This window comes from Carassius carassius, chromosome 48 (genome assembly GCF_963082965.1).
Source record: "Carassius carassius chromosome 48, fCarCar2.1, whole genome shotgun sequence".
NCBI classification, from domain to species: domain Eukaryota; kingdom Metazoa; phylum Chordata; class Actinopteri; order Cypriniformes; family Cyprinidae; genus Carassius; species Carassius carassius.
In genome coordinates, this window is record NC_081802.1 from 16011401 (window position 1) to 16083489 (window position 72089).

General features: G+C 38.7%; 2 protein-coding genes across 7 annotated transcripts in view; both read left to right on the forward strand.

The window, feature by feature from the left end:
- The first annotated feature begins 11989 nt into the window (after positions 1–11989).
- LOC132131125 (gamma-adducin-like) lies at positions 11990–43312 on the forward strand. 5 transcript variants are annotated; one of them, XR_009428849.1, is made up of 15 exons: positions 11990–12268; positions 19088–19310; positions 24027–24165; positions 25476–25627; positions 26072–26152; positions 33457–33606; positions 33739–33882; positions 34010–34108; positions 34550–34723; positions 35581–35832; positions 38001–38117; positions 39215–39298; positions 39796–39910; positions 40688–40854; positions 40896–40970. XR_009428849.1 is itself a non-coding variant. In XM_059543079.1 (15 exons), the coding sequence occupies exons 2-15, from the start codon at positions 19116–19118 to the stop codon at positions 43025–43027; spliced, it is 2028 nt and encodes a 675-aa protein (XP_059399062.1). In that variant the 5' UTR covers positions 11990–12268; positions 19088–19115; the 3' UTR covers positions 43028–43312. The 5 variants fall into 5 exon arrangements, 3 of the variants coding, with proteins under 3 accessions (XP_059399062.1, XP_059399064.1, XP_059399063.1); XR_009428850.1 differs by having other exon boundaries at positions 40688–40842; XM_059543079.1 differs by lacking the exon at positions 40896–40970 and adding an exon at positions 42780–43312 and having other exon boundaries at positions 40688–40765.
- Positions 43313–63665: 20353 nt separating this feature from the next.
- The window catches only part of LOC132131840 (max-interacting protein 1-like), a 16714-nt gene continuing 8290 nt past the window's right edge, over positions 63666–72089 (forward strand). Inside the window, exons 1-3 of one of the 2 annotated variants that reach the window (XM_059543974.1) lie at positions 63666–64004; positions 66335–66437; positions 69616–69645. In XM_059543974.1, coding sequence (XP_059399957.1) covers positions 63785–64004; positions 66335–66437; positions 69616–69645 — 353 coding nt within the window. In that variant the 5' untranslated portion in view covers positions 63666–63784. Of the gene's footprint in view, positions 64005–65756; positions 66188–66334; positions 66438–69615; positions 69646–72089 lie in introns of those variants that run through there. The other variant, XM_059543975.1, reaches the window with a different exon arrangement.

The window sequence follows — 72089 nt, forward strand, 5'->3', positions numbered from 1 at the left end:
CAAAGACAAAAGAGTGCTGCGAGTCAGTGAGGTGGAAGAAGAGTGGCATTAGTACCGGTTGGATGGGTGGAGGGACAGCAGCAGTGAGGAAATAGGAAGAGAGAGGGAGCAAGAACAGGGTAACAAGAATATTGAGGGGACGTCCCGGTCCAATACTCATATTGTACCAATAGGAAGAGGATAAATAAAGAGAGAATAATTTCATAATGGACACAATGTAGTGTTTTAATATCTCCTTATGTATGTTGTAAATCCGTTTCAGGGACAAAAAGATAACAAATATGGAAAGATAAGAGTCATCCATACACTGCTCAGGACTGAGAGAGAGAGAGAGAGAGAGAGAGAGATGGTGATGATGCCTTAAACAGAGAAAGGGAGAGAGAAATAAAAGAGAAACTGAGATCTTAGAGGGTGTATGAATGTAATATTCTCCCCATTGGCCACTGCTGAGAAGTGAGACAGTCTGGAAGGTTTTTATTGGTTAACCAGTGACCAGTAAATTCAGACACACTCTGCCTCACCTTTAAAAACTCCTGCTGTGCTCACACTCCTCGTGTCTCATATTCTGTCTCTTGATATCAGGGTTTCTGTAGCAAAAACATTCATTTGGCCAGGTAGGCCAGTAGTCTGTTTATACAGTTATAAAGTGTGAGAAAGGTGAAAAAAGGTGGGTGTTATGAAAAAAAACACACTCAAAAATTAGGTATTGATACTGAATCTGTGGTATTGTACTTTGGAGACAAAATCTTCTTTAAATGTTAGATAAATCTGATAAAACCCTTGAATCCTATAATGTCATACAATGAATAATCTGCAATTATATAAAAATATTAGAGGCCTGTTATATATTCCTTCTCTACATATGATGAGTGTGGAGTATGTCCAGTCTAAAGTATCAGTTATTACATCGGAGAAATGCATAACAGCATCTGCATCTCTCTCTCATACTCTCGATTTCATTGTTCCTCTCTCAATTCATGACAGTCCTTTGTACACATTGAAGCTCACATTTTGTGACGTGTTGTCTGTAACTCGAATCCAGCCTGAAACGGCCTGTTGAAGAGAGCTGGGTGATTTGGCTCAGCGTGGATTTAAGACTCAAGAAAATATTTTCCTATCACAGGATTATATTTTAGTCTCTTGGTCTTTGAGGTATGTGGGATCCACACCTAGCACCGTTTTATGAGAAGATATCTTCATGCTCGAGTTGATATGGTCAAGGTGGGTGATTTGTGATGGGCAACTTTGCCAGAGAGGAAACATTTTACAACCTGTCTGGATCACCTCAGCACTATCACAGGTCTAAGGTATCAAGGGATTTTATAGTCTGTGATGCAGTCCTAAATCACTTTCCTTATACTTTTTAGGTCACATTCTTAATTAACTTTGTTTCTTCAAATGATTTGCCTGTATTGCATCACATGTACATGTTTACAGTTAGCTGCTGGGAAAGATCCATTGAGCAGTCAGTACCATCCTCCCCGAATGGCCTACACTCATTCATAACTCCTTTACTCCATGTGGTGTGGAAGGAAACAGCTGAAAGGAGTTACCTTTAGTCTTAAATCAACACACTAGGAGGGATACGACTCGTATGACTGAGAGCAACCTACTCCATTTAAAAGGCATTGATGTGCCCCTCAGACCGCCTCAGTAACTCTGACTGTAACCATTGTGTGCATTGGTCGTCCATTGTCCAGGCTCTTCTTTTTTGGAACAGATTTTCCATACTTGTGGGCAGGGTTGCTGATGAAATTTACAGTCCGCGATGAAGTTTTTAGAAGTAGGCCTGCTTGTCTGCAGTCCCAATGAGAAGGCTATTTCATAGGGGCCTTAAAAGACTCCCTTTATCCTGGAGTATGTTCCAGGTTGTTCACCCCCTGATGACAAGCACTGTTTGTGGGAAATGGGATGACTCAAGTTTGTCTTAAGTTGGATATAATAGTCTTTAGACATGAATGTTGCTGAACTTGATGGCTATTGAGGCAGTCTGAGGGGCAAGGAACTCTGGACTGGAATTCAAAACCAAAATATTTCTTGTGAGTTTAGGATATACTGTTGGTTCTGAGATACATATTACTTATGATTCTGTCTCTTTGAGTGTCGTTCCAGTAGACAGTGTGGACTCTGGATAGAGGCCTGCAACCCTGCAGGATCCCTTTGTCTGTCAGGAAGATGGGCTCCTTGCTTTCTGTCTCTATAGTTCTCTTTATCTGCCTCATTTCAACTAAGAAGACCCATCACCACTCAGACATTAATGGCCAGTTGCACAAGCAATAGTTGTGCTGTTCTTCTTCCATGGTTTTGCAGCAAATCCGATGACAGGTCCTGTTTTCCCTTGAATGGACAAAGCAACTCCCGCAAACTCTTATATCTGTTTTGGAAGAGCTAATCATGAACAGTGGTACTAGCTGAATGGTGTTTCGGCAGGAGGTGGTGCTGCATAAATGGATTTGGCAGGGGAAGTGATGGCTCCCGCTGCTGGGTGAGTGGATGTCTATGGGTCTCTATCTTGGCCTTTACTGCTGGTTCAGCTTGGAACTGACCTTCTGCTCACTTCACAGGGGCTCCAGAATTTTCCAAACCCCTGCAGATGGGTGTTTAACATGGTGGGACATCCACAGTTCTCTCAGAGAAATGGAGAAATAACCACCTCGGTGGGGATTTGATTTACTTCCTCCAGCTAAACTGCCTTCTATTACAAACATGCCAGATTGAAACAGAGCCTTGCAGCTTTCAGCGTAGTTAAAAGCTAATTGATAATTAATACATTATCATCAGAGCCAGTTTCAACCACAGTTTCCTTTCATCCTAAAGAGATCACTTCAGACCTTTAATATTGAGAACCACTGTTTGGTTTAGTTATAAGTCTTCTCATTATGCTTTTCTCCAGTTTTTGACCATAAATTCATTCATTTTCATGTAGCTTGCAGCCATATTTTCCAGTCCTCACTCTTCCCAGACTTTGTGAGTTATACTTCTTGCCTATAGCGTTGGGATTTCCTGCTCTAGCTGATTGACCCTTTGCCGGGTGCTTGATTGACAGGTGATCTGACCAATCATAACACAGAATCATAGAGTAATTTTTTCCAACAAACAAACCAGGCAGGAAAGTAGATTAGCGTCAGTGGACTTGAACTTGAAAAATGGTGTGTATTGACATTTATCTGCAGATGAAACAAGGCACCTTCTGATGTTCATTCATGTTTATTTTATGCTAAAACTAATAAAGAGGAAGAGATGATCGGTTCACATGCTGCTACAGCGATCTGTCACAACTCATTAAAGAGCAACTAAATGGTAATGTTTGAATTTTTATAAAAAATGTAAAAATTTGAAAGCTGAGACTTTCCCCCTTGTCCATATACTCGTACTTGCTTTCTTTGCACTTGACCACTTGACAACTTATATGATGTATATCCTGTATTTGGTCCAAGTGTTCAAGTGAGCATGAAGACCACGAGTGTGTTTAGAACTTTTCATTCCATGATGGGACTACTTATAGTGTTGTAAAAATGTATGTTTTTACAGAGTTTTATTTTTTTTTCAATACTTTGCATTTTAAAATCAACTTTTCTAAATGTCTGTCCAGTAGTCTCTAAAACAGATGACACAATTTAATTTTGTGGTGCTTCTAATTAAGTGTTAAAATGCAGTTGCAAATGTTGTACAAAATAATTATCACCACTACTCATTTGCATCAATAAAATATGCAACTCTTTGTTTTACTACAAAATTATATGTAATATCTAACTATTATTCATATTTAACATACATTGGAAAGGTTTCCGTGACCTCTCGTGGGATCGCAGCAAAAAGTCTCATGATTTTTTTCCCACGACATGATGCATGATGGGATACACTAAGCCTCGAAAAACGCTCCGGAGCGGTATTTGAGATAGTGTAGATTTAGTGTGTGTTAAGGGCACTGCGCTCTGGCGTTTTTAAGACCTGGGCCAGTCTTGCACACACAATCTCAAGTGGCCAAGACTGCAAGTGTGGGTATTTGGACAAGGGAAGAGTTTCATACCTAAAGTAACGTGCTCTGTCTAGTCTGTTGGCGTGATTTCAGTGTCCTCTTTGCTCCTTGATATATTTTTCACTGAGTGAGAACATGATGTGTGGCATGAGAGTGCTGTGGCTCGTCGGTCAGTTGTAGCAACAGTAACGAAGGGGTGCGGGTCTTTGTGAAGGGTGAATCACAGGATCTGGGCCTTCGATTGTCTTCCCAGAACAATCAGTCTTCAACCCAAATCAAAAGATACTAGTTTATATAAATAGGCCAAAAAATAAGCAATGCAGGAAACTGCTGTTGCACCTACAACCTTTCCTGATCTCCTGCATCTAAACTTTTTTTCAACTTGACTTCTAAAAACAGGCCCAGAAAGAACTGAGATCAAGGTGGTTAACAAGCCTTTCAAAAAGCTTGCTATTTAGATGAGATGCTCTGAATAAAACATTTTTTTCCTTCAGTTGGGGGGAATTCCTGAGCAGGACATGACAAACGCATAGGAGAAAGTTCTGCGTGATTCCTTCATTCAGTGTGCTTTGAAAACACAGAGACCCAGAGAAAAGAAAGCTCGTAACTCCCCGCAGTAACCCTTCATTCTACAAATTACTTTAATTTAGTGGTTGAAAGGGTCAAAGTTCAAGTTCATGGCCTAGCATGTATTTGTTCACGCCTTTGGGACGCCTATGAAAATCTTCACCTCTAACTGGTTATTCATAGCAGGTGGCTGATAACATCTTAAACTGGTGAAGTGCTTGACATCAGGACTCATACGAACTTAAGACGGAAGATCATTCCATATAATTACATGTTTATGCCATTACTTCTTAAAGCTTTTGTACACATGGTTGATGTTATCGTGTGTTTGAGATATTTTCTATATATGAGTCCCTTAAAGATGGTAAGGAGAACCATATGTGAAGTTTGAAGGGAGTGGAGGAGGGAACTTACCCAGGTTGATTGCTCTCTTAGGGCACGAGGTGGGGCCACAACATACATCTCCACTGTTTGTGTTTGTCTCCCTGGAAACCTCTGATAGTTCAGCTGAGTGGACAGCAGATGTTTTTAAGTGTGTGTGTGTGTGCGCGGAGAGGTGGTCATACAAAACTTGTGAGAAAGTCTTTTGGCTCATGGTGTAATACATCTCTCTCTCTCTCTCTCTCTCTCTCTCTCTCTCTCACACACACACACACACGTTTGTTTTTGTGAAAAGTGGGGACATCCCATAGATGTAATGGTTTTTATACTGTAGAAACTGTATATTCTATGGCCCTACACCAACCCTACACCTAACCTCATGTGATATCCACCATCAGGATCTAATCTGCGCCTCTGAAAAGACTCTGTCCCGAGGGGCATGAACTTGTGTGGTTATGGCATACAGCAGAGTCACAGCAGTGCCATGTGATACATAGCAGCACACAAACATCCTCTTTATCAGTTTATTTATCAGTATGATCACAAAATGTTTTCAGTGGATCAGTTATACAGTATGATGATTATTGGTGTTTGCTTGGTCAGGGGTTTTCAAACTATGATCCGTGGACAACTGATGGTCTGTGAAAGACTTAAAGAATGGGAGTTGATTGTCAAATAAATAAAACAATAAAAATTAATTAATTAATTTAAGTTAATTTAAGTTAAGTTAATTAACTGATTGTGTTGAGATGAACTGTATCAGGCATATTTTCTTAGCAATAGATGCTATTTACACAAAGTGCAAACAGAGAAGGATGGTATTTACACTAAGTGCAAATAGCTTTACACTGTTAAAATGGCGGGATTTTCTGCTATTTATAGCTACTACTTATTGCAAATATTGGCAATTATCTGCACCTCAGTATTGTTTTACATCATAAAACAGTATGCAAAAGCTTATTGAGTGTACATTTTAATTTTAATTCAAATTATTTAATGAATGCCATCTTATTGGGACAATAAAGCCACCCCTACACCTACCCTATCCTACCTGTTACTTTATTTTCAACTTTTAACATTTTTCCTTAAACGGTACATAACATACACAGTTTCACCTAATCTCACTCTCGTAGTACTGCATCCTTCATATCTCCAAAAAGTCTTTAGATTCATCATATTTATAAAAGAAAAATACAGCTTTCTGATTCTTTCCGGAAAAAAACCGAGCTCCTGGAGGAGTGCTGTGGGCAGAGCTATAATACTGATGTTTCGTGTTGTTTCCATGAACATATATTCACTTATGTGCTGATTTCCAACAAAATACAGAAATCTGATGCAATTGTACTTACATGAATGGGGTCTTTTATCACAGGGACGGCAAACGATGTGCAAATCCAGCATCGACTTGGGCCTTGTTTCTAAAACATTTCGTCATTTAAATGACCAGAACACACAAAGGCACTTGATACACTCCGTTACTGCCCCGGAAAAACAAACTGCATCTACTGTTCATGTAACGCTGGGTTCTTGGGGAAGCTGAACACACAAAAATGCCCTTATTGTATTTCTCCTCTGGTGAACGTGTGTGTGCAGGCGCGCTTTTCTGGGAGAAATGCTCATAAAAGGACTTCCGTTCTCATCTATGTCATTAGATCCACGATCGAATAAAACCAGCCGAAACTTGTACCAACCAGGAAGTAAGAATTTCAGCACAGAAATTCTCAGTCATACTTAGCATGAGAATCCATCTCTTTAACACTGTGAACAACTCTGAATACACGAAACACCATTGTACGCCCCCTTTAATTTTTGTTTAAAATAAATGCTTTTCTGATGTGATTTGAAATTTGAAAAGGGAGAAAAAAAAAGTTAGCCAAAAGGTGGATTCGAACTCGGGTCATTTGCATTAAAAAGAGCATATGTTTTACCCTCTATGCCACTAGAACTGAGGACTAGCAACCGTCTTTTGGAATCACACGTTGGTGGGCGGAGTTAGCGTCAATAGCCTCTGCCAACAAGGCAGGCTATTTCCACTTAGTGTAAATAGACACTCCGTATTTTTATTATTGTATGTAAGTGTCCAGTCTATCTTTAATTTCAGTGAAATAAGAACAAAGCAGCAGTCTAACAAAATGAAGTCAGGTGATTTAACTAAATTTTATAGGTGCTAATAGCATCACTTGTTGTATTGTGAATGGCTGCATTATGTTCTCTTTAAAGTCTTTTTTTCGTCCTGTGATGCTCTGACTCAGACTGAATTAAAATAATCGGAAATCAACTCAAAACTCAAACAGTTCAAGGTAAAATCATTTCCCTTGAGGAACTCTCTCTAGATAAAGCATACAATCACAGAGAGGTCACGGCTAGGTGAAAACTACAGTATTAGTCAAGCTGCATCCGCTGTTATTGGAAAAGTCAGTACACCTAGCAGGAAATTTCACCTTTTACTCCCTGACAAGGTCAGATTCCGAACAAAATATGAAGGTAATGTCCCCTTTATGCAGCCCACGTTTTAATTTCTAGGTCTATGTGTGATGAAGTTGATATGGTTGCACATTCAGAAGATTTGTTTATTTTTGGTGTATGGTAATTGTTACCAGTTATCTGTTTAGAATCGGAAAAATGACAACATGGAAAGATACAGCAGAGACTGTTTGTCTGCCGCGTGCATGTTTTCAAGATGATTGCTCCGTATTTTATGCTTCCTACACTTGGGGAATGTGTTGACGGCTGTCAGGTGAGGCTGCCCTCAAGGAGCTGCGCACATTCCTGTACATCAGCCATGAACTTTACTGTCTGACTGACAGACAAACACGAAAATATAATACTGATACTTGCAATTTACCAATACAGCAATCCAAACGGCTTGAGAATGTAAATATGATTTCAGACACACTTTTGACAGTCAGACTATTAAAGACTCACAAAAAAATTGTTTTTACAAAAGATCAAAGACTATAGAATACCCAAAACGTGTCATTCGTATAGTTTTGAATGGGGGGAAATGTGACACTCAATATGGCGCTCTATTGAACAAAGCCCCGCCTTCTGAGTAAAAGAGCCAATCGCTAATGGGTAAAGCCTGGCGGTGCCGTTAGAAGTCCTGGTTGCTATTCTTAGACGTGCGCTTAGCTAGCATCCGCACAAGCTGGTCTAGCCTGAATAATAAGCTTTTTTTATGCTATTTGAGCAAAAGAAACATAATTTTTGAGACAGTTGTTGTCAGATTGTTGTCACTGGTGATTTCAAATATGAAATGTGATCTAAAGCTTGCCGAACAGTTTCGGAGAATTTGATGTTTGCCCATTCAAAGAGATACGAGCTGCACTTGCATGCCCATGAGGCATTTCAAAGATGGCCGCCGTGTGACATGACTTGCCTTAAAGATTCATCCACTTTTGAAATTAGCCTAGTGCTCAACTGGGTTTTTTGGTTCTGATATCTTGAGATTAGGATGATTGTTAGCTGGTATACATAGAATAATAATATAAAGTGAATCTGACACAAAATCACAGAAATTAACTCTTTGCCCACCATTGACAGACCATAATGTTTGCATTTACCCATCAATTTTCCCTACCCCTGAGCTTGTTTACCTAATGAATGACTTAATATCCCTCGATCCCAGATTCATGTGTCTCTTTTAAATGCTGTTTGTGTCTTCATAAACTTCTGAAATGCTTGAGATCACCAATTGAATGAGTTTGTCTCAGTTCCAAGTTTACTTGCAGGTTTAGAAAGAGTGACATTTAAATGTGTGTGTTTGTGTGGAAGAGTCGTTTGACATACACTGTCCGCATTGTTCAGAAGTCAGGGTGGGTTAAATATTAGCCTCTGGCCACAATGATTCTGCCCTTCTCTTTGAGATCACAGAAAAAGAGCCGTACTATGACGAAGCCTGAGAAATGATGACCTGATTTGATATCATAACAATGTGTATGTCATGCCTCAATTGTGGGCTATATTTGACAGTTTTTATCAGAGCAATATAGGTTTCAGACCGAACACAAACAGTGATAAAGACTGATGTTCCACAGAGAAGGCACCGAGCCAACTTAAGTCCGACTCAAATCCAGTTTGAACCAAGTGTAAATACCACGTGCAATGCCCAGATGTCTGGTATTGAAGGGGAAAGTGGTCTGCGATGAGGTCTTGTGTTTGCATTCCAACATTTTTGCATCACATAATGCATGCAGGCCTCGTACAGTGAGATACCTGTGGGAAACATGGAGCAGAACCATGAGAGACTGGGTAAACATTGAGGTGTGTGTTTGCATAAGACCATGGTGAAGTACACACACACACACACACACACACACACACACACACATTTGCACCTGTTAAGTTGGTATTTTTAAACAGTAGGCAGAGGGAATTGTGGGAAAGGAAGCGATAACAGGGCATCCTTTAGTCTCCTTCATTTCAGGCCAAACCGCTAGACAAACAGTTTCCGCCCACTTTTGCCCGCTCGCAGGGATTCCTGCATGTCCTCTAGCTGTCAATCTGATTGACTGTCCTCCCACTGGACTTTTGTGAACTTTTGTGAACTGTCTCATGGAAACCATTTATTTATAGTCTGTCTGACTCGGACTGTCTCTCTCTTTTTATCTCGTATTGCTGAATATAAGTTATTGGTTCACTTTGGCTTGTTCCAAAATGCGTCCATTAAATTGCACAGAATTTTTACATTTCCTTCAGGTTGAAGTTAAGTCTGTTTGGTCTGTTTTACTGTATTAGATGTCTGTGTACACAAGTACACCCCTGTAAAGACCTTGTCTCAGAGGAGCACCAGGACAAGACCACAGGAAACAGATGATTCTTCTGCACAATCTGACTTTGCTGCAGCCTGGAATTGAACTACTGGTTTCGTCTGGTCAGAGGAGAAATGACCCCCAAACTGAGCCTGGTTTCTCCCAAGGTTTTTTTTCTCCATTCTGTCACCGATGGAGTTTCGGTTCCTTGCCGCTGTCGCCTCTGGCTTGCTTAGTTGGGGTCACTTCATCTACAGCGATATCGTTGACTTGATTGCAAATAAATGCACAGACACTATTTAACTGAACAGAGATGACATCACTGAATTCAATGATAAACTGCCTTTAACTGTCATTTTGCATTATTGACACACTGTTTTCCTAATGAATGTTGTTCAGTTGCTTTGACGCAATGTATTTTGTTTAAAGCACTATATAAATAAAGGTGACTTGACTTGACTTGACAACAGTCATATTGGAGAAATGGTCCTTACTTCCTTGATATCATCTGAGATAAGGTGTGTGTGTGTGTGTGTGTGTGTTTATCTGTCTATGTTGACAGGAAAAGGTTTACGAGAGAGATTTAAGAGTGTGATATCAATCACGTCTGTCTACTCTTTTGACACCCATTTTAGCCATTTATAAAAGTCCACAAAATTGCTTAAGTATCTACTGAAATATAATACAGTATTTGTAGTTTCAAATGTTTCTTGACAAAATCTAAAAAGGCATAGTACACAGCAAATACACTATGGCATCTATCGTCTCTTGACGATAAGGTGTAGGATATAGTTACTCAGTTTTGTTAATTTACTTGTGCTGGATGCTTTTAGAGGCCAGTAATGAAATTAGACTTTTTGTTGTATCAGGTTTTTTAATGATTATTTATATTCAAAACACTACTAAATGACTCGTACTATTGTATCATTACAGAGTTTCATTTTGTTTGTAAATAAAACAAAACAAAGTCACTTTATGTAATGATTTTACAGTGGAAGTGTATGGCAAGACATTGCACCAGAATAATTTTCTAAATTATAGCCGAGTTAAACCCTAAACATTTTAAAATGAGATGTTAAATTTGTGGAAATAGTGGAGGAGAAATTAGCTGGTGAAGTGAATTTAAAATTAAATTAAATTTATGCATTTATCAGAGGCTTTTATCCAAAGTGACATACACAACAGACTCGGAAGAGAAGACAATGCTGAATAAAGTCGTAATGTTTGCTATTTTTGGACCAAAATGTATTTTCGATGCTTCAAATAATTCTAACTGACCCTCTGATGTCACATGGACTACTTTGATGATGTGTTTCTTACCTTTCTGGACATGGACAGTAGACCGTACACACAGCTTCAATGGAGGGACAGAGAGCTCTCGGACTAAATCTAAAATATCTTAAACTGTGTTCCTAAGATAAACGGAGGTCTCATGGGTTTGGAACGATATGAGGGTGAGTTATTAATGACATCATTTTCATTTTTGGCTGAACTAACCCTTTAACGTATTATCTTGGAATCAAACCCACAACCTTGCGCTGCTAACACAATGCTCTACCACTGAGCCACAGGAATTTACTTATGTAGAGTTATTATCATGAACATTGTAATGTTCAAAGCGGATGTCATTACAAATGTCAGAAGACTGGGAAGATTTTTAAACGACCGGTTCATTCAGTGAAGATCTTACCTTCTTGTTGTGGAAGTATAATCCAGAAGACAATGAGCACAGCGCAGAAAAGGAACGGAGCTACAGAAATTTGGTATGGTTGCTAAAAAATAATAATAATTGACAACTTAATGTCTGAAATAAAAACCCTTTTGTATTTAAGAATGAATTCACAAAAAATATCATCTGCATGTTTCTGCTTGTAACTAATTCAGAATGTCTTGCCCATAGACCTCCATTATATGTGTATTCCAGTAAATGCATATTTTGCTTGCTCTTACAATAATTGATGTCTGGTAATCCACAGGATGCCACAGATGCTGTCGATAGAACTGAATGAACCCAAAGCATTGGAACATTTTTGCAGTTCAATGCTCATTTTGTGTTGACAGTATATCTGGCAGAATTTTTGTGCTCTTCTAATCTATGTGCTGCCCGCTCGTGTAATTCAGTTACAGTGTGGATTTGTCATACAGTCTCTCTCACACAACGAAAGGAGTATCGTAAACACTGACCTTTAATTCTTCTAGCTGGGAGACGAGTGGGCGGGGCGTAGTGGGTATCCTGCGTTCTGATTGGTCGATCGGATTCGTGCGCTAAACGGGGGAGAAGAGGCGGATTAGTCGGTCACGTGACCGCTTCAGTTTCTCTCACTGCTGAAGCAGATCCTCGCAAACACACTCCCACGTCCAAACACACACACCGCACACCCGAAAATCCCCCTCATACGAGGAAAGAGGAGTGTCGCTGGGTGAGATTCGCTTTTTTCGCTTCACAGAGTGGAACCGCGGACTGTTTTTGGAGTTTGGGGGCTGTTTTTGTCGCCTTTAATCCTTTGAGGTAATCTGGGACTCTTGAGGCGGGAATGAGAGAGATGCGCACGAGCGCTCACTGGACTTTCACTCTGTGAGGAGCAAACAGGTGAGTTTACCAGCGTATTAAAACTTTTTAAGTTATATTTTAGTGACGAAGTGTCGTTTAAATGTAACTTTAATGGTTAAGTGGACCACAGACATCGTTGCGTGCAATCACAACAGCGCTAAAAGCTCCAAAAGAGGGAGTTAAGTTATTCCTCAACCGTCACTTTTTTTAAATCTTAAACGCATGTCGGTTTATAACGTAACGTTACTGTTGTTGTTTTTTCGCTTACCTTCTAACGTTAGTTATTTCCTGCTGATAGTCAGCTATTCTGAGCGCCGCAGCTGAAATCTGAGTCCGAAAACCTCTCGCTCACTATTTATAAAGCTGCTAAAGATAAAGAGGAGAAAGAGTAACGTTACTATAGATGAGGGGCGCACTGTAACGTTACAGTGCACTCAAAGGGACTTAAGGACTCGCTTACGAATAACTGCCGTTAAACATGTTTGTTTGTTTGTTTATTTAATCCGTCAGTCAGTGTGTTAAAAGCGCATCGGTCAGTCGAGACGCTGTGATTGGTGAGTAGTGATTGTAATCGGTCATTTGAAGGGGATTTGTTCTGTGGGAATCCTGTTACATTGCATCTAAAGTGTGTGAGAGAAAGCAGCTACACAATGAGCCATTGACTGTAGGACACGCTGTGAATCTTGTGACTCGTATTGCTGGTGTCCCTGTAGTGTATTTTATTGTCTGGTGTGGCTATTGTATTACTGGTCTCTTCTGTTACTGCAGCACTGCTTTCCCTCCCTGTCTAACGTTATCCTGCACAGCAGTTCATTATTGGCTGTATTCAGAGACTGAACAGCTGTTGTAGTGAGGATTGAGGATCCTCCCCATTTCTTTCCTCACATTTCCCACACTTTTCCCCCTCATACACCCACCCTGACAGTTTGAAACAATCAACAACATGTACCAGATCAACACACTGCTTTACATAATGCAGTCAGTTAGCTGAGATTGACAGTTTTATATAACTTCATGTATGGGACATCTGCCGCCTGTCCCAGGAGAGTCATATTCAGATTCATATTCGGCAGATTATAATTCCATTGTGCAGGTTATTTTCAGCAGATGGTGGCATGTTTTAAATTGTTAGCTGATGCAAAAAATATGCAGTCAGAAGTAGCATAAAAGTGGTTCATGCAACTGCCTTACTGCTCAAAAGTTTGGTCGGAAAGTTTTTTTAAAAATGTTTTTGAAAAGTTTTATTTGATAAAAAAAAAATGCATTAAAAATGTAGTATTATAGCAAATTCAGAAAACAGTTTTCTATTTGAATATATTTTAAAATTAGTGCTGTTGAACGAATAATTGCATGATTAATCGTGATTAGTCACATCCAAAATAAGTTTTTGATTGAATAATATACGTTTGTGTACTGTATATATTTTAGAAAATGTCATGTTTATATTTTAAATATATTTACATATAATGTCAATTATATGAATATAAATATATAAATGCGAATACTTGTAAATATTTTCAAAATATATACTTTTTGTGTGTGTATTTATATATACATAATATACATAGTACACACACGTATATAATGTAAACAAAAACTTTTATTTTGGATGCAATTAATCGTGATTAATCGTTTGACAGAACTTTAAAATACGATTTATTCCTGTGATATAAAGCTGAATTTTCAGCATCATTCTTCCAGTCTTTAGTAGGCCTGTCGCAATAATCAATATATCGACTTATCATGCAGTATATGTACATGACTTCAATCATTTTTGGTGACGCAGTATATCGCCCATTATATTTACTTAAAAATGAATGTCACCATGTTTTTTTACATTCCACTTGCGTCTGTGTCTTTTGCAGAACATGGTGTAGTCATGAGGTGCTAGTTCAATTAAAAAAAAAATGGTTCTACAAAAAAAGTTTTTCAGCAATAGTGTGTACCCTTAACTTACAGAGAAAATAAAGTCAGGGGAAAATCTGTAGATGGAACAGTCTCCATACATGTTTTTTGCATGTTTATTTACTATTTATTCAAGTTTAAGGTATCTAAATATTTTGATACTTAATTTCCATGATCTAAATATTCTTAAAAATGTAAAGTTTCTTGTCATTTGGAAATGTGTAGGCCTTCTTGCATTATTATGCTGTTTTACATTATGATTCAGTGGCATAAAATGGTCTTTAAAACAAAAATTATATCGCTTATTGCAATTATTTTATAGGCCTAGTCTTAAGTGTCACATGATCCTCCAGAAATCATTCTAATGTGCCGATTTGCTGCTCAAGAAACATTTCTGATTATTATCAATGTTTAAAAACAGGTGTGCTGCTTCATAGTTTTATAGAAACCATACTTTTCTTTCAGTATTCTTGTATTTACAGCGTTTAATTGAAATTGAAATAAATTATAATAAAGTTTTTACCATCACTTTTAAACAACTAAATGCGTCCTTGCTGAATAAAGGTATTTATTTATTTTTTAGTTTTTAGTTTCCTTACCCCAAACATTTGAATAGTAGTGTATATTTAGGAGTTATATAGACAACTACACAACTACACACACTATATGGATTGCTTTAAAGGTGTTTTTCCTCTTTCACTTTCATTTCATTGTGAATATCATCATAAACATTTAATTTTACGTTTTGTAGAAGAAAGGTGGTCATAACAGCTATGAAACCAAATGAGGCTGATTAAACTGCATTTTTTGGATCTTAAAGGGACCAATACTAAGCGGTGGTTATGTCTACCCACCTGTTGTTGTCGTTGTTAGAGTCCTTCAGGCTTGGCGGCCTGTGTGTTGTGTTTCTGTTTCTGGCTGGGTGTGTCAGAGTTGTCGTCATCCATCAGCACGTGAGAGTTTTCACTAGATGTGTTCGTTAGGTTGAATATTGCATCATAAGTTGAACGTGAGCTTTGTGTGTACGCATGCAGTTTGTTGTCTTGACTTAAATAAACATTAACTTGATCCCCTTAAGCTTCCCCCTTTTAAATTTATTTGATCCGTTTTAGCATTTGTGTTTATGTTTGTGCTTATTTTGCGTTTTCACCAAGAAAGATGTTTTAATTCTTGCACTCATGTTCACACGCCTAAAAATGTGTGGCTTATGTGTGGCTTAGTATTGCCTCTTGTTGGCTTGAGCTCTTTTATTGAGCCCACCATCAGTATATGTGTGTGTGCGTGTTTTCTGGCAGAGTTGTGTGTCTCTAATCTGAACCATCTTTCCAAGTGCCATTTGACCTGAAAGAGCAGCTTAGCGACGAACAGCAGAGAAAAGAATCCCTCCACCCCTCCAAAGTGAAGCGCAGAAGAGAGCGAGTGTTAAAGCCTAGAGAGGTACAGGTGAAAGCTTTTACTGAGGCCTGGGTGATGCCTGACACTGTCTGGCACAACAGCAGAAGTGATTTGAAAACCGTCCCAGCTGAATATCTGGAGTTGCTAAGCATCACTGTTAAGATTACTCATATAGCATGAGGGATTTGAAGAAACCCCTAATGGCAACTTCACCCCATGAATGAATGGTTCTTTAAATCATGCTGTCTGTTCAGGAGATGTGCGCTATTACTCAAAACCTGTTGAATAATAGGGGTGTAACGATATACTAATGCCATGGTTCAGTTCATATCGCGGTTTTGGAAACTCGGTTCAGTTTGGTTCGGTTCTGTTTGCTGTGTGGGTAGGGTTCGTGGCATAGCACCAACAATGCTAAAGAACAATAGATTCACTTTTAACTTAATAATAATCGTAACAATAATTGCTCTCTGTTAGTTCATGTTAATTAATTACTTAACAAATGAGACTTTAAAAATTGTTGCTTTGTAAAGTGTTGCCAAAAAATCTATTGCTTTAAAAAAAAATAATAATAATAACAATGCCTGGATTATGCAAACAAGTCATTGGATAACATTACTTAGGCTACATATAAAATGCATGTGCCATGGATAAAAAACTGGAATAGCTGGACAATAAGGCAATTATTTTAATCAAATATACACTAACTCAATCAGACACTCAAGAGTTGAGAGCTGTTTGAGAGGCGGCTGTGCTGACTTTGGCAGAGAGCACATTGAAGACGGTCTCTTAAAGGAGTGTGAGTACTGAAAATAGGTTAAAATAACTTTAATGTTTAAATTGGCGTGACTTAAAAAGACGTACAAGTGACAGTTCCATGAACTTACCGAAACACTTGCTAGTCTTGTGTGCAGCTATTTGTGCAATTTAAGAGAGTGGGAGAAGACACAGGGATATTTAATCCCAATCACTGACTGTTTGTGAAGTTCAGTCTCACAGAAACTTATAAAATGACCTACGTTATTTTTCGGACTATAAGTCCCACTGGACTATAAGTCGCATTTATTTAGTCCCAAGAACCAAGAGAAAACATTACCGTCTCTAGCCACGAGAGGGCGCTCTATGTTTTCAGTGTAGACTACAGACTTCCAGACTTATAGTCCGGAAAATATGGTATGTGATCTGATAATATGTTTGGACTCAACCTACATGCTATAGTGCAAAAATGTCTGCGGGAATTTCTCACTTTATAATTGAGAAACCTGTGTAGAATTAAGCACACCTGCAATCCGTAGCGAAACATGGCAACTAAACTCTAAAAGTTCACAGCGTTTTATTATAGTGTTTTCATTACAAAGTTATGTATATGACAGTCCCAGTCATCATTATTAATATTCTGCATTGTTGTTTGTGTTGAAGAGATAATCACCGTAGTGAAGCGCTTCTGCAGTACTGAAGTACAAACCATGTAGGGCTGGGTATCCATTCAGATTCACCCGATTCGTTCTTATTTTGATTCACTAGCTCTCGATTCGATTCTTGGTTCGATTCTCGATTTTCTTTTAATTACATTCAGTGAATATAGTTTTAATACAAATACTGTTGCTATAGCTGGCCCTGTATTGATAATGTGGCACGTGTGCAGCAGTGGACCACGCTTAATTTGAATACAAGAACAATGTTTAAAATTGAGTAGGAAAGTGCAAGGCAGCAGAGGAACACAACTGGGTTGCCTGATAAAAAGAGATGTAATCCCTGAAACAGAGCTTCCCTCTTGTTCAATACGGAAATATCTGCTAATGTGCTACTTATCTTTGTCAACCTGGCAACTATGTGAGTGCGCTTTATCTCTCCACAGTGGATAAACGTGCGTGCTTTCTGAAAACATCGGTTAGCTTGCACAGGGCTCCAGACTAACATTTAAGAGCAGTGGCACCAGTGCCATTCATTTCTAAGATGGTGGTACCAGGAGCAGATTTGGTAGTGCTGGGGGTCTTGTGTGGGGGTATTCAAAATAAAGATCATTTAATCATAAAATAACTATTGATTTGCATTAATAAGTACAGTTACTAATACTATTTCATGATCATTTCTTCTTTATTTTTCTTTTGTTTATTGTTTATACAGATTTGACAGTAAAGCACTAAGCTTGAGTTAAGATAATTTAGAATAAGAAAATAAGAAAATTTACTTTAATTAAGAACAGTAACAGGTGAAACGTGTATATGACATCAACATGCATTTATCATTCTTACAATCACTGCCAGAATGTCAGAACTAAAAATGGGTTTCAATTATCTTTCCTCAACAGTCTTCCTCACAAAACAAAATTCATTTCAAACACAAATTTGATGAGAACAGAGTGGAAATAATTAGCAACAACAAAATAACAGCAAAGCTATAGTTTTCTGTTAAAGCACAAACTAAGAAAAGTAAAACCAAACTTTGTGGCAGCAATCAAGACCAAACTGAACATGGTGTGTGTTTATTGTGCATGTCAGCAATGTTGTCTCTGTGGGGCGGGGTGTGGTGGAGGTGGGGCTTAGGTAGACAATATTATTGGATATCGCAATATTTGTAAAAGCGATTTTCAATAAAATATTTTTTACCTATCGCCCAGCCCTAATCTGTATGATCTTTTTACAAATGTTTCTCATATTGAAGTCTCATATTGTAAAAATTATTATTGCAATTTAAAATAACTTTTCCGTTGTATTTTATTCCTGTGATGCAAAGCTGAATTTTCAGAATAATTGCTCTATTTTTCAATGTAACGTGATCCTTCAGAAATCTTCCTAATATGCTGAATTGCTTCTTAAGAAATATTTATTATTATTATAAATGTTGAAAACAGTCGTGCTGCTTCATATTTTTTTTGCTGGAATCTTTTCAGGATTTTTTGATGAATAGAAAGTTTAAAAGAACAACATTAATTTGAAATATAAGTAATTTGTAACATTAAAAATGCCTTCTAATATCACTTTTTAACAATTTAATGCATCCTTGATGGATAAGAGTCTTCATTTCTTAAAGAAATGTATGCTTTACAGCTTCACTCCCACGAGAGAGAGAAATCCACAGAGAGAGAGAAAGAACAAAAAGCAGGCTGATACTAACTAAACCTGATAGTGTTATAGGATAGTCCTGCCCTTCTGTTGGTTGACCTGACACCACCCTTCACTGTTGGCAGGACAGCCACTCTTTTCTTTTTTTTGAAGGTGAACAAAGAACGAAGTCAATTGTGAATAGCGATACTCTGAGCAAGCGAGTTCAGCTAATGTGCAGTTGCCGGATTTTTTATTGTATTGATCGGTGGACTTAGGTGTGTGTTTGTGGGATGATGGGTTTGTCCTTGGGGCATTACTGATCGAGACTGTTTTGCCTGTCAAATGAAGTGCACAGACTTCCTCTCTCAGGTTTATTATTCAGTAAGTGCAGTAGGTATTGTTTGGTATTTACTAGGGATGTGCAAAAATAAGTATTTAAAGATTTTTCATGGATCATGATATTTCCACACAGAATATGCACATGCTTTAGCAAAATCTCTCTCTTTCTCCCCAGGTGAAGACAGCAGGAAAAAACAGTAGAGATGAGTGGTGAGTTGAGACAGGGGGTGGTGACGACCCCTCCGCCCCCAAGCGTGGGGAAAAAGGAGGGCTACTTCGACCGCATCAACGAAAACGACCCTGAATACCTGCGTGCACGCAACATGTCACCTGACCTGCGGCAAGACTTCAACATGATGGAGCAGAAGAAAAGGGTCACACAGATACTACAGAGTCCAGTAAGAAAACACAAACACACACACACACACACACTGAAATCACTGAGCTTTTAAAATTGCTTGTAAATCTCTTATTATGCTTTTTCTCACCAAATCTTGGATTGAGTCTTTTTATCAACTCATTTTTATCATATTGATTTGAGATTATGCATCTCAGTTTTTGAGTAAAAAGCAGTAATTGTGGATAAATTTGGAAATATTCACTCAAAAATTAGGCCTATGATCAGTTCAAAAAGAAATATAAAATGTTTTGAAAGAAACAAGTTGATGAAAAGGCTGAATACAATATTTGGAAATAATATGGAATAATGAGAAATTTAATAAGCAATTTTTTGCAGGCCGGGCCATTTTTTTCCTGGATAACAACACATGTAAAAATGTGTGGGAAAATATTTTCCAAAAGGGGCTTTAACTGTGATCCCATTAAATAACGTTTTTTGATTCCCCAAAGAACCTTCAGTAAATAGTTCTTAGAACCGTTTTTCTTAGTGTGAAAACATTTTTACAAGTATATTTAAAAATGAAAACAAACAAACAACAACAAAAAAACCTTCCACTATAAAGAACCTTTTGTGCATTGAAAAGGTTCCATGGAAGTTAAAGTTCCTTCATATAGAACCATCAGTGCCAGTAAAAGAGACTTTATTCACATAAAGGTTCTTTATTGAAATCTATGGTTCCATGAAGAACCTTAAACATACATGGAACCTTTTCAATGCACAGAAAGTTATTTATAGTGTAAAAAGGTTCTTTAGTTTATTAAATATTCTTCACACTAAGAAATATTTTGAAAAATGGTTATTTTAAGAAATGATTACTGAAAGATTCTTTAGGGAACCAAAAATGGTTCTTCTATGGCATCACTGCAAAAAATGCCTTTTGGAACCTTTATTTCTGAGCGTGTTTTTAAACGATTTTGTAAAGTTATTGTACTGTACAGGGATGTTTTTCCACTTTTTCACTGATTTATTCAGAAAGAATGTGCTTTCAACGTAAAAGTGTTTACTTATAGATTTTATAGGTTGTCTCGAGCCATGTGGTTTTGAGTAAACGCCACATTGCCATGAAGTTTACATTCAAAGCTTGGCAGGAACATCTAAAGTTGGTTTTGAACCCAGCTGGTTGCACCTTACACTTCCTCTCTGTTCACAATGAAAGATTTATTGTTTATTCTTGTCAGATGAGTAGGTTTGTCAGTCAGTTAATTGTCTGTTTGGTGTGATGTTTTGAGTTACAGCTCAATCGTATGCACAAAGCCACAGCTGCACCATAAAAGCCATCTGGAAGACCACACCCTATTACACGCACAACACCGACTTCCACATTTTGTATATAAACACAAGCCAGCCAGCTGACCTACAGTAGAGAGAGATTATAGCTACCACACATACACAAGATTACAGTTAACACACACTGGAGAGATTACAGTGAACATACTGCACAGATTACACTCCCGTTGACATATGAGCAAAAACATACTGTGTTTAAAGGAACGTTCAGTTCAATACAAGTTCAGCTGTATGGATGGCATCTGTCACATGTTGTCGATTACCACAGCAAATAAATCCATCTCATCCCTCACTTTGTGAAAACAACTACTTTTATTCAGCAAGAATGCATTCAACTGGTTAGAAGTTACAAAGGTATTTGTAATATCTTAAAGATTACTAGGAGACTATTTACAAAAACTGTAAAAAAAAAAAAAAACACTTAGAAAAGCTCTGTAGGGTTAGAACACTGTACTTTCAGTATGTGAAAGTGAAATAGATTCTGTCACTGCAATCTCTGTGATTGTGATAAAAGCAGAGGCGGAGCGACAGTTGAGGTTAATTACGGCAGAGCTGCTGGGCTTTATTAGCAGCAGCTGTCCGAGCACGTGTTTCTGAGACACTATGTACTTCTTTCACTCATCCTTCACTCTGTATGGAGAGGAGCCAGGCAGGGTAAGCAGCAGGTGTATTAGCACACAGGCCTGTGTGTCAGAGCTGATTCAACAAGCCTCTCTTTCATCTCTCTCTCTTTCTCCGTAGGCTTTCTGCATGTGTGCATGCATGTGGAAGAGCGCTGCTTAAATTACACGTCTGTCTTTGGACTGTCTTTAAGGTCAGACTATTATAGGCAGGACAGAGTTTGCTATGTTTAGACCTCATCTGTGCTGTCACAACCAAAACAAATGAAGACACCTCAGTCAACTTAACCCGCTCAGGATCCTGTGGAAAAATAATGGTTTGCTCTGAGAGACCGCTGATATTTACTTAAACAACATGTTAATGATGTTAAACTGTAATGGCACAATTGAATTTGTTTTAAATTTCCTCCCTTGGGTTATTTTTAGTTCCCCCACTCCCCTCTGTTTCCCTCTTCAGCATTAAAGCATGCCATTCCCAGAGTCGTAGCTGGGAATTTTTTTTCTGAAGCACTGTGGTTTGGGTTGGTCGGGACACTTACTTCTGAGAGGAATTTGTGTGGTTCATACCCCGTCCCGGGCGTCCAGTTCTCATCCAAACACTATTTAATACTCACAAAGGGAATTAGGCCCAGGATATCTCAATCTCACCTTTGTACTTTGTCTAGACCGTTTTGGCTTGGACTGCTTCATTTGAAGTGTGGCCCATGTGAGGTGAATGGACAGCAGATCAATACAGACTCTGGCCCACATACAATATCACAAAGCTCAGATAAGAGCCATATTCCCCCTTGACGGACATCGTTTTATGGTTTTATATTAATGTAGTGATTATATTTTGTGTTGAGGTTATATTGTCACCGCTTTGATCTAGTGACAAGTGTGGGGATGTTAGTCCATGTTTTTGTGATGGCGTATCCCTTTGCGAGCATGAATGCTGCAGGTTTGTTCTGGAGGCATGTTTGATGATTCACATGGTTAATCTTTCATCATGCCTCAGTCAGTCATTTAAATATTTAGTTCAATAATTTTAGTTCATTTAGTTCAAGACAAACATCAGTTTTACTATTCCCCATACTTAAGGAGTGAAATTTGGGCAAAAAGGTTACTGAACAACCGAAAAGATGCTGCACTTTTACATTTAAGATTCACAACCCCTGAATGTAACTTTCTGGGCTATTACATGTGCATTAATGTCATGAATTTATGGCTTCTTTCTTTCCCTTTGTTTTTTCACTGTAGGTTTAATGAACGAAGCTCTCAATCAAAAACAAACCAACTTAAAAGCCAATTTGATTTGCTTCCTGTGAAGTTTCTCCCTAGATTAGGTAATCAAGCCCCAGCAAACTTCACTGACACACACAAACTTAAGAGTTGAGAGTTTGGCAGAGACGGCCCGCACATGGATACACAAACGCCATGCCCACTTCCCTGTGGCTGCCTGGTGATTCTCGCTGTGGAAATCAGACTTTCTTTAGCTCAATCTCTCCCGACCTGAGGTGCGTACCAGGATGCCACTGCAATGGGAAGTTAAACTGCTTTATGGGACACACAGATCAGTCAAAAACACATCCCAGAATGGAAGAAGAATCTATAGATTTGAGGAGTAATCTACAATTCGGATTGCTGTTTTCCTGTAGTCTTGCATAGTCAGACTTGGTCAACTTGCTTGAAATTCTGTCCAAGAATGACCCAATTAGACTTGTGAAACTATTAGGTTTTTGTGTGTGTGTGTGTGTGTGTGTGTTGCTGTTTATAGGAAGAATTATCTACAATATTTGTTTGCTGAAATAATAGGCCAGCATGGGGAGAAAACTCTCTATGGTAAACAGAAGAAATTGGCAGAAGTCTTACTGTTCATTTATTTATTTATTTTACAGTCAAAGCAGAAACTTTCTATTTGTAAGTGCCTCAAAGTATCTCTCAGAGATTAGATGTCAAGAACCTGCCAAACTTTGGCAAACCTAATGATTCACTGATGCTTATTACAATCTATAAACAACTATTTATCCCATTACCTGCGGTTTGCATAAAGCCAGTCAGTCCAATATCTGCAGATTTTAACTATTGCCTGACATTTTGTGCAGAATACATCAGGATATCAGTGAATAGAGTGTGCCTGCTGAGACTATCTTACCTTCCTTATTCTGATATGTGCAGATATGTTTGCATACTGTTTGCATGTTTGTATCATCAGTACCGAGTGAAGTTGTACATGCCCCAGTTCACATCCAGACACTTACTCACACCTGTCTGTATGCAACTGTACAGTAAGAGCGAACAGTCATCATAACTGAGGTATTGTGTCATTTTGACTCTCCTCTGTCATTACCCACAGCACAAGAGCGTCAGAGTCTGTTTATCCTGTGATTCATTCTGTCATCTGAGCTCTTTGATCACCCTGTGCCCGAAACTCCAAACAGGTGTGCAGAATGACAATGCATCATACAGAAGAGCTTCGTAATGCTTATAAAACCCCTTATGGGTGATTTCCTTCCCTAAACATTAAGAAAAGCAAAAAAAAAACATTTGTGCTAAATTCCATAGGTTAAAATGGATTTTGGACGTACCCAAAGAATTTGAGATGGTGCTTTCATCCTTCACTGCCTTACTTTTGTCCGTAGAGAGTCTACTCCAGCTCTTCAGAATAAGTGGAGTAGGCCTATGGGTTAATAGACTTAACTAGTTGTCAAGATACAAGTGGAAAAAAGGTTTAAACATGCAGGAGCGTGAGAGGATTACAGCTCTGTGTCCATCTCTCATTACTGTGTATGAGTCATCTCTAATCTCAGGTTTTCTTTCTCTTTCAGGCATTTAGGGATGAGCTAGAGGGACTGATCCAGGAACAGATGAACAAGGGGAAAAACCCCACAGAGCTGCTCGCTCTGCGACAGATCGCAGACTTCTTTATGGCCAGCTCCGTAGCCGGCTTCTCCACCTCCCCCTTAAGTGAGTGTCACCATTGAGAGTGTGCGGCTCATCTTCACTGCAACAGATTGCAACATTCCTCCAGTCCTTCAGTGTCCCAGACTGCCCCACTCCTCCACCTGTTCAGAGTTATAAAGGTCTCTAAATAATAGATATTCCTTTAAACAGACATTGAGGGAGGAAATATGACCAGCCGACTCAGGAAAGCCTTTGCATTCTTTCATCTTACTACTTCCTCCCTTATCACCCCATCCAGCCCCTCTGCACATGTGTCTGTTTTCTCTCTGCGCTCTGCTATGCTAAACTAATCAGTAGAACTTCAGTGAACCCCTTTCAGTACTTACTGTACATTCAGAGTCATCGCCTAAATCTTATAGGTGTCTGTAGACTAACAGGTCTAGAGCATTATCTAGGACATATAACGGAAAAGGCAAGACTATGGTATATTATGTAGACAAGCATTCAAAATGACAATACCCTCCCCAGTTTTTTTCCATACCGTTTATGTAAACTGAGTTTAAAATCGGGCCATTTAAAATGTCATGGTTGTTGAATAATTGCTACCCATATTTGTACATATTTATGAGGTATGTTCAGTGGAGAATTCTCTAGGTTTATCCAGCTGGAGTTCTGACATGAGTTCCGTAGCATTTAGTCAAGTGCAGTTCTGGAAAGAGCTTTAGAAGATTTAGCTGTCTAGAGTTCAAGGATGAATTCTGGAACGTTTAGTTAACTGGAAATCAAAGATGGGTTCTGAAATGTTTAAGTCAACTGAAGCTCTAGAATGAGTTCTGGAATGTTTAGTAAAGTGGAGTTCTGGAAACACTTTGGGAATGTTTAGCCATCTGAAGATCCGAGGATGAAAGTTTCCTCAATGTTTAGTCAGTGGAGTGCTAGAAAGAGTTAGAGTTCAAGGATGAATTCATGAAACTTGTATTAACTGCTTGTCTGAGATTAGTTCTGGAATGTTTAGCCAACTGAAACTCAAAAACGAGTTCTGGAATGGAAAGTAAGTCAGTCTAACTAAAACACCTGTATTAGATTCAGGCATATCAGTGTTTCATGGACTCTCTTAAGTTAATCGGGTCACAGCACTTGCTTTATTTAGTTTGATTGGTATCAAGGTATCGATTTACACTCATTTGTTCTACATTTTTCCATGAGAGCAGTATTGAAATGTCAAAAATTGTGCTCTCAGGTGGGCTCACTCATTGATGCCCATTTATTTATTTATAAACATTTATTTATTTTTTAATACATCTTTATTTGAACTCCTTCTCATTAAATGGTTCAGACCTGTTCTTGAATTGTTCCTTGTTCTGTTTTCTCAGGTTTGGCCATGGTGACCCCAATTAATGACATGTTCAGCATGGAGTCCAGTACTGTGGTGAAGGGAGAGAAACAGATCCGCTCCAAACTGGCCAGCCTCTACAGACTAGTGGACCTATTCAGTTGGGCACACTTCACAAACTGTTACATTACAGTAAGGCACAGCTTATATATTGTACTTGTTTTTTTGTTTTTTTAGATCAAGGAAATGAAAGTGAGCGATGTACATTGTGTAATCCAGGGTTTCGCAATCCATTCCTGTAGGCGATAAACATTACAGTTCCACTCATCAGACACTCCCAGTTTAAAACATGGAGAAAGATATCTGCTTTTCTATTCATCGTCAAATTAAATTAAATTATTGTTAAATTATACACTATTTTTGAATGGCTGTTAATAGAGAAAGATGCTTTTTGACTTCATAATGGTGTAGTTACTACATCTGCACTCATGCTTATGAGCTTAACCAGATGTGCTTAATAAGAAAATATCAAATTTTGAATATCTGGATGTCTGTTAGAATGGATTTAGAAACCCTGAGCTTAATTGATCAAGAGAGGAAAAACAGCTGCTTATTTGTGTGTTTTAAAACTTGTAGGTTCGTGTCAGTAAGGAGCAGGATCATATCCTCATCATCCCCAGAGGACTGTCCTTCGCTGAGGCCTCTGCTTCCAATCTGGTAAACAAACTGTCTGTCTTGCATCATCACAGCAGAGTTGATAGCGGTTCATCATGCCACAGGGCTGCTAGGGTCACTTTGAGCAGTGGCTTTAGTTGAACTCACATTCCAGTAAGACTTGAAATAGATTAGATTCAGTCTTGTGCGGTTCTTACCATCGGAATTCATTAATCAGTTACATATTATGTTGATTAAATTATAAATATTTACTTAATGCTTCCGTTTTGATCGCTTCAGGTTATATTTTGTGCTGTTTTTGCATTTTTTTTTTTTTTTTTGTGGTCTAGCAGCCTGTTTAAATTATTAATGAGACAATAAAATTTCCCAGAGCATAATAATATGTGTTTTCCTTTGTGTGTTTGGGATTTTTAAGTCTGATATGAGTCGGGAATGCATTGGCAGACCTTGACTGAGCTCAGTTCTCGTTGCCAATGTTTGACGTGAGCTTAATCAGCCAGTTATTTTTTTTGAAATCTCAGAGTGGGTTCTGGATTTGTACTAGCCTGTGTGTTCATGTGAGTCGGAGGCTTTCAGTGCCTGTAGTTGTTCATGGTTATTATTTTCTAATCATATTGCGGTGGATCTTAATCCTGGTCCTGGAAAACCCCAGCAAAAAGCCAAAGTATACTTCAGTTTTGACATGAAAGCTTAGCCGAACACGTAGCCTTTTTAAGCGTACTTCATTTGATTTGAGCATGTGCAAACACAGGTGTTCAGCACACTAGAGTGCACTAGAAAATCTAATTTTTGTCCAGTATCTCCTATTTCTCTTTTAAAGTTATTAGAAAAAAAATGTCTTTGTACTCATTTAAACTAGAATTGCTTGTATCTCTTAGCCCACACAAGTGCTCATAAATGCGAATGTTTATTCTTCTAGTGTCTCCAGTAGTTTATCGTTTAGTCTCTTCTGTTTTTTTAAACCGTAAAAAAAAAGCCCTCGATATTGTCGCCACCTTGTGGACCAAGTAATTTGTGCAAAAACAATCAAGGCACACCTATAATTGAGCACCACTATCCTAATGACAATATTTACATCAAGCACACTGTACTAGTGTACTACTGTTGTCACGGTACCCAAATTTCAGTATTCGGTACAGATACCAGTGAAAATCCACAGTTCTCGGTACCAATTTCGGTACTAAAGCAAAACACAAAAATGTGCTAATTAAAAAAAAAAAACTTTTTATCACTAAAAATAAAACCAATGCCATTCTTTATACTTATTTACAATTGTGTTTAAAGTTTTTCTACAAGTAATATAATTATGAAAAACAATAAACAAGTTTCACCCAAATTTAACTTGTCTTTTAATTAATGAAATTTAAACGTTTTTATTTTTTGGTAAATAAAGGGGATTTGTTATTAAAATTAAAACATGGAAGAAATATTGTGTGATTTATTTCTTTAAAAAATAAAGTTTTATACATTTTTTCAACAGTAGTAGCAGTATCACATACATTTTACTAAATAATAGTAATATTTCTAGCCACAATGCCTTTATGTAAAAATGAACTTTTATTTTGACGGGTTACCGTGAATACCTTTGAATAGACACTGGTTTTACTCAAATGATACTGTAAAAGTGTGTGAAGTGACTCAGAACAGTTCTGGTGATGATGTTTATGTATTTATGTCCTCACTGAGACGGCAGATGCTGAAATTACTGCAAGCGTCACGCTCTTCAGTCTGTGCAGTAAACAAACCTGCACGTCTCTGCCATTCATTCATTCACACAGAGACGCGCTGAACATGCAGGATTCATATTTCAACCAACATTTACAGATACTGGTGCATATGGAGATTTGATTTGATTAATTTATGCTGACTTTGACAAATTCCTTGACTGTCCATATTAAAATGTAAGTTTCATTTTCATGACTGGATTTAGAGATTCCATCCGCGTTGTCTGCTTCGCGAAAATCATAGCGCTGTAAGTGTCAAGCACCAGGTTGACCGGGTCCTCGGTACTACCGGTACTTAAAGAAACCTGGTACCGTCACATTTTCATTTTTTTAGTACCGACTTGGTACCGAAGTACCGGGTCTTTTGACAACACTATTTTTTTTAAAAGTGTTAAGTATATTTTGGCATTTATCTGCTAATAAAATGCTGATATAATCCAGAACCATGATTGAGAAACACTGGAGTAGTGAATGATCTGGAATGATGGCCAAATGATTTGTCTATACTTGTTCAGACTGGATCTTATTCTGGAGTCAAATCAGATTCTGTTAAAGTCAAAAGTTTTAATATGTGTGAAAAGCTATCCACCTTAATAACACATTTGGTTTAATGAGGTTTTAACAATATAATTCCCTTTTTTATTATTTTTTTTATATCTTATCACCATAGAGCAAAAGTTCACATATCAAGTATACAAGCATTTGCGACTGCATTTACGCCCCTGCTAGGAGTTCATTTCTGGCTCGGATCTGCAAACCACGAGTTAGCTGGTGATGAAAAGAATTTAAACAGTTCTTGACTTTTCTTCACTTCACTTGACAAGTCTTCACTTTTTTAGCATTTTTCTGTCCAGTTGGCGTATTAATGAGTTTTGACACACTGCTAGTGTTGGATGCTGTTTTGACAAATTCCTGCCAGTCAGGTGATTTAGCACGAATTTGTGAAGCACATTTGTCTTCCTGCCTGCAGTGTTTATGACTCTGTAAACAGAATTGAAAGCACCTGAGGCCAACAGTGGCAGTATCCGCGTTTGACTTGCACTCCTGTGCTGGCTAATGCTGTTTTTAACGCCGCGCTATGCTGGATTGTGTTTGGGCTTGAGTTTTTTCACAGTCATGAAAAATACACTCATCATTGTGCCATGTCAGGATTATGGCAAACCAGATTTTTTGGGTAATTTATAGTAGTATTAATAATACTAAAAATATTGACCTTTTATGCATGGATCACAGCCAGTACAGGTTTGTCCAGTTTCTTTTCATTTACATGGACAGTGTGTTTTAGACAGCAATACTCAGATAAAGACCCATCTCGTTTGCATAGGCAAAACATACAGGATTTTTTTTGTCTGTGTGTATTGAGCGAGAGAGAGATCTGTGTTGCTGACGCAGTCATTCAGAGCTCCTGTTCTCCTCTTCTGTGGGCGTGGCTGCGGGCATGGTGCCCGCTGGAACAAGGCCAGCAATCTGGGTCAGAGTTTTATTAACCCTCTACACAAGTCACTTTCACACTCTCTCTTCTACAGTCATTAATTCACTAAACCTTCTTAACAAAAGAACAACATGATGTTGACACTAGATTGTAACACTTCAAGGAAATATCTGTACAAAACTCACTGTTGATGAACGGGTATTGTGGGTATTCAAAAGACTCAAGTTTCTATAGGTGCAACCCAATTTGGGAACTTAACGCACTCTTTCAGCCGTTTTGTGGAATAATGAGTGTGATTATTATTAGTAATAATTGCAAAAATGGCACTTTAAATGCCGGATGATGCACTTAATTAACTGAACAAACAAAGTGTGGAATGTTGTACACTTAATGCACACAGCTTTGATTACATTATTAGAATGGTGTTGGTTGGCAAACTTTACATAATTCATACAATAGGCAGTTGAGTATATAGTGCATAAGCTGCATACTATAAGATGCACTTATACTCAATGTATTTATGCACTCAACTTTGTACTGTATGAATTTTATACGGTTATTTTGTCATTTATAATTGGAGTCTGAAAGCCCCACCCCCTTCACGATGTAACTAAACCTGCGACAGTTGAGTTTATAAAGTGTCCAACATTCCACACTTCATTTTTTCAGTTAAGTGCATTGTCCAGGTATTCGAATAAGTCCCTTTTTGGAATTTACAGTGTATATTAATATTAATACTTGCACTATTTATACTACAAAACTGCATAGAATACTACACAAGTATGCAAACTGGGATGCACCTATGGTATAATTGTATAGTATTTCATTTGGGACACAACCTCTGGCCTCTAGAATTCACTTGGGTCTTTCCTTCAATGTACGATCAACAAATACCAGGTTTTGGGGTCTGTGCGGGATGGGTTATGCGCCAAAGTTTAATACTACTTAAAGGCCAATTTATACTTCTGCGTCGGGTGCGCGTAGAAGGTACGGCGTAGCATACGCATTGACGTGTACCATACGTCGTACCCTTCGCCGTACCCTGACGCGCACCTTCTCAAAAATGTAACTACGCGTCGCGGCGACGTGGACCGCAAGATCTGTGATTGGTCGGCTTGGTAGCATCGCATTTCCGGCTACGCATTTCCGGCGTGTTCTTCTCTACCGCCCGCCATTTTTAAATTCAGAAGTTCAGTGAAGAAAATGGAAATGGACCAAGTGACCGAGCGATTAGTTGAAGAAGTGCGGAAATACAGCCATCTGTATGACTCGTCTTCTGCAGAATACAAAGACTGCCAGATGGCAGCGAATTCGTGGAGAGAGATTTCCTCCAACGTCGGAATCTAAACACAGTGGAACATTAAAACCCGCCCCCGCCAACTAGCGTTTCGGCGGTGCAACTGCAGAGCAACGCAGACATAACGCAGAAGTATAAATGCTCACGACGGCGTCACCTACGTGCGTAGCCTACGGCGTACCCTCGACGCAGAAGTATAAATTGGCCTTAAGGCACATTATAGTAAGTTTTTAACTGCAGTCAACACATTTCAGCCGTAATAGAATTAGTTTAACTGTACAGCAGCCTTTTTGTCCACATTGCCATAGTTTCCAATAGTGTGTATATTTCGTCACCAATAGGCGACAATGAACCGGGACGAGCATTTATTTCAGATTGGAATTTCTCTGGATTTATAAATCCTTGGGAACTTTTGGGAAAATGTAATACACAACTGCATGAAATATATAGCACTGTGCAAGTGGTTTTTGGATATTTTATTATGAAAATCTTACATATTGTGCCTTAAAAACTATAGTCACGTTAGCAAAGTTTTGCAGGCTAAAAATATCCGTTATATAATGTCAGTAATGTTTCAATGTGTGAAACACATCTTACACAGACCTATCCTTACAAAGACAAACCAAGCAGCTTTCTGTTGGTCAACATGGTAAATCCAACCTGAACCTGTTGCGAAATATGCATGGGCGAGTTCCCAATCCCATGGATTCCTATTGAAAGGGTTTTGCTAAATAAACTTGCCGAAAAACGGCTAATGTGGCAACACCTTAAGAAGTGTTCAAATCCCTCACCGCGAGTATGAGCAATGTCGATTAGTAGTGTTTTGCTAAAGCAAGCATCAGAAGTATTACATAATGTGCCTTGAGATTTCATGTCTATGGACCAACTGCTGTAAACTGTTCCAAATGTTCATGTAACAGGAAATGTAACTTGTTATTTTATTTCCTTTTTTTTGCTGTTACATACACGGTTAAATATGTTAATTTCACTCCTCAAAAATGTAAAGAGTATTATATTTGTGTTTTTGCTGGACTGTTTTACAAGAAAGGTGACTGGAGAAAGGTACAACAGAAATCAAACCACAAAGCATACGTTTAGTTTTCCTCTAGGATTTACCATACTCTTACCGTTTTTTCTTTTAACATCATAAACTAAGACCAATTTTAAGCAACAACTCTCTCCAAATGAAATGCAAGATTTTGCCCGTTTCCTGACATCTTGTGAGAGAACAGCTAGGTCTTGTTTCAGTCCATTAGCATTAGTGTGGTGGCATAACACAACAGATGTCCATACAGAAGTTTATCGGCTTCCTGTGGGGATGTGCTAGTAGTCGATGTGTAACCGGTGCAGTAAGAAATGCATGAGAAAGATGGGCCATTTGTTTTCGTCAAAACTGTCACATGATATTAGTGACTGTACAAATATGATCTGTATGAGGATGGATGCCATTCTAAGCTCATTAACAGCAGTGTGACAGCGTTTTTATTTTGAGCTGGCAGTTATGTGGAGTGCGGCATCGATGGGTATGTGAAAGGCATGCTGGGTGGCATGTTACAGGGAAGCATGTGATGCGATTTGATATTCAACCAGAGCTCCAGAGGAATCAGACATGCACAAGTACCTGTAAGGCCCAGTCAGACAGAATCCGTGTTTTAACTGGTTCTATATGCAGTGAGAGTTTTGCTCTCTGTTTATGCACCTTGGGCGCCTCACGTTTTAGCCGCCTGCTGCACCTCACGTTTTTGTAGGAGTGCACTTGAGCTCCTTAAGTTGACAAAAATCTACTCTGAGCAGAAAAGATCCTGACGTCATTTACATTTTTTATTATTATTATTTTAGTTTTTCACTGTCCAATCAAATGAATGGAGAGGCGGGAATTCCGTTGTGGTGAAGGAAGTCTACAGTTGCTGGGAACGTCTGGAGACTGCTGTGATGGAAGAGAAACTTGCCATGGGTTACCCGGAGCTGTATTTTTTTTAGGTTTCTACTAATATGACAGTTTACCTAACAGCAAACCAAAGATTTTAGAGAGCTTGTGCTATAATCCTTGATAAGACTGACAGGACAGCTGATTTGGTGGATGCCTAGAACCATTAAAGAGAAAAACCTGTAGTGCGGTACACCACCTTCAAACCTGAAAAACGCGCTCTGTCTGATCAGGGCCTTATTTACTCCAAAAACAACACACACAACCAATGATTGATGAATAATTGATACGGATTACTAGTAAAAAGTTTGAAGTCTGTACGTTTATGAAGTCTCTTATGCTCATCGTGTCTCATTTGAAATTTTCTGTTTGAATATGTTTGAAAATGTGATTTATTCCTGTGGTGAAAAAAAAAAAAGATTTTCAAGGATTCTTTGATAAATTGAAAGTTTAAAAGAACAGCATTTATTTGAAATAGAAATGATCTACTCTCTGCTGTCACTTTTGATCAATTTAACGCATCCTTGCTGAATAAAATATTAATTTCTGATACCAAACCTTTGAACGTTAGTATAAATCAGCTTAATCAGACTGTAAACTTCCTGGGTTTTTTCCATTTAGCCAACCTCATGACATAACCAGGAACTGGAGGCTTATTAAAAACATTAACTGAATCATCCACCGGTTCTCAGTGTATCTCCGATGACAGTTTCTTCCTGATTAGGTGCACAGTGTCAGGAGTAAAAGGAAATGAGAGATCGTGTAGGATGTGTATTGATACTTCTGGTTTGTTTAATAAGCAATCAGAGTGATCAGATGCTATACCTAAGCTAATATTAATTTCTTGTGTAGCCTCACAGTTTTTTAGTGTGTGAGTGTGTTTTAGGGGAGGGTACAATGTATTTACCCTACATTTTCACAATCCTCTTCAGTCATAAACAACATTTTATTTCTTACATTCTTTAGGTGAAGGTAAATATTCTTGGTGACGTGATTGATCAGGGCTCCACCAACCTGCAGATTGACCCGGTCGGCTTCAGCCCTCACGCTGCCATCTACTCCGTGAGACCGGACGTGCGCTGCATCATTCACATACGCACACCAGCCACTGCTGCTGTAAGTCTCCGTCCAGTCCCATCTGCTTCTGCTCCGTATGCTCTATCACCAATTTCAAAGCAATATGTAGCTTATATTGAAATTGTGACTTTTTTTTTAATAACCATGCATTAATCTCTTATGCCATGCCAGGTGTCGTCTATGAAGTGTGGCCTTCTGCCCATCTCTCAGGAGGCTCTGATCCTGGGTGACATTGCATATTACAACTACCAAGGCAGTCTGGATGAGCAAGAGGAGCGCGTAGAGCTCCAGAAAGCCCTCGGACCATCAACGAAGGTAAGCTACCTCCTGTCTTACAGCTGAAATGCCACAATTCAATACTTGCCTTTGAGAATGAAAGTGTAAAGGGCAGTTAAGATTGTAAATGTGCAAGATAATTCTGTACGTGTTGTGTTTGTTGCAGGTGTTGGTTTTAAGGAATCATGGGGTTGTAGCTCTCGGGGAGACCATTGAAGAGGCCTTTCACTACATTTACAACACTCAGCTTGCCTGTGAAATACAAGTAATACTTTCTTAATTCTTGTAGACTTTTACATTTTGTTTATTGGATTAGTGATGCTTTTTAAACAAAAAAATACAAATGGCTAACCGAATAAAGCCCATACTAGACTGACTTGCAGGTATTAAATGAAGGGTGTACAACCACCAGATGTCAATACTGTAGCACTAGCTTGTCTGTAAAACATGTCTTTATCATGAAACATTATTATTATTACAAAGTGCTGCCTAACAGAGGTTTACTGTTAAAATTAAAACATGGAAGAACAACTGTGTGATTTATTCTTTAACTATTTATTTGTAGTAGTACTAGTAGTACATTGAGATGTGCATTCTTCTGTACACTAGTAATACATTTCACAATTTCTTCAACTGAACACAGCCCATAAATTTCAGTAAAACCAGTACATTTCTGTAAAAATGTAGCACATTTGTGTCTCTGTAGGTGAATGCGCTGTCATGCGCTGGCGGAGTGGAGAACCTGATCGTGTTGGATCTGGAGAAGTATAAATCTCGGACACAGGGGGTGGCAGAAGCCGGGGTCAACATGGGCTCTCAGCACAAGTGGAGGCTGGGAGAACTGGAGTTCGAGTCGCTCATGAGAATGATGGACAACCTGGTGAGTGTTTGTGTGAGACTCGACTATGTTTACTGCCACTGAGCTCTGTGCCAGTCCAGTGAATCTCCCAGTGTGATTCAGATACAGAGCTCCACTTTAGACCAAACAGCCAGAAGCATCTGCTAAATGACTACTTACTACTAGTCCAGCTGTGTTTGAGAGGAATAATCACTGCAGAGAGACTGGAAAATCACTTCTTTCTTCATCTTTTGAGCCTTTTTCTTTTCCTGCCCTCCTTCCTCTCCTATTAGGCAGAAAAAAAAGACAGACGTGAAGAGAGAGACAAACTGGAGTTGAAGAGCACTTCTGTCAAAACTCCTCTCTTCTTTCTGTCCGTCTCTTTCTCCAGCTGCGCAGACCACGCTGTTTTCTCTCTCTCTGTCCGTGTGAGATAGGGAAGAATGCAGGCATGTGGAAAGTCAGTTTTCTCAGCCGCGGCAGAAGAATGGAGCGATGTGGAAGATGATAATGATACGGTGTGACGCTCAGTGAGTCGCCGTCATCAGCGTTCAGTGAACCAGTACGGTTTACCTACTTCTGCAGGAGAGGTTCAGCATATGTTACATAATGCTCTTGAAACACAGATGGAGCTTTAAAAAGTGCAGTTTCCAAGCAGCGGCTAATTATATAAACCAATTCAGTTGAATTATCATTCATAAAAGGCAATTAAATGATTTAAGACTAGGTCTCGTCCTTTATAGTTGCTAGAATTTGACTAGTTTTTCATTATTACCTTTTATTAGTGTGTGTATGTGTGTATTGTGGCAATTAAATTAATTAAAAATAGGTCTCATCCTTGTAGTTTTAATTAAATATTCTAAAAGTTATAATAGTAGTATTATTATTATTATTTTCAGGGTTACAGGACAGGCTACTCGTACCGGCACCCGATTGTGCGGGAGAAGCCGCGACACAAGAGCGAAGTGGAGATTCCTGCAACAGTGACAGCATTCATGTTTGATGACGACGATGCTCCACGTTTCCCTCTGAAGTTACTGCAGCAGCGACAGCAGAGAGAGAAAACACGCTGGCTCAATTCACCCAACTGCTACATGAAGGTGAACGTGTCGGACAGGGCGAGTGAGGAGAACGGACGCACCAGGACCATGGTAAGACTCAGTTCATCTCTGTTATGGTGATCTGACATTTGCGCAATCCAGTTTTTGGAAGCCTTATAAATGAAAAACGGGGGTTGCTTTAAAAGTAGTAAATCTTTCTTATCAGAAAGTCCGCCGGTGGATTATGTGAAACGAGAAGAATGTGGTTATTTCCTGAGCATGTACCTAGCTGCAGCCGCAGATGAAATGAACTCAAATTTCTGTCATAACAGAAAAAGTTTTGAAGCCTCATTACTTCGGTCAGTTGACTGGAGGAAGCCACTGCCTTCGAGCCTGATGCCAAACACAGTTCCCTCCTGACCTCTAGTGGTCGAGGCTTTAGTATTAGAGCTTTGCCTGAATTTTTAGAGCCCCTTGGAATTATTCTGGATTACTTTTTTATTTTTTTCCGTTTTAATTATTCTGGATTACATTTTAATGGTTAAATTAAATTTATAAAAACATATTGATAAAAATGTATATTTAATTGAAATTATGAAACTCAGTTTAACAATTTCTAAAAAGTTGAACCAAAAAAAAAATAAAATTGGGGGGGCCCTTATAACATCATTTTTTTTTTCCAGATTCAGTTTTATTTTCCCCAAGATCTTTTTTTGTTTTACTAATTTAATTAAATTTAAGTAATATAAAGGCATGTTTAATTAATTGAAATCATGAAATGTATACAATTTAACTAATTTATTAAAAGTTGAACAAATATTACATCTTTAGAACCCTATTAATTTTTTATTTTTTTACTGGATTCCATTTTAATGGTTTAATTTTTAATAACCATAAAACATGTTAATTCAAATGCTTTCATAAAACTTTAAATTTTTGTACATTCCTATTAATTTTGTTAAAAATTATTTGTTGTCTTTTTTTAGAAATTGTTTTTAGTAAGTAGAAATTTTATGGATTTTTGACTTAATACAAATTAAAGCCATAAAACTTGAATAATTTTATTAATTTTTCAAAATGTCATTGAATTAAAATTTAGTTTTTCAGCCATTTTGACAGCCCTAGTTCGCACAGCTGCATTGTGGCAGGAAATTCAATTCAAGTTTATTTGTATAGCGCTTTTTTACAATACAAATCGTTACAAAGCAACTTTACAGAAAATTATGTTTCTACAATATTTAGTAGTAGCTAGTAGTTTGTGCACGTTTGACAGGATTTTAGAAAAAATAATAATAATAATACAAGACGTAGTCAGCTAGACGATGAACTATCAATATTATTAATTAATAGTAATTATATGATGCAGTCACACATGTAGCAATAATTGTTAGTTCTGTTTGTTGATTCAAGGTTAGGATCATCTGGGGTCCTCTGAGGGTCAGCATCATCTCTTCTCAGGTGTTCTGGATCCAGACTGGAGCTTGTGTAAATCCTAGTTACCACGGGATGTAAATCCCGTGGCAAAACATAGAAACAAAATAGAATCAAAAAAGTTATTTCATATAATCTCATATAATCTCAAATCTCATATAAACAGTAGCTGTGAAGATCTCGCGCAGAGAGGAACGCAGAAACTAGTTGTCAGCACTGTCCTGTGATTTATCACTTAAGTAGCTTAGAATCTCAAAACTTATTATAGCATATGTTTCCACTTTTGAAGGAACTAGGCTATTTACAACCCACAGCTTCACAATAATATAGAGACGGTATGACTAATTCACACACGCAATCACTCGTTATGGTACTGTGCTAATTTATCTTTATTTGATCTTTATTTATCTCTTACACCGAGCAATAATCTGTAAGAAATGTTACGAACATAGATAAAATAACTGCTGAAAGTGAGCTATGATGTCAGATCGCTCCTTCAATAGGAAAAAATATCTCACCTTTAATAGTCAATCATATTTACAGTACAAACCTTGTCAAAAAAAAAACAGAAACAAAATAATCGTTCATTAATCGTAATCGAGGTAAAATTTTCAATTAATCGAGGTTTTGATTTTAGGCCATAATCGTCCAGCCGTACAATAACCTGTCAATATATATACAGTATGATGATATCAGATGAAATGGTGAAATCTTACTGAATTTGACTGTGAAAGCAACTCTGGAGATGAAGTTCATGTGCTCACATCCTCATGTAATGAGACTGCATACACTGAAAACACCATGAATTCTGAAAACATCATGAAATCTATTTTACTCCATCTCTGCAGTGGATGAAGTCAGATGACGGTGGAAACACCAGTGGGACTCCAATCCGCATTGAAGATCCAAATCAGTTTGTTCCTCTGAACACGAACCCCAATGAAGTTCTGGAGAAGAGAAATAAGGTGTGCAATCAGACTGTTTTCACATTTCCAGGGCTCTCAGAGAAAAGCTGGCAACCAAACAGTTGCTGGTAGCCATTGACTTTCATCGTATTTTTCAAGTACTACTGTAACTGTTTGGTTACCAGTTTTCTTCAAAATATGTTATGTTTAACAAAAGAAAGAAACTCATACAGGTTTGGAATAAATTGAGGCTGAGAAAATTATGACAGAATTTTCATTTTTGGGTGAATTATCCCTTAAATGGCAACAATTTAGTGTTATGAATGAACATTACTTAAAAAAAATTAAAATGTGAAAACTTAAATGTAAATAACTGTGGAAACATTTAAATTTTGTCATTTTGCCAGTGCAAGGAGATAAAGAGAGGTGTAACATGGGCTCTTTTGGGCTCGTTGAAGACCAGTCGTGCCACTGCATTTTTAATCATTTGTAAGAGGTTTGATTGTGCTTGATGGAAGTGCAGCCAGAAGACCACTGCAGTAGTCCAATCTATAAAAGACGAGGGCCTGGACAAGAAGTTGTGTAGCATTGCTCCTTTAGAAAGGGCCTGATCTTTCTGATGTTGTGCAATGCAAGCCTACAAGATCAAGCAGTTTTTACAATGGTCAGCTGGTCATCAAAGGTTACACCAAGATTTCTGACCAAAGTTGATGGGGTACTTGTAGAAAAACATAACTGGATGGTGAAATCATGCTGTAGAGTTGGAGTGGCAGAGAAGACAAGAAGCTCAGTCTTTGCCAGGTTGAGCTGTAGGTGATATTCTTTCATCCATGCCGAGATGTCCACCAGGCAGCCTGAGATCCGTGCAGCTACTGTTGGTTTATCTGGTTGAAATGAAAGATAGAGCTGTGTGTTATCAGCATAGCAATGGTAGGAGAAGCCATGTGCCTGTATGATGGGACCCAGTATTGTAGTATATATGGAGAAGAGGAGGGGTCCAAGAACTGATCCCTGGGGAACCCCAGTGACCAGTTATTGTGCTTTGGATACATGATCATCTTTGGAAACATGATCACAGTCTGTTAAAAGTGTCTATTAGGACTCACCATTTCATCAATGTCACTTGTCTTAAACAGCTTTTTATGTTCTTGTTTCAGATTCGTGAGCAGAACCGGTTTGACATGATGACAGCAGGGCCACAGTCACAGCGGCTGGCAGGGATTGTGGTGGAAAGACCGCCGGTGAGTGTCAGAGTGACATTACTATACACCCGGTGTGAACCCTGAACAGTCAGACTGGTGTCACACGGATATCCGTGTCACTAGGTGGCGCCAGATCCTCTCAGAGACTGTTGAACTGCGTCACAGTTGTGTTTGTGAATTGAGCATCAGTATGTTAGGCAAGGCATCATGTTTCAAAGCAGGGTCCTATGAAGCTCTTTTTTCCTCAGTTCAGGTAGAATTCCAGGTTTTGTTTGCCTTTGTCACAATTTTAATTTTTTAAATATCTGCATGACTCTTTGTTTGTAGTTTTGGATTTGCAGTGTTCTCACTTCATTTTTTGTTTTTGTGTTTTAATGTTAGAGGATTTTAGGCTTTTTTTCACTTTTGAATGCAGAGTTACTAACATGCCAAATGGTCTGTGTTTTTGAGTGGTTTTTTATGTCATCGTTATGACTCATTTCATAACTGAGGTATGCTTATTTTGTGTTCTCTGCTTTAACCACACACATGTGCAGCCGTACATGGGCGACGACGAGGAACAGACGGGACCGCTTCCTCCAAACCCCTTTAGTGAGCTGGGTGAGAAAGAGCTGGAGAAACAAAAGGAACTTCAGCAGCTCGGATTAGATGGTAAAACACGCTCACGAGTCCCGCACACCTTCACTTTACACTAACATTCAAAGGTTTAGCGTCTGGAAGATTTAAAGAAAATACATCCATATTTTTATTCAGCGAGGATGCATTAAATTGATCAAGTGTGACAGTAAAGACATTCGTAATGTTACAAAAGATTTATACTTGAAATATTTCTATTTATCAAAGAATCCTGAAAAAAATAACCCATCACCGTTTCCACAAAAAATATTAAGCTGTTTTCAGGACTGATAATAGTAAAAAAAAGTTTCTTGAGCATCAAATCAGCACGTCACAGGAATAAATTAATGTTTAAAATATGGAAAACAAATGGAAAGCACTCATTTTTAAATAGTAATAATATTCCGCAGTATTACTGTTTCACTGTTTTTGATTAAATAAATACAACCCTAGTGAGCGTAAGAGACTTTAATTAAAAAACATTTAAAAAAATCTTATTAACCCAACATTTTTAATTTACTTTTCAAACTGGTATACACTAATAAATAGACAACACGGATGCATGATATACCTCCTTGCCTGTAAGACAATCAAATTTCCTGTTCCCAACACCACGAGTATTTGACCCGTTCAGTGCTAAGAGTATAACTTGGCCCCTCATAGCTACAAATCACAGTGTGACTTAAACACTAACGTGAATACCTGAGAGCCTCTTACAGCTGTGACGGTGTCCTCGCATGTTAACCTGTCTACGTCTCTAACTATCTGTCTCCCTGCTTGTGTATCTGGTCACTAACCAACTCACTCCTGCAGAAGAAGAGCAGCTCACGCCAGACGACGCTTCCACACTCTCTCAAACCCTGTCTCCACAAAACACTCCAGCTAAAGAAGGTATAACGCACTGAAAGAGTCAGCTGTCTCACCCCAAACTGTGACCTGTGTGTGTGTGTGTGTGTGTGTGTGTGTGTGTGTGTGTGTGTGTGTGTGTGTGTGTGTGTGTGTGCTACGTGGCTCCAAACAGCAGTATGTTAACATATCATGTCAATATTAGCAGCAAATGTTTACCGCGATTGCTAGGTAACAATGCAGGAGGAAACAAATGAAATTTAACTGCAAATTATAAGCTAAAACAATTAAACATCATCTTTGGTAATTGAGCTAAAGCTGAAATAAAAATATATTTTATATATAAGAAAAAAAGCTTTCAGATACTATTATAGTTATTTATTTATTTTTTTTAACTTGAATAAATTGTTAATTTGGGCTAAAACCATAAATAATAAAGAATAAATTGTAAAAATTAAATAAAATATTAAATAATAAATATAAAATTAAATAACTAACCAAAATTAGAAATGTTGCATTGGCAACTAACTGAAAGAAATGTTGAAGTACTAAAATGTAAAAACTAAAAATACAAGTGAAATGTAAATAATAATAATAAAAACTATAAAAGAATTACTAAAATGAAAACTGTAACTATAAAAATGAAGTTGATTTCAAAGCATGAATAAATGCAATAATAGTGCATAAACAATATTAAAAGCGCACTGGTCGTCCACATGAACACCAAGTTTCACAATGTTTCTATCAACTGTCCTGCTTGTTGTGAAACATTCTGGCAGGATATGTTGCAGGCTCTTCTGTTGGCTTTATATTAAACAAGTGTTACCCGTTTCCTATTTTAGAAGAGTACGTTTAAGTCAACTACAAGAAGAGCTGACATTAGTCATCTTTGGAAGGGAGAACAGTTCATAAACTGAAGGTGAAGCCTTAAACTAAAGAAATACTGATGTGTGTTCACACACAGTGGGGATGAAGTGTAGTGTGGTGACAAACAGGATGCGTTTGCCCTCGTCACTCTCCACCATTTGCGTCAAAATCACCGGTTACTCAACCAGATGTATTACATGATATTCATGTATTACATTAATTATAAGCAGACAAACACTGAAAAGGACACGTTGAACACGTTTATCTGAAGTGTAGCTCAAACCCAAGCCAGGACATGTTGATCTAGAGCTTGGATTAGATGGATTGATTAGCTAATTTAGACGCGAATCTGATGTTCAAAATAGCTTTTCATTAAATATTCATACAACTTTTCTTGAATCAGCTGCCGATCTTTTGAACAGTTTAAAACAATATTAACACATTGAAGTACAGTGATTTGATTTGTGTTGACATGGATTGGCAATATGATAATGTATTAATACATTTATAATTTAACTTAAACTATATGGTATCAATAATAATCACAAACATTTATTCTCAACTATATGCTTTTTATGGAACAGCAATGTTAAAGCTTATTAAAGAATTTTAAAAAAATGTTTATTTTTTTTTATAATAAGTTTAGAATTGATTAATACTACAATAATGAAATAAATCACCACCAACATGAACAAATCTTCTGGCGAATAAAAAATGTAACTAGCACAAATTCTGCCCCTTTTGTCAAGCAAATTTATAGCTTGTTAAATAATTTAAAAAAAAATGTTTTTATTAATGTATCTTACTGGGTTTTAACCAATTAGAATGTAGTACAATAATAAAATAAATGCATTTTTTTATTTAATTATAATTATTTATTTTTCTAATATATAGTTTAATTTATTAACACAATTAACACAGATAAAACCACAATTAGTTACACTTATATTCACAATATTTTCTCATAATTAGTTTAAAAAAATCTATTTATGCAATAAAACAATCTAAAGAATTTAATAATCATTAGTTAATAATAATGTTTCTAATAAATACTGTATAATTGACTTATGATAAAATGAATACAATAACAATTAACCACCCCAAACAAATCTTCTGGAAATAAAAGACAGTAGCACAACTGTTGGCTGTTGATGGATTTGATTAGTTAAGTATTTTATTGTTCCTCATGCAGAGAACCACAGCGGCGTGATGCTGAACGGTAAAGACGCCCACGGTGACGAGGACGAGCTCATCAAGCGCGTGAGTCAGCTGACCACCAGCCTGGAAAGTGTAGAGATCAGCCTGCGCTCGGGAGAGAAGATCGAAGAGGCTCTGACGCCCGAGAGCTCGCCCTCCAAATCACCCAACAAGAAGAAGAAGAAGTTCAGAACCCCGTCCTTCCTGAAGAAGAACAAGAAGAAAGAGAAAGTGGAAGCCTAGAGGAAGCAGTGAATCCATGCGCGCTTCGTCTGTCGTTTTATGTTTTTACGTTGGTTTTTGAAAAAACACGGCACGTTATTTTTGGAGTCGGTGAATAGACGGAGCATCATCTGTTTTTAAGAGACGTGCCAGGATTATAAAATGAGATTTATACAGGAAGAGAAGCGAGGGGAAACTCCTGGGAAACTGGCTTTTCTCTCCTGATGGACTGAAAATGTTCCTGTACAATGAGTTTATCTCATGAGCCCATACTGCATTCTTTTTTCATACTGTATGTTTATTAGAGTCTCATACAGAGCTTTTATGAGCCCCTTTTCTATCCGCCGTGTCATGTTTCTCCAGCTGTAGGTGAACGGTTAGGTGTAATTGGAGACTCTGCAGAATCACACTGGAAACCGTTCGGGGGTTATTTTAACAGGGTTTGTTGGACGTTGCCTGCGATGGTCCGATCAGTCTCCTCTCCGTACTGTTCTTTGCCAAACAAAAAGATTTAATGGCTAAAAAAGCAGAGCAATCACGTTTTAGTGAACATTACCTCTTCATCTCATGAAATATTTTAGCTTTTTTTTTTATTGAAACGATTTAGTTTTTATCCATACAGTTTTGTACTCGTTTCTATGCTTTAACACCGAAAATACACAATCTTGAAGCATGTTTTGCTGGTCTGACTGCAGTGCCTGACTTCTCAGTCGTGTAATAGCTCAGAATACTTTACATGTAATGGAAATATATGCAAACTGGAGTGATGACATATATATATATATAGTGTTGCCCTTTTAATGTGGGATACATAACAAACAAAAGAAACTAAACAGGAGATCTAAAGCCAAAGAGGCGTGATATGAAAACATGAGAAATGTTTTAGCATCTAGAAAAAGGGACGAGAATGGAAACTTGTTAACATGTAAGGAAAAAATATATATTTGTAAACTGTATTTTTGAAAAAGTCTCAGTCCCAAAGCAAAGTACTGGCTCTCGTGGGGTCAACAGTGGGTTCAAATCTTTTGAGTGAAATTGAGTCCCATCACCTCAGACGTTTGAGCTTCATTCATTGTCACCTTATGACAGCCATAAGTCATTCCATAACCATCCAACAGGCTTGAAAGCCTCCAAAGCTTCAGAGTTGCAAAGTTTGAGAAGCAGCATTGTGCAGTGTGCTTCTTACATCGAAAACTGGATCGATTTACTCCTCTTCCCTCCGGTTCCCATGAGATCAGAAGTTGCTTGTTTTGCCTATTTTAAAGCACCCTGCCGCATGAGATCACACCCGTGTGTGAAAAGCTAATCTCTCATGGTTAATATTAGCAATTTGATCTCAGTTTGAACTCTGTTAGGGCCGAATGTAGTCATCATAGATCCTGTAGGAGGAGGAAGAGGAGGAACCACTGAGAAAGAGAACGAGAGATGAATATCCCAGTGGGCAATGTGAAGGACTGGCTCGGGCACGGAGAGAGAGACAGACACTTCTAAGCTGTGTAAACAGCATGTGCTTTTGAATGCGGGCCAGGCGTGGACTAACACAAGCTGCACATGGTCGAGTTTAGAGAGAACTGGGCGGGCGGGAAGATTAACTCGTTTTATTGCTTTAAATTTTTCTTTTTGCTCCGGTTTCCATTGCATTTTTTGCTTTTCCCCGTCTCCTGACCGTTTTGCACCTTGTTTTATTAATGCCTCTCTGTTGTAGTCTGGTTCAGAAGACTCTTTGTGATCTGTGAAATCTTATATAAATGGTTATCCAACGGACTTGCTTTTAGATGTATTGCTAATCAGTGTAAATTCACAAATAAACTATTTTAAGAAGCAAACACTGCACTCATCTGTGGGGACAAAAAAGTTAATTTCACACCATTTATGCATTTGTTTACATCATTCATTGCATTTCTTAGTTCTCCATACACAGCCATTTCACACTTACGAAATGCAAACGTTAACGTCTAACTAAATGAGGGCATTTGACTTCAGTGGTTAGTTTACTAAAACAAAAATCGTATGCTTGCCCCTCATGTGACTCTGAACTGAGATTGTCTTCTGTGCAACACAAAAGGAGTAATTTTTATTATTCATGCTGTTTTTTTCCATACAGTGAGAGATTATACTTGCCACCAAATACAGTGCAAGTATCATAAAAGTGGTAATTATATCTTGTGCACTATATGACCAGTAGGGCTCACCATATCGGCCCTTTTATCAAAATAATTCATGATTATTAGAAATTTCTAAATGTAGACATTTTGACAAAAAAAAGCTATAAATCAAATTCAATTGCTGTGCTGTTCCTTAACACACAAAATATTATAGACTCATCTTTACATTTGTAAAACCCTCAAAAAAGTGTGGACATGCTCAGAATGGCAGTCAATGGGGTTTGTTTATATTCCACACAGTTTGCAACTGCATGAGAGTGAATAAATGATGACAAAATGTTCTTTCTTAAAGGAATAGTTCATCCAAAACAACTGAACGTTTGCTGAACATGTCCTCAGCCTCAGGCCATCCAAGATGTAGAGTTTGTTTCTTCATCAGAACAGATTTGAAGCATTGCATCACTTGCTCAACAATGACTCAGTGAATGGGTGCCGTCAGAATGAGAGTGCAGACAGCTGATAAAAACACTCATCTACGTCTTCGATGGCCTGAGGGTGAGCAAATTGTGGTGATCTTTGTCTTTAAGGATGTGGTTTCACAAAAAAATGATGTGTAAATAAACAGGCAGTGGACTAAATTATCACTGCTTTGCTCACTTTCAGTTCTTGGATCTCTGACGCAGCAAAACTTGTTCCATAAATCATGTGTATGTGGTTGACAACCACATTCTCATGAAATAATCAGCACTCGCTTTCCCGTTACATTTCTGTATGAGCACTTTTAACTGAATGCTCCCTCTATGCTTCTATTATTAGCAGTATGCACCAATAACAACCAAAGACCAGTCCTGCTGCAGGATCCAGTGTATTCCCTCATTACAGCAAAAGCAATGCTTTTACTTTAAGAGTAGGCTGAATTTTAACATCCATATATTATCAAGTAATGCTCACTGTTCAGAAATCCAGTCTATTCTTCACTTGGACGTCTCAGTGAGTGAATATGCATCTGATTCCTTTTGCACAAGCAGCAGGCTTCGTTTGAAAGCAGGCGCTTCACTATTGTGTTCGTGCTGATGTGCCTTTCTGCATTTCCCATAAATGCAACACCTGAAATATGCAACAGATTTATCGAGACACTGGTGCGGTTCACGTGTTAGTTAAACCACGGGCGACCGAGTTGGTGGGTGATTGTGAGGCAGCTTTGCTGTTTTAGGACACAAAGTGGTCAGTATGAGGCTGTTTCGGTCATCTCACAAGCCTCATTTGCTTTCTTTTTCCCTGCACATCCAATTTGATGATCCTCCATCGAGGCCATAGAATAATGCTGCCCTGAAGACTGATGTGGGGACAGACTTGTGCAGTCAAACTGGTCAGATTAGCCTCTATGACCCAAATATTATCAGCCTTGTGATTTATTTTGCCCGTGCAGATGAATGTTTTGAAGATGTTTTGGTTGTATATGAAGAATCGAGAATAAATGGAAATGAAGAAAAGAGGCCTTGTGAATGATTTATTTATTTATATTTTCAAGTGATCTTATTTGAATCTGTGCTTTGGATTGTTTACAAACATGGTCAAATATGACTATAAAATGATAAATAGTCATATATATATATATATATATATATATATATATAATGATTTGAACTACTGAAAAACATTTAACTCGATACTCAATTTATATTTAATAATTTAAAATGTTCACTTAATGAAATTTGAGTTTTAATTAGCTGTACATATTGCAAGTTCTAATAAAGTTACCTGCTATCTGGTCGTGTTTATTACTATCTGAAAATAATATTTTTACTCCCGTTTGGCACTTGGCCAGTGTTAATTCTGCACCCTGTTCCCAAGCAATACACTCTATTAAAGTATACGTCCTAAATAAACATTGTTTATACGAGAGCAGTATTCAAAGGTAATGATAAGTAAACATTTCCATGCAAGCAGCAGCTTCAAAGCAGTTGGTTTTTAGCCACATGTGCTCCTGCGGATCCCAAAGCACAGAAATGTCCTTCCTGTAAGAAGAAAGGCTCCTCGGTGGCCCAGCTGCATTGTCATTGTGTTTGACCCTATGAGATCATGACTGCAGGAGCTGTGGGAAGTTGGTCAGTGGGCCGAGACCGCAGCCCAGACAATACAGCCATCCAGACGTGGGGCGTCCCAGGAGAACAGAGGGACTGAGAGCGATCTGGGACGGTGCTGGGAAACTGGTGTTCCTTGTGGCCGTATCGTTTAGATGGGCTCTAGTGGAAGACCGCAGGATCTCGACATTAAGCCGGAGAAGAGTGAGGGGAACTGAAGTGGGGGTGTCAGAAAGAGAGCGAGAGAGAAGGATGGGGGCCCCAGGTCTCCAGACGGTGGCTTGCTGTGAGTGTCAAAACAATAAAACCGCTCAAGTCCAGATGGATGTCCAGCCAGAGGGGATAAACTGGGAGAGAGCAGATACAGGAGCGCTCCCTCTACAGGCCACTGTCACCAGCTCTTGGGAGCTTAAGGGGCGGGTGGACTTGTCAGCAAAACCCTCGAAGACACTCCCTTTTTCATTCTTTCAACACTCCTGCTTTACTCCTGCCCTTCCTAAAAAGCTGAACAGTTTGTTCGTACACTCTCATGGACAGTCCTAACTGAACCGTCAGAGACACTATGTTCTTTCTGAGCCTTGCCAAGTTCACAGTTGGGTAGCAATACTCAGTCAAACTGAGAACCCGGTTGAGCAGCAGACGCTGCCAGATGAAATGCATTAATATCCTGAAATGTTAAGTTTACGTGAAATAGTGTCTACGCAACTATTCTACAATGCTAATATATTGATGGATATTAGTTTTTATTTTTAAATAATATACATATACATTCATAAATATATATATATATATATATATATGTGTGTGTGTATACAGGTTCTGATCTGTCTTGTGGTTCTAACAAAAACTAAAATCAATATATTTTATGTTGGCAGCTGTGAATCCACTTCAAATGGGCAGCAATGTGACCGATCATTTATCTTCATGGGTGAGAATGATATTCAGTTTGTATAATTTCCTAGGGTGACGAGTCCTGCTGTGAACTGGTGTCCAATGGGCAAGACATCTGGAGCAGATGGTGTATAAGAGTCCCCGAAAATACTTTTAAGGAAGAAACCGTCCCATGTCTGTTCCAGGGCAAGAGAGAGGCAGATCCCATCTACGCTTGAAAAGAGGTCAGCGGGGTCACCGTGGAGGGAGGTTGGAGGATGTCCCAACGAGGGGACAATGCCTTTAATGGAGCCCATGGCACTGCAGGTCCACACACACACATAGACGCAATCCCTAAGCACCGTCCTACCCACAAAAGCACATGGTGCCCTGGCTCACACTCTCTCTTTCTCACACACTCAGTGTAGGATGACAGTGTAGGTCAGAGAGGGTTAATCAGGATCAGCCCATGCGCTCTGCACATTGTCTCCCGTGCGTCCCTCTCCCGTGTTGACCAGAGCGGTGTAAATAGGAGGGTCAGGTTTCCTAAGTGACAGAGATAGATGTGCGTGAGTGTGACTTATAGCACTTTGAGGTCTCCATGTGAACGTAGGTACATTTCAGCACATTCAAAAACCACTTGAATAAAACATTTCTGCTATCAGACAGATGAAATTAAAGAAGATGTCCTGGGACCACTCGTAAGTTCGCAGACGGCAAGAAAGCATGAACATCGACAAACTTATCAAAGGGCTTGTCCTTCAGTTTACATCACAGCTCGGTGTTATGCAAGATGCGTTCCTCATTATGCTTTGTTCTAGCAAATGGAGCAGTTAGCATTGAGCTAGGAGGCTAAATTGTTAGCTTGCTCATTAAAAACAAAGGATGTTTAATTTTTATCTTCTCTAAAATAATGTGGCATGTAAATTTAAAGTATATTGATATATTTATCATATATTTAAGACTAAATGCATAGTAAAGAAACCTGACACCAGCGAAACCCTGGTTTGCTACTTGCTAATGCTAATCAGTAACAGGTGCTATTGGAGGAGGGATGTTCTCATACTACAGAGGGTGACCAGACGTCCCTGTTTTCTGGGACAGTCCTTGTTTTTGGTGTTTCATCACCAGAAATGTCCCCATTATTCAGCACATAAAAAACAGCCCAACCAACATACTGCAGAAGATTTTATTATACATTGTATTTTTCTTGGACATGTCCTGGTTGGGATTTCTAAATTGCCTTAAAAGTCCAGGTTTTGCCTTTGTTTTCCTGTTGTTTTCAATCGTGTGCAGGCATCGTACATAATCGACCAATCGTGACAAAGAATCTACAGAGAAAGGTCAAAGCACTGCAAAAACGCATACTTATAATGTGTGAAGACTGTAGAGCATCAATAGTCACATTTTAGACAATTTATTAATCCCAACCATAAAAAAACCAAATACATAAAAATGTTTGCATTATGCTAATATAAAATGTAATTTAATTTATAATTTTGCTATCTTTTTGAAGTGCATTTGCATTTCCATGATTTTCGTGCTAACAGACATGAACTGCAAGCTGTACAGTATGTTTATCGTACTTTAGCGTGCCTGCGACATCAGTCAGATGCACTATCCACTTTATAATGGCTATTTTATGACAGCTTTGTTTTATAAATAGAAGTAAAGCGTGCAGTCCCGGCTTAAAGTCCAGTTAAGCCGGGACTAAAATTAGCTCCAGTCAGACTGTAACTGGCCTCAATCCGAGCCTGTTTCAGAGAGAACAGATGCTTCTTGAAATGGAGCCAAACATATCCAAAGCCATGTCAGCAATACGATGATAAACACGCTCCCATCAGCCCTCTAAACGAGTATCTGAAGGGGATTGTGTTTAGGAATAACTTTGGAGCAAGACTCTATTAGGCCAACTAAGTGCATGGGGTCTGGCTCGGTCTTCACCAGTCCCTCTCTGCCTCCTTCCTAAATCTGATATTAAAAAGGGATTAAGGCACCGAAACAACACTGCCAGTATCTGACTGCATCTCTTCCTCTCTTACCAGCCAGCATGGTTCAGAAAGAATGCAGCGGGGGGAATAAAAGCAAGGGAATCATTGCATTATGTCTCCCGTGTGACAGCTGGCTGCCAAGAATGGAGGGAGGGGATTGAAGAGAAAGAGAGGTGAGGGAAAACATGAGATCATATTTAGATTCATTTTGTACCTGTTGGTTCTCTCTTTCCTGTAACGCAATACTGTGAGAGCTGCCCTGTCCTGCAAACTCTCAGGATATCTCCGCGTGCTCAACGAGGACCGATCGGCCATCTAATCCAGGACGACCCTGTGTCATTACACACACACACTGGCCTCCTTGTGAGATAAGCCCATTGTGCACATGTAATACATCAGTCTCAGGGCAACTATATCGAGCAGTAGGTCACACTGATGCCATTGTGTTTCTCGAAGGGAGAAAAACAACCATTGATTAGTAACCCGACTCTGCTGTGTAACATGTTCTGAGGTCTATGGATTCTTAGGAAGTGAATCTGGGTGTTTGTATCACTAGATCAGTGGTTCTCAAATTGTTATTAATTCAAGACCCAGATTTCACTCTGGACGTCAAGAGGCAACCCAACAAAGTACCAAAATTAACCGAAAATGGTTTTATATAGTTTCATGTTCATGGCAGCCAGAAACCATTCTGGAAATCCAGCTTGAGATGCTTGCTGTTATTTGTAACATGGTAACTGGTTTCCTGCAGGTCCGTGTTGGTCTTCAGTTGGTCAACCAGATGCAATGTTCTGTAAACCTGCTTGACGTTTTGATATGACCAGCTGGTAGCTGGTTTCTTGCTGGTCCAAGTGGGTTATTAGCTGGTGCAAGTTGGTGATAAGAAGGTAGACTCTTGGACCATTAACAAACTAATGCCAAGGGGTCAAGCTGGTTTTTGGCAGATAGTGGATGGTTAGTCTCACGTAGCTGGTTGAAAGTCTGGAATTCATGGCAGCTTTCATTGGCCAAGGCCCGTCCATGAGGCCATTTGACCGACGTGTCCAACAACCAATCACAGTTCGTTTCATTCATCATCACGTTTCGAAGTGTGGAAATCTCACCACAATAACAGACCCAACCGTATTTTAAAGATTCGATGTCGCGAACATAAAATATTTCACATACTTTTTGAAAATCCAGCATTTAGTTGATCCTGATAAGCGCTGTTCGTCACAGTTGTAAACACGATGGCTTTCTTCTTTTGTGAGGGGGTTTGGCACCACGGTATCTTTGTTTCCAGGCGGAACGTTACACACGCGTCTCTTGGAAATCCTGTAGAAGCCATCCAATCTGATAACGACTTCAACATTCCTGAAGTGTTTCCACTTTTGTGTACCATATGCATCAGACATTTAGCCAACTGTCCGTGGCATCTGAGGCTGAGACTAGTGGCTCGTTGACCAACTGAAGACTAGCTTGACTCAACTAATGACCAGCTTAGACCTGCAAGAAACCAGCTGCAACAGAAATTTGCTACCATGTTCCAAAACACAGCTAAAAGCTTAAACCGGATTTTAAACTTGATGTTTACTTGCATTAGAAGTGGACTAGTTATTTAACCCAAGTCTGACTCATATGTTCCTTTACCTATTGCAGTTTGGTTCACAGTTTTCAAAGATAAGGTCTGGTCACACCCACACTGGTATCCATCTTGATTAGCTTCTAGAAAGTGACAGATGAATGGACTATAAGCGGGTGACATGACGTGACTAAACTGGAAAGCTCCCATTATAAACAAATCTGTGCTCAGCTTAGCTTTGGTGATTATGACTGGCAAGTTCTAGATTTGTCATGCTGTTTGTTTGCAGTGTAGATATGGTGTAAGACTTCAGGATGAGATCGTTTTTTTGACAGCGGATATCAGCCATACACCCCAAACCACACTGATCCACTTGCCAAGAGCTGTCACTTCCTCCTGAACACATGGTGTCTGATTTAACAAAAACAATTCCAACTGTTCAAGAATGAGTGCACTGAAAGTACAGATGCCAGTAATAATGAAACAAGGACAGAAACGTGTGGTTAACTAAAATCCACACACACCTGGTTCACTCAAAAGTGTTCTGCTTACAGAGATTAATGTAACATAGCAAACAAATAATATAGACAACTTTTATAATGTTTTTGTCTACTTTGGAGCTTAAGAGTATAAATAACCCTTTTCATTTGATGCAGAGAAACAAGCAGCTTGGACATTCTGCAAAATATCTACTTTCGGGTGAAAGAAACCACACTAGTCTGGAACAACACGAGGGTGAGTAAATGACTACAAACTGAAACAAATACTTGTTTATGATGTGGATAAATGTAAGGCCCTCAGCAGAGTGTCTCACATGTCTGAGTCACTCTCCTGGTTAATATTTGCAGACCTGGCTATCTCCTTGACTAGTTTTGGACAATTCCTCCTACCCAAAATACACAGTTAGCTTTCCAAAATGAAACGCCTCTCTCTCTCTCTCTCTCTCTCTCCCTCTCTCTCTCTCTCCCTCCCTCTCTTTCTTGCAGATGTCTGTCTTTACCCACCCCACATTCACCCCACCCTGAAGGCCATCTGCACCCATTGTCTGGAGCAGAGGACAAAACTTCACCACCCCCTGCATAGACACATAACCAGCTTTGAAGAAGGGGGCAGGGGTCCTTAAATCCAACTGCAATTACTGTGCAGTGAAACATCCGCTCAATACAGACCTAAAGGAACTAATCACTCTTCAGCAGAAACTATCCTCAACCCACAGCTGTGATGATCCTTTCTGTATGAAATATCAACTTTTAGCCCCCTTTCTTTCCTACTTTCTGTCTGTCTTTTTCCAACCCCACCATCCACTTCTGTGGGATGGAGAGTGGCAGTGGAACCAGTCGCCCAGATTATGGTTATTGTGTTTATAGGGTTTTTGTAGCCTTAATGATGCGACATGATGATGTGGTTTCCCTGCCCTAGAGACTTTGTCTCAGATGATTCTCCTATAGTTCCTTGGGAGAAATGAAAATACACAAATGAGATCATTATTGGCATTATTATTGACTCACAGTATGAGTGCAGAGTTGTGGATAGTATAGCTCAGTCTTGAAAAAACGTTTTCATATTGATATCGCTGACATTTGGTTGTAGTCTTTGTAGGAACATTTGGTTGAAATGTTTGAGACATTGTTTGAAACTCTAGAGGTTAAATACGTGAGATCACTGGGAGAATATTTGGAGAAAAATCTCCATCTGCTCTCATTTTAATCGCATTGCTGTCAATGACAGAACTGGCAGGTCACAACCCCAACGAGGAGTCAAGGACAGCAGGAAAAACAATGACTATGCTTATAATGCTCATTACTCTAAACGGTGGATAGATGCTAATTTTTTGTTGTTGATGTCAAAGGTTGTCTGTCCAATCAAACTCGAGGTTCAAATTAATTTGGATTCATTTTCTACAGGTTGTTAAATCCTCACCAATTGGAACTGTAATATTATTACGTTACAAGTAATGTTTAACTCATCTTATAACAAGATTTATTTAACTAAATATGTTTGGAATCTGTGTTGGGTTGCTACTTGATGTCCAATGTAAAATCTTGGTCTTGAAGCAAGATGAATAGGTGAAATAACTGAGATGACAATTTTTCCCCAGTTGATTTTAATATTATACCTAAACCTTAAAAGACCTTTAAACACAGACTTACAAAACATGTCAATCTTTAAGCTTCTGAGTTCATGTCATCTTACTAAAGAGATCTCCACAATACTCGTGAAGTCTCTATTCTGCTGTTAAGTGGGTAAATAGATGCGCATGTTCCTCAGCAAGTGGTGCCCCAGTATCTCTCTTCAATCTGGCCCAGGCTACAGACCTCTGCCTGGGTCTACAAGGGCCTTTGAGATCCCAGCAAACCACCAGGCATTGTCTGGCCTAAACAGCCATCCCCAAAACCATGAATGGGAAGAATAAGGGAGAGCAGGAAGACCTACTTTACAGACGGATGATCTCTTGCGCTCTCTCTCTCGTGGACCTTATTGTCTGTCAAGGCCACTGGAGAGGAGATTGATTTTGGGATTAAACTCCAGGGCTGGCGGAATTAACCAGACGGATGAAGGAATATGCGCTTGTGTCTGTCTGAAGGCACGTCCATCTAAATGACTGCGCCAGAATTTTACTGCCATGTAAGCAGAGTGAAGCATGCGGCTTTGACAAAGTCGATATCAAACCACCAAGAGTTTTGTCCCGATGGCTACTATGTGCGTGATGTAAAGAGTGAAGGCTTTGGGTGTCAACTAGGGGTTGGGGGACAAATATGTCCTTGTGAAAGTGGGGCATTAAATTAGGGTGTTTAAAACGTCAGAGAGATGAGCTGTAGGCGGGGTCAGGGCACCAAATGATGAGGTTGTTGTTGCTCTGGGGCGATGCTGGCCTCTCATCCATGTGAATGAGAATAATGGTCATTTCAATCCCAACCAACAGCCATCAATCTAAGAGAGAGAGGCTTTACTTCATCTGTCAGAGCAAATTTAAGACCTGGGAACATTGGTGTTTGTCATTCAATGGCCAGGGTTTGGGGCTAATGCTGTGTCAGCTAATCTTTTGAATAATCTAACCCTTTGGGCGGTCCTTAAGATTTATTCATCTTTCTTTTATGTTCTCGTTTTTTTGGTTCCATCTCAAGCTTGAAGTCTTGATTTTCTTGTTTCAGAATTACCAGACAAAAAGAATCCAAATACTAGAAAGATTTGTTTCTAAAAAAAAGAATAACATGTGAATGTTGTTGTACGGTTGTTAGGGTGCTTTGAGTGGTTGCTAAGATGTCCTGGGTGTTTTTTTTTTTTACATGGATATGTGTTTGGCAATGTGTTGTGGGTGGTTTAGCCATGATGCTATACAGTTGCAAGGGTGTATTGGGTGGTTTCTGCATGTTGCTATATGGTAGCTAGGGTGTCTTGGGGGTTGCTTTGCCTTTACTAGGTGGTTGCCATTGAATTACGGATGGTTGCCAGGTAGTTGTTTACTGACTTTAGTAAAAAAAAAAAAAAAAGATATTTAAGAAAAACCTGATTGTACACTTAAAAAGTACAAAATAAATAAACATACAGCTCAATGAAGCCACACAATTTGATGAATTATTCATTTTTGTGACAGAAATGGCAGGGGACGTGTCATGCACCACGATGTAATAATAAAAAAACCCAACCCTAAATATGAACAATAGTAATTATGCTTGTCTCAGCAAACACCACTAACACAATAAAAGCAATGCCCCAGATTCTGATGGCAGTGTGCATGAGTATGCATTTTCTTGTGGTTCACTTCTGCAAAACTACCAGTTGTTAAACACACGCAAGCTAAATGATTCACAACTAAACTTGGTCTCATGACTGGGCAGCCGAGTCAGACCAGAAGATCACATTTTAAACACCCAAACCTAATAAAACCAGCTACCAGTTGTGACACACGGAGAGACATCAGATGTTGAAATGCAGCAATCCACAAAGAAATAAACAGAAAACCAGTCAGTGAGGTGATGGGAACAGAAAACCACTCATTCTGTGGTAACAAGAGAGTGAGAGAGACAGCTGTAAGGTGACAGGAACTACAACATCTACTTTTTCAACTTAACATTAACTCTGTTCCAAAACCAAGTGAGCTTTCTCACTATCTGCTCCATACATAGGCAGTGACTCACTCATTAATGACTGCTTTGGAGTAAGCAGCACTTCCTTTTGCCATATAAACGGGATTTTCAATAAATAAAATTGAATTCCAATAGTTTTCCATTAGCATATTGTTTAGCCAACAACGTGACATTTTAATAAGCGTAAAAACACATAGCCCACAAATATGTTACAGGCTGTATAAGAGTTTGTAGTTAGCATGTTGCTAAGCTGATACTTAAGGCTGCGTCTGAAATCTTGATATCTTGCTCCCTTATCAGGCAATGACTTTGCAGACAGCGTTTGCACATGAAGGTAAAACTTTATCTTAAGTGTAAAAATACATAGCACACAGGCTAACATCAACCTATATTGATATTTTGGAACAAATTTCAAATAGGGAGCACAGCTATGATGCCTTAAATTGCCATCGTCTTAGGCAGCTCATTAGGTTTTAAACACAGCGATTGTGTCAGCCGTGTTGATTTGATCACTGCCACTGTGTTTCTGTGATAAAAATCTAATGCTGTGACTGACTCACCAGCTATACCATTAAAAACAAGTCCATCACCATTCCTAGCCTCAATCGCTGATTAAAAGTCCACACCTAAATGTGTTTGTCCTACTGTTAAAAGGAGGTGATAGATGCATTCAACATTCACAACTTCCACAACATCCTGGCCTCAGGCAGTCATTAAGTCCTTCGGCCTGTCGCTCTATCTTTAATCATCTCCTTTCCTTCCTAGTAATTTTCCGAGGAGGCCTCATGCTAACAGCTACGGCAGCGTCTCGCCGCTTCAAAGAGCCGAAGGCAGAAACCCGTTTACTCTCAGTAAGAGACCAGATGACAGATGTCTCAACAGAGACAGGTGTCTGTGGCTGTGTCACGCAAATAATAACTGGTTATCTGGTTAAGATGGCAAACCGCAACATAGTGAGACAGATCACGCCGAGTGAAGGAGAGACCGGACCCCTCTTTAACACCAACCCCCTCTCTCTTTATCTTTCTGTCCCCCGTCCATTGTCACCAGCTGTCCCTCCTCGGGAACACGGGAACACAATGAGCTACAAAATCCAAAGGGCAATTGCGTGCTAGTGTGTAGTCGTATCAAGAGGGTTTGGCATGCATATGGATGCACTTGCGTGAATAGAGGGTAAGAAGGACTGTATGTTGATTGCTTAGATACAGGAAAGGGTCCGGTATATGACGTTATGATACTGTTTTTGAAGGGAAGGGTGAGGATAGTTCAGCCATGATAACATCCAGGAAGTCCTTCTCCGTGTTTTGGAGGCATCAGGACAAAGCAAAGACCCCCTGAGTGACATTTGACCCGAAACAAATAGGCTACAGCACTTGAGGCCTCAAAAGTATTCATAGGATCAATTATGAATCAATATTTGAAGAAAATATGCAAATTCTATTTGATAGTTTTTATTTTTATTTTTATAACAATATCAAATAATTTAAAATAAATGTGGTCCACTAACTTCTATCATAAAAAAACAATTTATTTATTAAGCAATTTATTAAGAATTATGTCAGGTATTCTTTTCCTAAAAATGTGAAAATATGTTGACATTTCTTGATAGGAAATGTGAAAATACACAGCATTTTTATTTATTATTGTTATTTTTTTAATCAATCGTTTTTAAATCATTTTAAATAATCACCTTTTACAGGATGGAAATCATATTAGTTGGTTTTCTTTAATAACAATATCACAAGTCGTTGGGATAGTTTTTTCTTCAGGTTCAAATATAACTTCTTAAATGAAAACTGGCAATTTATTAAAATCTATTTAAAATATTTATAAATTTTTCCTTATGCTAATAAAAAAAATACTGTGTGAAAATGTAACATAAGAGTTTGTTGCTAAACAACGTGATGTTTCTAGCACAAAACGAGTAAAAATACAAGTATTGCGTAAGAGTTTGTTGTTAGCAGGTTGCTAAGCTAATAATAGGTATTAAAACAGCACAAAAATTTATTTTTAGACTAATTTTGGCATCAAATAAGTTTATAGTTAGCATGTTAGTAGCTCGTACATAGTTAAATTGGGACTATTTCAGAGATTTTACTATTAGTCAATCAAAACCTTTCAAACAAGACAAGTCTTCTTTGAAATATTGTTTAAATTGGCAATATTTGTACAGGCTTTTCCTGTGTTCCTGTGGCTTGGTGTCTATTGTAACGCTTTTCACCAACAATGGCAGTTCCTTACTGACCTCATCTTCCAGGAAGTGACATCAACCCAAACGCCAGTGAGTATTAGCGATAGATTTCTGTCAATTCTAATGTTTCGTGGTTTGTCTGGCTTTAAATTATCCCATGCTGTTCAATAAAGTTCATAAATTCATATAGGCCTAATGCTTTCAAACATTGTGATTAAAATAAGTAAAAAATAACTTATAAGAACATATTGAAGAGCTACAGATGTCACTGCATAACATGAATAACCTATGAATAATCTCATAAACTAAGGTGTTATTCAGTTAATTTCTGTAAATAGTTCTCGCTCCCTGTTTACAGTGGTGGGTGAGGTTTTGAACATGATTTGACAAAAATCCATCAACACTCGATGAATAAAGGCCACACACAGCTGATTACACTTTAGACAAAGAAGGTCAGTTAAACAGCGCTAGCTTGTGCTAGTCTGCTAAGTAAATGCCTCTAGGGAGTCACTTGCAGTTTACACTAATCACCATCATTACAGAACAACAGGGAAGCTAAGAGAATATTTGTAGTGGTGTTTTTATACTCAGAGGTCAGCTTTACAGTGTAAACACACGCTAACATGCGCATTCAAAACCCGAATGAGAAACACAAGGAGGGTCATCATCACTAATTCACACTTAGAGGTGAAATGTAGCACCAAATGTGAGAAGACTGAGTCACTCTTAGTGCTGAGTATGGTATACAAGTTTCAGAAGCAACCGCATATCCTTTTTCATTTGACATGCTATTACTTAAGACTGTGACTATGTCGATATACAGTAAATCTAATCTCGAGCTTCTTTGATAAAGAAATTCAAGATTAAACTAGATTTCCAGAATGAAATGGCAATAGCAAGGCAACAGAATGGTGATTAATTTCATTGTAAGTGAAATTCTGTCGTATGTGTACAAGAATCGACGAATAACACAACTTTGCATTAGAATTATTAATTATGAATAGAAAATGGCCAATCGCGCAGTTCAGTATACAAATAGATGTAAACAGGAAGACCAGTTGCAGTTTATATGCAGATGTTCTCTGGTCTGTTGGAGCGCGGTCATGTGTTTTGGAGGAGGCGTGGCTTTGGAGAGTGTTTTGCAGGGAGAGTGGGATCTTATGCTTTCCAACCTAGCTTGCTATTGCTAGCCTCTCTGAAACTGCCTATCCTACCTTTAACAAATATAGCCCATCCAGACTTAAAGGTACAATTTGTAAGATATCTGCAGTAAAATATCCAAAAACCACTAGGCTAGTGTTATATATTTTGTCCAGCTGGTTACTAACAATATCTCTAATGTTTTCAACTACTTGTAAATCATGAGAAAATCCCCTTTCTAAACCGTGACACGGGGCAGTGCAGTCGCCAGTCAATGACGTTAGTTAGCCTTTGTTACAGCCTTTACTGACGTAGAAACCACATGACAACAGAGTCGTGGACAAATGCGGAAGTAGCTTCGCGACAAACTTCAACTAGAAAGAGATGCTGATCTCGCTTGTGTTTTCCTCGACAGGTGAGTTGTTTTGATTTGTATCTTTACAGAAAACGTATGCTATTATAACGATCAACAAGATTAGTATTATGGGGCAAACGCGGGGCATCGCATCTCTAGACCCGCGCGAGGACGCGTCTGATCCATAGTCTGATCACGTCTGTGCATTGACTTTGTATGTAATCTTTTCTTGTAAATCGTTGAACTCGTGTTAAATCCATGATTTATCTTTCCGTCTCATTGATGGCCGTCAGCGGTTGGGTAGAAGACAACACATCGCATCATTCCACGCTCCTTCTTAGTGTCATCAAACCATACGATTGTTATTGTTTTGATAGTGCGCCCTCTCGTGGCAGGTCCTACTAAAGTGGCTTTACATTTCCTACAAGTGCTTGTGGTGTTCAGCCAATCACAATGCACTGGGTCAGTTGGCCAATCAGAGCAGACTGCGCTTGTCAGAAAGAGGGACTTTGTAGAAAACGAAGCGCTTGAGAGAGGCTGTGCATAGAGGACCTAAAATAATGTACAGTATTTTAAAAAAGTATGTGTTTTTTGAACATTAAAGCATGTCACCATATTCTGTTACACCAAATACACAAAAGAATGATCTTTAAAAAAAGCATCATATGACCCCTTTAAAGTATCTACAAAACTAAGTTTGAATGAAGTGTGTACATTTAGAAGTTCTTGCAAAGGCCTGGAGCCACAATGCTAAAATTTTTAATGATTGCTTAGGTGTTCAGTGTGGATTTTAGCATATTGCTAAGACGTTTAAGGTGGGTGGCTTAATATCGCTATGATATTCTGATCAAATTAATTTAACCAATTTGTCGAAATAACTAATACAGCTTATTTTTAATAATAAGATGAATAAGGTTGAAATTTCGGGATTGTTTAGGATTTTTATGGTCATAGAGTTGACTACTTTAGCATTGGCAGACTATACTCAATACTTCTGTAATGTAAAGAAAGAGGATTTTAATAAAGTGCCTAAACTTCACTACTGAAATGTACAGTTGTATTAATGCATTTTCAAACTCTTTTTGTCCCACACCAGTGGGTCTCGAAGCTAATTATCAAACGCTCACCCCCTAAAGTGAAGCTTTCCCTTAGAGTGCCACAGATTGTTGCCATTTATTTTGAATGTCACAGAGTGAGCGTGTAGGTGGAGAGACACCGTCAGTATGAACACATGTGGGAGGAGACCGCCATTACCAGTTCCATTCTGACAATACTTCTTCTACTACTTCTTCATCCTCAGTCTATCATCACAGTTACATAACTTATTTCCTCCAGGACCTGATATGGCTTTGAGCACGAGAGCTCCTGGATTCCTCCGTGAAGAATTTTCAAACATGTTGTAAGAGATGTTTAAATGCTATTGTTGTGCCCCAGAGCTTCAGCGATAACTACACTTACAGTCACGGCTAATTGTTTTCAAATGTTGCCAGCACAGCAAGAGGATACATTTTTAATGGTTTGTGGGAGTCTGGGCTGCGGGTCGTGTGAATGAGTGTGTTAAATATTTAAGCAGGTGGATGTGGTCTGGAGGCTGGGCGCGGGGGATTGGCTGGTGCCTGTTGTCATGACCCTAACGAGGCAGTCTGACCCCTAGATAACCTGCAGTGAAGGTTGATCACATTGGCTTTAACTAAAGCGCTGGTCCACTCATGGCTCCTCTTTAATTAAGGTCTCAAAGGGCTTTTTAAACGTGACTGATTGTAGAGAGCTATAGAAATGCTGGAGGTTGTAAAATGCCATTAATAGCATCATGCACATTTAAAACAAAGGAGTGAGAGGTTTGAGTGGGACATGAGCAAAGGTCGCGACCTTTTTGGTCTTGTCCAAATACGAGGAACACCCTCAAACAAGGAGATCTCAGATCCATTTTGCTTTTGATAATACAACATCTTTGCTAACCAACAGAGAACAAGGAGACTGGAGAATGCAATACTACACTACAGCTCCTAAGTTTTATTCATCAAAGAGTCTTATTTTATTTTAAGTCATTTTAAATTGTAATAATATTTCACATAATTACTTTTTAAATTGTATTTGTCACCAACTAAATGCAGTCTGTTGAGAGACTTTATAAGCATATACAAATACTCAGACTAAAGGTGCAGTTCATGACTCACTGCTTCTGCTGACAACATCAAGGACTCGATAACCTCACTGATGCACTAGTTCAACAAAACAAGCCTTTTCAGCTCCGCTTGTCTCCCACAATGCCTTGCATCATCATCAGGTGTGTGACTAGCAAGCATTGAAGGCCACGTTACCAATTTCTGTCCTTTTAGACATAGAGCTCGCTGGCTTTCTTGTGCTTTCCACTTTCAAGTTTCCTGTGAACTTAACATCAAACGACTGAAGCCCTGTGCGCTGGCTTTGAAGTGCCGGGAGAGCTGAGCTCTGCCATCCCCTTGTGCTGGCGCTGGTAAAAAAGTCCAAGACTGCAGGGAACGGACAGTGAACTCGAGCCTCTCCGCCCTCCCTGTGCAGCGAACGCTGTCTTTGAAACGTATTTCCGCTCTTGATGATAGTGTTTTAGTGCTGCTGTCAGCCACGACTGAAGGCGTGAGCATGTGTCAGGATTTGGACCTTTCCAGATTTTGTTTAGTTAGAATCACTCATAATCTAAAATATAGACCAGGCAGTGTGAATGGACACTCATAAGTGGGTATTAAATATAACAATGGCAGTCACTCTATATTTTGAGGACGCAAATTTAATCTGACACTGCAGTGGATGACGAATAACATCATGCTCTGTGGCGCCTTATTTCAACAAAATAATTTCAACATATAACGAATAAAAATAAATGTAAGAATTTACAATCTACACATTCCTGAAATGTTACAAACCTGTGGATTTGAAGCTTGTGTTATTTGTATTCAGCTACGTAGGCAGTGTGGTTTTATTATTGATTGTGCCATTACAGTTTCTGTTAATATATTGAATTAGATTAATTTTTTTCTGTCACTTTAGTTTTAGTTAATATTTAAGCAGTTTTGTTAAGTGCTTTTTTATTTTTATTAGTTTTACTTTTTTTTTTAATGTTTGTGCAGTATTCATTCATTTTTATTCATAATTTTAGTTGTTTTAGTAATTCAAACTAAATGAAAATTAAAAATGTTGCCATAGCAACTATTGATTAAATAAAATATTTGAAATGTTTTAAATATTTCATTTAATTTCAGTAAGCATTTATTTCATATTGATAAATTATACAAAAATTATGAAATCTTTTATTTATAATGAAAGAGTTTTTTTTAGGTTTTCATTTTAGCATGGATTTGATCAATGTGATAGTTCACCCTAAAAGGAAAATCCTGTCATGATTAACATGTTGTTGTTGTAACAAACCTGTACGAGTTTTTTTTTTTTTTACATGTTCAACACAAATGAAGATATTTTGAAGAATGTTGGTTCCCTGTCAGTTGCTGATGCTAAGGAGTCACAATGTGATGTAACGATACACAGGTCAAATTTCACCAAAGCTGAAGCAGCCAAACTTTTTTTTCGCATGAGCTCGCATTTCCAGTCTCCAGTTTCTGCATGCAAATGAATGGAAATAAACAACAAGCTTAATGGCTGCTCATTTAAACTGGGCGTGACAAAAAGTTTCACTGCTAATCAAACCAAAACCCGACATGTTGTTCGGGCTCTATAATGCTTAATAAAGTTAATGAGCCATAAAAAGTCTTTAACTGTTTAAGTAAGGGACGATGGTGGACTAATTTCAGTTTGTACGAGCCATATCACTGTGCGGCACCCATAGCGTTGCACTGTTTTTGTAGCTTAGCAATGCTTTGTATGTCTGATAGTATGGCTGAATCCAAAATTGCATATTTCCCTACTTTATAATAGAAAAGATCACTTGACAATGACAACATGACTGTAGTAGTACATCAGGGTTACATCCATACTATATAAAACAAACTTTTAAACTGTTACAAAGGAATTACTTATTCAAAAGTCAATGTATTTTACTATTTGAATGTACATTCTACTCACTTTTAAGATGTTAGACCTACGAAAGTAGAGTAACCTTTGGGTCAGGGTTTATTTGCTTACAAGAAAACTTGTATGTTTCTCTCAGTGTTTTTTTTATGTTAAACGAAATAAAATTTAGGACTGCACGGGCGCAGGTGGATGGCGTCACTATCTGGGGTGCACGTCGTAGACGTGACAGACGACACGCGGCGGACACTAGGACCCGGGAATGCCGAGGTGTTTTAGCTCCTCATCCATTACATCGCCCTCATTTATTCAGTGGATCCAGTGAGCTCAGTACAGCACAATAAGTCACATACAGTTTCCATTCCAACCATATTCAGCGCACGAGCACAACATGGTGAGGAGTGAGAGGCAACGAAGAGAGATGAGGGCCGAGGACTTGTTTCTGGAGTCCGACACATCTTTAGATCAACAAGATTTTGAGATGTCTACTTGTCATTTCAATGACGTCTTCAACTCCAGAGACTCTTCCGTGATAAACACTTTCCTGGAAAATGTGCAGGTTTTATTGGAGGCTGCGCGTTACATTGAGAGCGCCGAGAGGAAGGATGGAAGTAAGTCAAATTACAGTGCACTTCTGAGTGCCCTCGACTCTTTTATAATGCAGACGAACTGTTTCATTGTCGATAGACTCAGACAACAAAGGATCCAGTTCAACGAACAATCAGACGAGATGCAGTGCCCCGATATGCAATGCACAGCCACAATGCTTTTAAAGGATCAAGTTTCCAAAATGTAAAAGGGGATCTTTTTTTTTTAAATATTTTAACATTTTTATAATGCAGAAACTTGAATTGTTTCACGGCTATTTGAACGGCACAAAGTCATGAAACGCCACATTTCACGTCTTTGTTTTTTTTATTTAAAGAGATACAAAAACCGGTGAATAATTCCCTCTGCACCGCACTATATGTCCCAAATCGCAGGCTGCTGTCCCAAGACAGGATGCACTGTCACAAGGGGCAGTTCAGACTCTGTCACACATGCTAGGCTGAATCTCCTTCTCTGGAGGAACATAAATAAGTAAATAATTAAATAAACCAACTAATATTCTAGCACGATACACACGCTGACGTCACCTCTTACTGGGCTACACCGTTATTTGCTCCTAAAAGCTAAAACTATCCATTACGCACCTGCTAGAAGAGAGTAACGTAATGCGTGACGACTAAACGTTTATTTGACAAATAAAGGCATTTAAACATATGAAGCTATTTTTGTTTGAGCATTAAATTGTGCTTTGTCAAGGTAGGAAAAATCTATTTATATCTATATTTTTTATTAATGTTAATGTATAAGACTGGTGGTTGTGTATATTATTATAAAGAGAGGTAAATATGGAGCACTTCAAAAACTATAGATTCTATAATGTTTTCGCGATATCGATCTTATTTTTAGTTATTTATTGCGATTTATAGCAAACCCGAGTCACACCGGTTAAAATTTTTATTTTATTTTATTTTTTATTATTTTTTATGCAGACTGCATGTGTCTACTTGAAAAGAGTTCTCCAAACTGCCTTCCTGTTTTCTAGGGGGTGTGTTTACTTAACATCCACATGGAACACTTCGCGCTGCTCTGATTGGTCAGCGCCTGTTGCGTCGGCCGACGGGGCATCTGACCAATCACGGCGCTGCGGTGCTGTGATGTCATATGTTGCTGGGCCTGGCTTAAACGGGCTGGAAGTGAGGGATTGTGGGAGATGAAGTGCGGAATATCAAAACGAGGAACGGAGCATTAAATCTGACTTTTTTTTTTTTAAATTAAAGTTAACTATACACATGTAACGCAAATTTTACAAAACACATGACTTGTTACATGACTAGTTAATTAGCTTAGAGTGTACAGCTATATAGGAAAACTGGGTTTCATAACATTTGTTATTCATAAAAATAATGAATAGAGTAGTAAATTAAATATTATATATATTATAGGTAAAAATTGATATCCTGAATGCACTGTAAGTCGCTTTGGATAAAAGCATATGCTAAATACATAAATTTCATTTAAATTTAATATATGTGTTTTTGTGTCATTATTGCTAGATTTGCGAGATATCCATAAGGTAGACATTTTTATACCCGTATAATGTACTATGAAACAGATGTTTATAAACTACTATGAAAGATAGATTTAACTGTCCAATCAATGTTATTCTTTTAATATGTAAAATAGCGTAACAATAAATCCGCTTGTCCTTTCCGAGTTAAAGGGCCCGTCTAGTGAAAGCCTACATTTCCCACAATGCCCCGCACTTAGCTCTCCATCCTCTCAGCTGTTAAAAACAGTAACGTTAGGTAAATAAACTGAGGGGAGGAGAAACGAGCCCAAGCAGCAGGGAGGGACTTTTCTCAGGCTGGGCTCTCGGGGACTCTTTTGTACCTGTTTCTATTCATTTTATACACTTTGTATTCGACTGTTTTCCTAAAGCACTTTTACCACTCTGATATTCAGGCATCGGGTGTTTTATTTGAGTTTAATTTCATGTAGCTAGTTTGGTGACAGTGCAGGAAGTACCTCGAGTCTCGACGGCTCAGCAAACAGAAACAAAAACACCAAACAGGTGAATCGTCGGAGGATATTCAATGCTACAGCTGTCATCGTGATCCCAAATCAGACAAAGAAACACATCTATCTAGATTATAGATAGATTATTAGATTATTCAGACGATGACTGCTGTGCTGAATATCCAGAGGTTACTGGAAGCAGCCGAATATATAGAAAGGAGAGAAAGAGGTACACGGTAATGATATTTTTATAACATGCAAACTGTCCTGTCGTGCAGTGCAAGGTGTGGATCGACTGTTTTGAACTGTTTGAGGGGTTTTAAAGGGATTTGGATCGTTTCTGGCGTGTGACACGTTTCTGCGGCGTCTTTTTCAGAGTCTGAACACGGATATGCCTCGACCTTTCCGTCTATTGAGCACTCCAGCTACCAGAGACAAAGGAAACTCCGAAATAAAAAGTGCAGCAACAATCACAACAGGTAAGCACATGATCTGACTCCACGACATGGAGAAAAAAAAACCGCTGGAGAAGAGCCAGAGAGAGAGACGTGTGCATAGATCACAAATGCTATGACACCTGTCAGTACCACTTGCATTAATACTGGCTTGAATCAGTTTTTTTTTAGCTAATTTTCTAGTCGCCTTGATTTAATTTATGGCTTGTTTTTGTTATGTTAAGAACCAATATAAACTTTTAAATGCCTTGTATGAATAGAGCAAAGCCTATCAGATATATATTTAAATATTTAAAAGAAGGTGTATTGTTATTTTTCGTTGTTTCGGGGGAGGGGAGCTCTCATCAGCTGATTGTCAAACTGGACTGCTGCGGCGGTGAGGTTAGGGACCGTGTGAAAACTCACGTCCTGTTTGCGCCATTGGGTTTCGTTTGAAGCGAAACCCTGCAGTGTTGATACTCTCGGTTTATTTGGTAAATGTCTGCTAGACAGTCAGTGAAAAAAAACAATCCAGTTTGCACTATTGGTTCTCACGAGAGAGGAGTACTTTAGTTTTGCCCCTGTCCCTTGAACACAGGCTCTTATTTACAGCAACTGTTGTTTTCAGGCTGCCAAGGTGAACAGCCTGAGGTGTCTTTATTAAATTAATTTTCCATGTTATTCTCCTTCTAAAACATGGTTTGGAAAATGTCTTTTTCCGCTTAATGTCAATTTCATAAAACAAACTAATCGAAAATACGATACCAGGCGTTTAATCTGTCTGTTTACAGGTGCTTTGTTAAATCACGAAAATGGTGCACGCGGATGTGATTCCAAACTATTTTATGTTGGTAGACCGTTTACTAGCTCTTGAGGTGGCCAAAAAAAGTAATCCAGGTTGGCAGCTCACTAGGTTTTGTGAAGCCCAGAATTGCCAACTGGGTTAAGTGTAATACCCTCGGGAACATTTACAATGGGTTTACTACAAATGAAACCAAAAAACATGGTTATTATAGTTAAACCATGGTTTTGCTACACTAACCTTAGTTAGTAAAACCATTGTTCACTACGCGTTTACTATAATACAACCTTGGATTTTCATAAGGGTAGGTTAATTCATGTTTAACATGCCATCTAGGTAGGTGACTTTTCTCTGAGATGTCTACAATGTCATATGTGTAGGTAGTTCTCTAGGATTCGAGATGCCCAGAATTTGGCATCTAACTACAGAATTTGAGTTTTTCAAAATGCCATCTAGCTACAGGTTTTACGTTGACTGAAAATGGCATCTATAAATAGGTTTTGAGTTGACCAAAAATGCAATTTACGTGTGCAGCTCGCAAGAGATTTTTTTTTTTCTTCAGACAGTGTGCGTGTGACTCTGTTTAGTGTTGTGTGAGTTGTCTCTGTTTTGTTTCATTGCATTTCTAAGTAGCAGACATCTTGATGACTGATCTCAGGTCTGTGTTACTGTACACAAAGCGAGCCCTGATGGGGGGAATGTAAAGAAAACACTATCTGGTCATCTGGCATGCTTGTGTGTGTCTCCTGAGGTGAGTTCATTCAGGCCGCTTCAGTTGAAATGTAGATGGTGGAAAGATTGTAGGGAAAAATACCTTTCCACATACGTTTAAAAACATATGTGGGCAACCCACATTTTTGAGCATTAAAACACAGGATTTCCACACGTATGCTGTGAATAATAACTACAGAATACACCAGTGTAATGAAAAACGTACTAGCAATTCTCTGCCAGTACATTATCAGTTACATTTAAAAATGTTTCCTTTAACCCTAAAACACAATGCAATGTTTAATTCAAACTACAGGTAAAAAAAACCTTGACAGATCAATTCATGGTCCCATTTGAATGGACTTTTCCTAGAGTGTATATCTCTTGACACTACACATACTGTCAAACAAAACTATGTAAACACAGCTGTACTGTTTTTTTTCACTTGTGTTTTCCTCCCTCGCTCCATTCCTCCTCCCCCCTGAGCTTGCAAGCATCCTCCCTTGCGAAGTGGCAATATCATAAGGTCACCAACAGGATGCCTGAAAACATTGTCTTGGTATTAATAGTTGCCAGTAAGGGAAGTGGTCACATGACCCACGGAGAAGTAGGCTCTCGCTGTAGCTACGTCTTGCTGCCGCTGCAACCAGCATTGCCATGCACCGGGTTGGCCGACCATTTAGAGATTTGGAAAAGCATTCAGCGTGTTGCTACACAAAGAGCCTCTTAGGGGGACGACTGATTCACTTTACATTATCAACGTAACACTGACTCGTGTTTTCAGAGAGAGAGAGAGAGAGTGCGTCCACTGGCACTCACTCATTGTACGAGGAGGAGAGCTCTCTCACGTGCTCGCATATAGGCTGGTCATTGTGCTCGCTTTCTCTGCTCTGCACACTTCATTTCTCGGTCTTTTCCTTGCAAACAAAGAGTTGCAGTGACATGTGGGTCATTTACTGGAGCCTTTATAATTCCCTCTGGAGCCCCTGGTTTTGTTGTGGCTGGTTCAACCCCCCAATAAAGATTAATTAGTAAATCCTTAATGATTCATATCCTTGTGCTTTATGAGCGACCAGGCCTTTTCTCTGTTCTCTGATCTTACAATAAGAGCTGCCGTTTAATGAAGGAGATAAGTCCTCAAGAAATGAGCTTATTCTTATGATGAGGGTTATGATAAAATCCTTGCACTTAAAGGTACAGGTTGTAGGACCTGCCACTAGAGGGCGCACTACCAAAACAATCGCGTTTGGCGTGTATACCCCATAATACTAATCTTGTTGATCGTTATAATAGCATACGTTTTCTGTAAAGATACAAATCAAAACAACTCACCTGTCAAGTAAAACACAAGCGAGATCAGCATCTCTTTCTAGTTGAAGTTTGTCGCGAAGCTACTTCCGCATTTGTCCACGACTCTGTTGTCATGTAGTTTCTACGTCAGTAAAAGCTGTAACAAAGGCTAACTAACGTCATTGACTGGCGACTGCACTGCCCCGTGTCACTGTTTAGAAAGGGGATTTTCTCATGATTTACAAGTAGTTGAAAACATTAGAGATATTGTTAGTAACCAGCTGGACAAAATATATAACACTAGCCTAGTGGTTTTGGGATATTTTACTGAAAATATCTTACATATTGTATCTTTAAATCACCACAGACTCACAAGCAGGTTGATGTTTGCTCATTTATTGCTTCTGCTTTGTTTTATAGGTCCACACACAATGAGCTAGAGAAAAATCGGTAAGTACGAATTTAAAAATTTTTTTTTACCCTATTACAAGTGTAATACTGAGAAAACTGCCAGTGATTATGAAGAATGAGGAATAAAAAAAAGGAAATTGTAAAGGAGTCCCAATATGTGAACATTGCTTTAGTTTTTTGTTGAGTTTATTGTGATTGAAAACAGAGATGTCTTGCAGTCTTTTACTCACAATCAAAATTGGAAGTTGGAGCTTTACAGTTTGGTTGCTTTATTTCCTGCATGCTTTTTTTTTGTAGAGCATGGGCATGCAAGTGTCGGTTAAAGCTATGTGAGGGAAGAGCTGACGTTTGTCATGACAGGAAAAGACTTGCAGTCACCATTGTAAACACTGTACACACAAGTTATGCAATGGTGATCATAAGTTATAAAAAAGTTACACAAAAGGAATAATATTGCAGTGCTTTAATATATTATTTTCCCCTTCGACTCAAGTATTGAAGCTACTTTTCAAAATTCCTAAGATATGAAAAAATAAAAATGAAATTACATGGGGCAAACAGGAAGTTAGAAACACAGAAGGACTGTTCTGCAGTTGTCTTCAGCTGGTCCCTGCAGCAACAAGTAACTAAAAGTTAAAGTAAGAGGTGACCCATTTCTACTGATATAAAGGCATTCCCACTCCTCAAGGCTCACCCGTCCCATGTTTCTGCAAAACTACTGCAGCCTTAGTTTCAGATTACTACTCTGAGTCCAGAGAGACGACAGAAACCAGACACACACACTCGTATATCCCTTCTTTCAAAATGTCATTTGCATAATAGGAAATTCACAGAATGAAACCAGTAATTACTGTAGGTTTACATTTATTAGGAGAATACATGTGTGATTTCTTTGAATTTCCCCAGACTCATGGGCATAGTTATTCTTTGAAATAACCACCCATGTGTGGACTAACCATAATGCGTGAGTATTTACGGATGATGGACTGTATGTTCTGGTCTCACGAGTGCTAATCTGATTAGACTCCGACTGTGCGGGGCCCGCTGTTTAGGCTCGGTGCACGCAAATACTGGAGGCTCCACTTTAAAGATTGAAAATAATTCTTGTCTAGACTAACAGGAACTTCTTTGTGACCCACTATATGAATACCTGGAGCTCTATTAACTTTTCTTAAGCACAGCCTAGTAATGGAGTTTTGCTTGCCAGTCATTTTGGATCGGACATGGGTGAGAACTTGTCCAGGGTTGGACTAAGACTTTGCTGGAGAATCATTGGTGGACCAAAGCACACAGTTTTACTTGAGTAGTTTTAAATGCACCATATATATATATATATATATATGTGTGTGTGTGTGTGCAGGCAAGTAGATTCATCTCATCCCAGACCAGCTGGGTTTCTCAGATAATGTCTATTCATGTGAAGGGTTGTCAGTGCGCCGGCGTGGGGTTGTATGGGTTTTCTACAGATAAAGAGGACCGGGCTCATAATAAGCTGTAATACACCCCTTTCAACCCCCAATCATGCCTTGAGTGTCCCGACTGGAAGCACAAGGGGACAGTTTCCTGCTCACCAAAGCCCTACTGCAGTCCCAGGTAGTAAGCGGTGACCATTTTGTCTTAGTTTCTGTTTGATGAAGATGTAAGAAAGCTGTGACGTGAGAAAGGAAGTGGAAGGAAATGAAAGCTGTGACCACATTCCAGCTTCTCGCAAACCACCACACAGATAACACGGATGTGTTCATGCAAGCATGCCACCGTTTCATCTTATGATGCCTTTGAACATATGTGGTAAGCCTCAACTTCCTGAACTTGGGTTTGGTTGCACATTTCGGATGTCAGAATGGAAAATGTCGAATTGAAAGGAAATCACTGATTTTATTTCCAATTATGGGCGTGTGGTTGTTAATTATTGGGTATAAATGAAAGCGAAGGTGTTTGGTTGTGTGTTAAGCATGTTGTTATAGATGTGTGGGCCGTGGTGTGTTTGACAGTCAGAATGCATAGGCTCAGGAATAAAGCTGCCAAGCTGGCTTACTGAAAATAGACCAGAGGCCCTAGAACATAGAGGATAGGGCTGTGACGGTTGCCGTGACAACCGCGTCACCGCGGTGGTCAGTTGCTACCGCGGTTGTCTACTGCCACCGGCGGTAGTGCATGTGACATCACAAACTCTATAGCAAGCATAATACAAAGTTTTGTATATAAGTGCAATAACTGTAATAGTTGCAAATTCTAAGTCTATGGTAATTATCAAATTAACTCAAACACAGTGTTTCCTTTAGATTGGCAGATCTGAGTGCAGGAAAATACAGTTTATGCATTCAGCAAATTAATTTCGAGTTGGGCGTTGGATCTTGTTGGGAAAGCATACCACATCACCGATCTGGAGTCATCTGCATTCATGTCACCCATCAGCGTTTGCACAAGTTCTCCTGATCGCAAACGCTGTAAACGATACAGCGATTAAATAAAAGATGGTAACA

Bases quoted from the DNA above. Each gene is read 5' to 3' on its own strand.
- LOC132131125 (XM_059543079.1), top strand. From the start codon at position 19,116: ATGAGTGGTGAGTTGAGACAGGGGGTGGTGACGACCCCTCCGCCCCCA. The intron at 26,153-33,456 runs GTAAACAAACTG...TACATTCTTTAG, and splicing joins AGGCCTCTGCTTCCAATCTG to GTGAAGGTAAATATTCTTGG. The intron at 38,118-39,214 runs GTGTGCAATCAG...TTCTTGTTTCAG, and splicing joins TTCTGGAGAAGAGAAATAAG to ATTCGTGAGCAGAACCGGTT.